The following is a 72,089-nucleotide window of genomic DNA, read 5'->3' on the forward strand; positions in this document are numbered from 1 at the left end:
TAACGGTGGCACACCGATTTATAGGAGGAATAACTGAGTACTCAGTGGATAAACCAAACGTTGCTTTACTTGGTGAACACAGTCCAACTTTGTACATACAGTTACAGGTGATTGTGATGATAATGCAGTCCCTTGAACAATACTTCACAAACAGGTAGACTTTGAATAATGGCAGGTATTAAATCATGCAAGATACTTGGAGGGCACAATGGTTAATGCTTTGCAGTGCAATGCTGCTCTATCCCCTTCAGCTATTCTAGCTGGCTGGATCCCAAGGCCCAGATGCCTAAATGCTGGCTTTAATCCTTGGTATATAAATCCTCTCTCCAGTATTGGCGCTTGCTGTACTTTATAGAACCTCTGCCCATCAGGTTACTTATCTGACTTGTATTATCCTTGCTTGGTTGGGAAGCTGCAGGTTTCTCCCAGGAGGTGCTGTCCTGCAACTGGGGTGTCTCTACTGAGCTAATCCTAGCCTCAGGAGCTTCAGGTGGACGAAGTCACTCCTCTAGTCCCCTGGAATGAACTACCACTCCCCTGTCTGGGCCTTCCTATATATAACTAGGGCTCTCTAGCTCCCTCTAACGTCTGGGAGGCTAAACTACACCCTGACAGACCTGACACCCAGCTAACACAGGGAAATGCATACACATAACATTACAGATAATAAAAACACATTAACCCCTTCTGTGCAGTGCCCACCTTTACCTAGTGGGACACTACATACCACCACGCTATAACGTTGCCCGTCCTCGGCGCAACATGGAGGGGCCCTGCCTGGCTGGATACTGCAGCCTGAAAGACAAAATAAGAACCGGCATACATGGCAAATATCACAGCAACAATACAAACATTAAACTGAAGGAATGGTGAAAAGGGGCGTCGTTCTCTTCTCTCAGGATAGTGTGAGGGAACAGGGGCGCTGACCTGGCGCAGCGTATCATTATAACCAGGATAGTCCATAAATGCAAATTGTCCATAATATAACAGTAGAACAATATAAAACGATGTAAAGTTCTTGGAGGCTCAAGGAACAAATATGAGTCCGTACCCAGGCTTGCAACAGAGTTAAACAGGGGTTTCCCGTGAGGGGCTACCTGGGCTCATGATGTAGTCCTCAAACCTCACAGGTGGGTGTCCCCTGGTAGAACGGGTAGACCTCCTTAGGGGCGGAGATTCTTCCTGCCTGAACTCAGGAAGGTCAAGGGAGCTCACTGCCTCTGGAACTTCTTCAGGAGCTCTTGGAGGTGAAGTCTCCTGAGACGGGAGACCAACAGGAACAGGAGCAGGAACCAACAAATTCAGCCAAGGCGTGAGGGCCCAGTGGAGTGGCTCTTTATCATGGATCAAGTTCTCCACAGCCTGCATAGGGTCCATAGGTGGAGCCGGCAATTCCTCCTCAGCAGGCTCAGGCTCCATCTCCTCCGCCGCTGGTTCTCCTTCAATACAGGGCTTGAGGCAGTTCCGGTGAACAACTTGGGGACCTTTTCCTTCTCTGGAGACCTGGTATATGTGGGCTGCAGCATTAGGTATGGCAGTAACCAGGTAGGGAATCCTTTCCCATTTGCTGTCCAACTTGCTGGTCCGGTGGTTGTTTTTCAACCAAACCTTGTCTCCAAGAGCCAGGGGTCCCGCATGGGCTGTCTGGTCGTAGTCTTTTTGCTGGCGTTCCCGGACATTCTCCATGCGTTCTTGCACAATCTCCTTGGCATTAAGAAGACGCCTCTGGTGCTCCACTACCCAATCAGTCCTGGGCAGTGGGTTGATCACATCCGGCACTTGTACCCCCAGGGAGTGATCCGCAGGTAATCTCCCTTGTCGCCCAAACATCAGGTAGAACGGGGTGTAACCGGTGGAACAATGGATGGTGTTGTTATAAGTGTACATCAGTTGTGGCAACAGAGTAGGCCAATCACCCCTTGTATCAGGGGGTACTGCTCTCAGCATTTCAATGAGAGTTTTATTCATCTTTTCACAGAGTCCGTTACCTTGCGGATGATAGGCGGTGGTCCGGACTTTCTGGCAGTTGTGTAGCAGGCACATCTCATGGAACAGCTGTGACTCAAACGCAGACCCTTGATCGGTGAGGATCCTTTCTGGACAGCCGTAGGGCAGAAGGAAATGTTTCCAGAACGCCTCCGCTGTAGTCTTGGCTGTCAGGTCTTTCACAGGCACTGCTACGACAAACTTGGTGAAGTGGTCAATTATAGTCATGGCATATGTATATCCAGAGCGACTTGGCTCCAACTTCACATGATCAATCGCGACCAATTCTAGAGGAGCTGTACTTACAATAGGATGGAGAGGCGCCCTCTGGTCATGGCGTTCCGTCCGCCCCACAGCACAGGCAGTGCATTCTCGGCACTATTTCTCGATATCTTCTCTCATCCCAATCCAATAGAATCTCCTCCGTATAGTGGCCTCAGTCTTTTGCACCCCGAAGTGTCCGGACTGGTTGTGGTACATGTCCAGTACCAGGCTGGCATCCCGACGTGGCAGGAGAATCTGGTAGACTCTATCACAGGACACTGGATCCAGACTCCTTCTGAGCAACAGGCCTCTTTGAAGGAATAGTTGGTGGCGATGTCTCCACAGTCTTACTAGTTCTGGGTCTGCACTCTTCCTGCGGATTCTCTCAGGGATTTTCCCACTGGTAAGGAAGTCAAGCAGTTCACCGAGGACTCTACTTTCGGACTGGAGCTTAATCCATCTTTCTTGATCGCCTCTAAACTCAGGATCATCTGATGAGGGAGGATCAGCAGCAGGGAGATTTTCAGTATGGATATTATCCTGCTGGGCGAATTTATTGTAGAACGCAGGCATCTCCACTTCTTCCCAGGCATCTTTTAGATCATCTGGGGCCTCTGTAGTGGGAAGCCGCGACAGGGCATCAGCATTATCATTGGAGCGGCCTGCCCGGTACTTCACAGTAAAGTCATAGTTGGCAAGGCGGGAGGCCCATCTTTGCTCCAGTGCCCCTAACTTGGCCGTGTTCAGATGCGCCAGGGGATTATTGTCCGTGAAGGCAACAAACGGTGTGGCAGCGAGATAGTCTTTGAACTTTTCAGTCACAGCCCACACTAAGGCAAGAAACTCCAGCTTGAAAGAACTGTAATTCTGATCATTCTTTTCAGCTCCCTTCAGGGATCTGCTGGCGTAGGCAATTACCCTTTCTTTGTTGTCTTGCACTTGAGCCAACACGGCCCCCAGGCCTCTCCTACTGGCATCCGTGTAGAGGAGGAACGGCTTCTGATAATCTGGGTAACCCAGAACAGGGGGTTCAGTCAACTTCTTCTTTAGGATTTGAAAGGCAATTTCCCGTTCTTGGTTCCATTCCACAGGAATAGGGGTTTTCGGGCTCTTCTTTGGATGCCCCCTCAACAGTTCCTGGATGGGATCCGCAATTTGTGCGAAGTGCGGGATGAAACGCCTGTAGTACCCTGCAAAACTGAGAAAGCTTCTCACCTCTTTAACGGTCATTGGAGTAGGCCAGTTTCGGACAGCAGCCAGTTTATCAGGATCAGGCTGTATTCCATCGGCACTGACAACGTGCCCAAGGTATTTGACCGCTGGTTTCAGCAGGTGGCACTTGGATGGTTTGATCTTGAGGCCATATTTAGCAAGAACTTGAAACACCTCACCCAGTGCTTTAAATGGTCCTCATACGTCTTGGAATATACAATGACGTCATCCAGATATAAGAGTACAGTCTCAAAATTCCTATGGCCTAAACAACGTTCCATCAGCCTCTGGAACGTTCCTGGAGCGTTACACAGTCCAAACGGCATATAATTGAATTCAAACAGGCCCATAGGTGTAGTGAAAGCAGTCTTTTCTCGATCTTCTGGGGCCATGGGTACTTGCCAGTACCCACTGGTTAAGTCCAAGGTAGAGAAATAGGCTGATGACCCCAGAGCAGTCAAGGACTCTTCAATGCGTGGCAATGGATATGCATCTTTGTGGGTGATTTGATTAATTTTCCTGTAATCCACGCAGAACCTTATGCTGCCATCTTTTTTCCGGGCAAGAACTAGGGGCGCAGCCCAGGGACTATGGCTGTCCCGGATTATATTAGAGTCTTTCATCTCTTTTATCATTTCTTTCACAGACTGATAGGTAGTAGGTGCTATGGGTCTGTGCCTCTCCTTAATAGGAGGATGAGAGCCAGTGGGTATGGTGTGTTTGATTACACTGACCTCTCCGTAGTCCGTGGAGTGCTTGCTGAAAGCCTGGTGGTGCTCCTTCACCAGCTTCAGGACTCCCTCTATTTGCTCTTTTGGGGTGGATTCGTTCCCCATATGTAATTCTTCCCACCAGGATGTTGTAGGGGTGCTGCTGCTCTGTGTGGTCTGGAACGCCTCCATGGCAGGCAGACGGATCACATCCTGGAAAGACACTTGAAAAAGCTGAGCAACGGGGCAGTGTTTAAGGAGAGTAACGGGATGATCACCAAAGTTAATTAAACGGACAGGCACTTTACCTTGAGACACAGTCACCATGCTCTTGGCTGTCCGTACGAAGGGATGATCTTCAAAGGGAATAGGTTCCACTAGGGCTTGATAGTCCTGGCCCTGGATCCCTAACACCGCACGGCACCACAGGATGATCTGGGAATTTGGAGGCAGAATTACCGGCCGGTTATCCCGGATCCGGACAGTGCAAATTTCTCCTTTCTTGTTGGCAAACTTTTGTTGAGCACTCAGCACACTAATAGTCTTTTGGATAACTCTTCTGGAAGCAGGTGAGGCTGAAGATATAGTTTGATTTAAGGCGTCAAGCACTTCAGAGTAACAATTTTTCAGAACGTTAGTCCCTAAAATCACAGGGTGTCCTCCTTTATCTCCTGCTTGTACCACAATCACGCCTTGCTGTGGCAGGGTGGCTTCTCCCACTTGAAGGGTAGGTTCCCAATACCCATGCACTTTCACTGGCTTACCGTTGCTGGCAATGATATCTAGCCAGGACTCTGGTGGCTGGGTGAGAAGACTTGGATCCCAGAACTTGTCAAAGGCAGGCCGTTGAATGGTGGTGACCTGTGACCCAGTGTCCAAGAGGGCTTCAAAGGGTATCCCGTTGATGCATATATTAATTTTTGGACGGGATCCTACATACTTAGGCATCCAGCTTGGATCCTTTGGACCTACTGTTCTACCTCCCGAGGGGCGGTCCTCTGCCTCAGGGGTTGCCCGTTTAACTGCCAGCACATTGATTCAGTATGTCCATATTTCTTGCAGTGGTGGCAGACAGGCTGTTTTCTACTTCTGGGCCGGTACCTCGGTCGCCCATCAGGCTCTTTTGGGTATACGTCTCCATATGCAGGTGGGAGCCTTGGAGGAAGAGGACTTTCATCTTCTAGTAATAATGGTCTCTCCCATTCCTCTATCTTTTTGCACACCTTCTCTAGACTTAGAGTAAGGTGGTTCACTTGCTCCATGAGGGCTGCCACTACGTCTGTAACTGGAGCTTGGGTCGCCTGACTGACTCCTGCCGGTCCCACATTAACAGTCTTTGGTTGGCAAGCCTGGGGTTCATAGGAGGCTGCCGGCCCTGGAGCAGGGTTCTGGCCCAATATACTGATGGCCAATTCTTTAAAGTCCAGAAATGCACAGTGGGGGTGTTGAGCTGACAACATGCGTAGCTGGCCCTTTAAATGCTCATTACTTACGCCTGCAATGAATTGCTCTCTAAGAGTCCGGTCCTGGTCCTCAGCTTCTTTAGGATCCACTTGGACTACAGCTCTCAGTGTCTCTTGTAAGGACAGGGCAAAATCACGGAGCGACTCCCCAGGTTGCTGCTTTCTGCTGAAGAAACGCATTTTAACTTCTGACACCGTTCTGGCCTCAAACGTGGTGCCCAATCGATCAAAGATCTGTTCCAGGCTACTTTTCTCAGAGCGGGGCCACGACATGACTTCCCTGCGGGCGGCCCCTTCCAACTGAGCTAGGAGGATCTCCATTTGCTGTTCGGCATTTATGGGGTAAAGCCGGAACAAGGCCAGTATCTGTTCCCTAAAGTCCTTTAACTTATGGGCTTCCCCTGAATAACGTGGGAACCAGGGGGCCCCAAAATAGTACGGCATAGTTAGCGGCATCATGCTTGGCGGTGCCGCGGCGGCAGGGGCCCTAGGGTCAGCTGGGGATACTCCAGAAGGCACGACTGGGGCCACCTGTCCGAGTTCCTCAGGTGTGGACATGGTGTTGCTAGGTGGGTATGGCCCTTTAAATGTAGCAGAGCGGACCGGAGCGGCAATGATAATAACTTTTTTTTTTTTCTTCACAGAAAAGTCTTTTGTCGCTAACGGGGCTCCCTCCGGTGCCCTGGCAGGGGTCGAGAGCATTCCGGTAAGGTAAATAGCAGAGCCGGCAACAGTTTTAAGTTGGTACTCACTCCGGTGGTGCTCGCTCCAAGTCTCGCGAGATGCGCGGCTACGGGCGTCGGACGTCCTGCGTACAGCGTCAGCAGGTGGGCGCGGCCTCTCGTAGCTCCGGGACTCAGGTAGGCGGCACCTTTTTCTCCAGACAGGGCGGCGTTCTTCCTCCTCGCCGGCTGGGTGATGACTCCGCCTGGTTCTTTTCGCGCCAAAGTCCTCTTTTTCGCGCCAAACAGTTCACCGGGCGCACTTGTAATCCACCTCAGGTTTAAGTGGCAAAATGGCTGTCTATTCACTGACAGCAAGCGGTGGCTTAAACAAGCAGCAAACAGTCCAGAAAACGTTCTCTTCACACCGCTAATTATGACAGTTCTTTGGCCCAGCAATTTTGAATAAAACAATAGGGCTTGGTCACTTTAAGGCAGTCTTTAGCACACAGTTTTATATCCGCAATGGCGCAGGAATGTTCCGTAAATCCTGTTCGTGACGCCAATTTATGCAGCACGCCAGACCTGCAGGGTATAGCGAAGCGAGGTCACGGTTATAGGCAAGCGAGGGTTGCTCACTGTATTGGAGAACCCTGGGCAGGCATGCGGCAGTGAAGGAGAGGTAGACACAGTTCCTCTGGGGCACACTCTGTATATAGGGACCAGGCCTGATGGTGGATGAGGTGCCCTGGATGTTACAGGTATTTTGAGTGCCTGGGGCAAGGTCCCTGTTGGATTCGTGACGCCAGTGCCTGTAACGGTGGCACACCGATTTATAGGAGGAATAACTGAGTACTCAGTGGATAAACCAAACGTTGCTTTACTTGGTGAACACAGTCCAACTTTGTACATACAGTTACAGGTGATTGTGATGATAATGCAGTCCCTTGAACAATACTTCACAAACAGGTAGACTTTGAATAATGGCAGGTATTAATCATGCAAGATACTTGGAGGGCACAATGGTTAATGCTTTGCAGTGCAATGCTGCTCTATCCCCTTCAGCTATTCTAGCTGGCTGGATCCCAAGGCCCGGATGCCTAAATGCTGGCTTTAATCCTTGGTATATAAATCCTCTCTCCAGTATTGGCGCTTGCTGTACTTTATAGAACCTCTGCCCATCAGGTTACTTATCTGACTTGTATTATCCTTGCTTGGTTGGGAAGCTGCAGGTTTCTCCCAGGAGGTGCTGTCCTGCAACTGGGGTGTCTCTACTGAGCTAATCCTAGCCTCAGGTGGACGAAGTCACTCCTCTAGTCCCCTGGAATGAACTACCACTCCCCTGTCTGGGCCTTCCTATATATAACTAGGGCTCTCTAGCTCCCTCTAACGTCTGGGAGGCTAAACTACACCCTGACAGACCTGACACCCAGCTAACACAGGGAAATGCATACACATAACATTACAGATAATAAAAACACATTAACCCCTTCTGTGCAGTGCCCACCTTTACCTAGTGGGACACTACAGAGGTTGTCCGGTCCCAAAATCAAAATTCTTTTTATGTGCTCCTAACACCTCCTACCATGCATACATATGCCCCCAATACCTTTTTCATGTCTGAGCTTTCCTTCCCCCCTGGAAGACATCACATTATCCTGGCAGATCTGTTTACTTTCTCCCCTTCTTGTTTTGTTGAATACATAACTTTATTGATACACAATCCTGGCTGCACTGCACAGTGATAAGTCACAGACTGGCCACGCCCCCCACTGCTCTGCCTGCAGCAGCTACTCCATCTATAACTCTGTGTCTTTCTACACCCAGACAGGAATCTACTTCTCACTCAGTATCTAAATCCCATCACTGACCGTCCACAGGCTCTGCCCTCACATGTGTATCTAATCCTATCCTGTGTGATACAGCCTGCTGAGGTGTGTATCTAATCCCATCACTGACAGTCCACAGGCTCTGCCCTCACATGTGTATCTAATCCTATCCTATGTGATACAGCCTGCTGAGTGGTGTATCTAATCCCATCACTGACAGTCACAGGCTCTGCCCTCACATGTGTATCTAATCCTATCCTATGTGATACAGCCTGCTGAGCTGTGTATCTAATCCCATCACTGACAGTCCACAGGCTCTGGCCTCACATGTGTATCTAATCTTATCCTGTGTGATACAGCCTGCTGAGTGGTGTATCTAATTCCATCACTGACAGTCACAGGCTCTTCCCTCTCTATTTCCAGAGTGTGCACACGACTGTAAACATTTTGCAATCCACATTTTTGGCAGTCCCATTGAGTTCCATGGATTTGAGGTCCTCATTTTGAGGACCAGAATAGGACATGTTCTGTCTCTACTGGAACTGACATACGGATGTAAAAAACACACTGATGACGTCCATGTGCTTTCCACATCCGTATGTCAGTTCTGCGAAAGATAGAAGATGTCCTATTCTGGTCCTCATAATGCAGATCTAAAACCCATAGAACTCAATAGGACTGCAAAAAAATGTGAATCGCACACGGACAGTACCTTTATTTAGTGGATCCGCGACTTGCAGACCGCAAAACAGATACGGTTCTGTGCACAAGCCCTATCACTTATACTTAGCGCCCACAACAGTGACGTCCACGGTGCCCCCACACCAGTGCCATCCAGTACCCCCACTATGCCATGCAGTGCCCCCTTTTTTTTTACCATCAATTGCCCCCTTGTGCCATCCATTGCCCCTTTGTTTCATCCACAGTGCCCAAGTGAAATCCAGTGCCCCCATGTGCCATCTAATTGCCCCAGAGTGCCATCCACAGTGCCGCCCCCCCCCCCCATGTGCCAGTCAGTGCCCCCAGTGAGATCCACAGCATAGCGATCAGCTACTGTGGCTGATCACTATGCTGTCACTCCTGCTCAGCGCTTACATCGTGCTGTGCAGGAGTCAGTACAGGCTTCACACAGAAGCCTGTACGATACAGAGAGCGGCCGGCGGTCCTGCACATGCGCACTAGCATTCAGCCTAGTGCGCTGTGAAGACTGCCGGCCGCCGCTTTCTCCAGCAGGAGGCTGTGATATCACTCGTGACGATCTGTCTCCTGCTAGAGAAAGGAAGCGAAGACAGAAAGATAAGAAGATGGACTTCGGCCGGAAGCCAAGAAAAGCCATCTGGAGGGATCACGTGACCGGGAGCAGATCTCAAGGAACGGCTGCACTCTGGAAGGTAAGTGATCATTAATCTTTCCTCCACAGGTTAGATTTGTAAAGGAAAAAAAAGGTTAAGCCCGGAGAACCCCTTTAACTCTGCTACATCTGTGCGTAATATATATATATATATATATATATATAGTACATATAGTGTACACACACACACACATATATATATATATATATATATATATATACACACACACACACACACATTTACCTATTCACATATATACAGGTACATTAGACAATTACACACACATATATCGCATACATATGTACAGAATACAGTACACTACACAGGCATAAGTACATATATGTAAACACACACATATTACACTGGCACACACTTGCCTTCTGTGCAGGTCTCCAGCGTAAAGGGCTCATGCACACGAACGTTCCGTATACAGACCGTATTTTCATTCCGTATACGGTCCGAATACGGAACCATTCATTTCAATGGGTCTGCAAAAGATGCGGACAGCACTCTGTGTGGTGTCCGCATCCGTTGCTCCATTCCGTGACCCCACAAAAATTATGAAACATGTCCTATTCTTGTCCGTTTTGCGGACAAGAATAGGCATATCTATAATGGGCCTCCTGTTCCGTTTCGCAAATTGCGGAAGGCACACGAGCGGCCTCTGTTTTTTTGCGGACCGCAAAAAACGTCACAGTCGTGTGCATGAGCCCAAACAGTCAGGATTGATGGGAGGACATCTTCTCCTCAGCAGGCAGTGCAGCAGGCTCCCCCCTTCCTCTGTCCCGACTGCTGCACATGCATTGATTAACAGCAGAGGAGGACTCTGCAGTGTGCCAGGACAGGGAAGAGTAGCAGAGTGGGGGAGCACTGGGGGGGTTTCTGAGGGCAGCAGCACATCTTGCTGTAGCTTCTGAAAAACGGACCTCTCCTCAGCAGTGCAGCCCCTGAGGACATGTGCAGGCTGCTGCCTGATGCTGGGGGCATCTCCTCATGGTATGATCAGGGCCTTGCTGGGGGGGAGGGGGAAGCCAGATCACAGCCTGCTGAGGAGAGCTGGAAGGCGGAGCCAGAGGCCCTGGCAAGGACTCTAGACGGGAGCTGTTGTACTAATGGTAATAAGGGGGCGGGGAATTTCTTCCACAGCAGGGCCCCCTTCCTCTACGGGTGGGCGCCATAGCAGCTATGTGGTCTGCCTATATTATAGGTATGCCACTGCAGACAAGGAAAGGACTGTTCTATTAGGGGCCGGCCGTTCTGCTCTGCATAATGTGAAATGCACACACCCGGTATCCATGTTTTAAGGATCCGCAATTTGCTGGCTGCAAAACATCCAGCAGTCGTGTTCATGAGCCCTTAGGCCTCTTTTAAACGAACGGGACGGATTGGCTCCGGATGCGTTCAGGATGCGTTCAGTGAAACTCGCACCATTTTGCAAGCAAGTTCAGTCAGTTTTGTCTGCAATTGCATTCAGTTTTTTCCGCGCGGGTGCAATGCGTTTTGATGCATTTTACACGCGCGTGATAAAAAAACAGAAGGTTTACAAACAACATCTCTTAGCAACCATCAGTAAAAAACGCATTGCATCCGCACTTGCTTCCGGATGCAATGCGTTTTTCACTGAAGCCCCATTCACTTCTATGGGGCCAGGGCTGCGTGAAAAACGCAGAATATAGAACATGCTGCAAGTTTTTGCACCCGCGTGGAAAACTCGCTCGTGTGAAAGGGGCCTTAGGGTCCATTCACACGTCCGTAATTTGGGTCCGCATTAGTTCCGCAATTTGTGGACCTATTCACTTTCAATGGGGCTGGAACGGATGCAAATCCGCATTTCCGGGATCCGCATCTGCATTTTCAGGATCCGCATCCGTTTTTTTGGGATCCGCAATTCCGTTCCTGAAAAAAATAGAACATGTACTATTCTTGTCCGCAATTGCGGACCAGAAGAGGCATTTTCTATTATAGTGTCTGATGTGCGGTCTGCAAATTGAGGATCGCACATTGCAGGTGTCCGTGTTTTGCGGATCCGCAAAACACTTACGGACGTGTGAATGGACCCTTATAGTGATAAAATTCACAAACATACATACATGTGGCAGAATTCAGGCTAATTACACACTTGCAGTAACAGGGTCTGGCAGGTTGTTCCAGCGGAGGAACAGCCTGCTGGATCCGTGCTAACGCTAGCCCACCGTGCCGCCGGAAGTCCACTGTAGTTTTTGTCCGGCCGCATTATAGTGAATGGGACTGGAGCGGATTATACACCTTTACATGGATCACATGCCACTGATGCATATGGCACATGCTGCACATACACCTCTGATAGATCATATATAGCACACACCAATCACAAATAGGAAACATGCAATGCACACACCAAGACATGTATGCCTAAGAGCTCATGCACACGACCATATGCCCTCCGACATTCGGTCCGTGAGCGGGCCATATGTCCCAAAGCGGCATACATCGTGCACACGGGAGCGCGCAGCATCACAGGTTAGCTCCCGAGCGCACAATGTATGCCGCTCACGGACCGTATGTCTTGGAGGGCATATGGTCATGTGCATGAGCCCTAACCCTATTAAGTGTAGCACACTTGAAGGGGTTGTCTCGCTTCAACAAATGACTTTTATCATGTAGAGAAAGTTAATACAAGGCACTTACTAATGTATTGTGACTGTCCATTCTGCCTCTGCCATCACATTATACACAGCATGTGTCCATGGTTTTGACCACTCTGCCATCCAGCAGCGGTGGCTGTGCTTGCACACTATAGGTAAAGGTGTTGGCCTATGCACACTTCCAGCCTTTCCCTATAGTGTGTAAGCACGGCCACCACTGCTGGATTACACGGTGGTCGTAACCACAGATACATGCTGTGTATAATGTGATGGAAAGGCGGCAGTATGGAGAATCACAATACATTAGTAAGTGCTATGTATTAACTGCATGATAAATGACATTTACTGAAGCGAGAAAACCCCTTTAACCCCTTTATGCATAAATGTCTGGCATTAAATTTATCAAATCTTAACCTCCTCATATGCACATAATCTACAGTATATTTAAAAGGGTTGTCCTACAATAATGACCTATTGCCTATCTACAGGATAGGTAATAAATATCAGATTGCTGGGGTCTGACTGCTGGAAAACCCACTGATCATGAAAAAGGGGGTCCTGAGACATTCAATTACATTACCGCCAATCTATGTACACAAGAGTCTTAAGACCACGTTCCATTGATCTTGGGGGTCCCAGCAGTCAGACCGCCACCAATCATACACTTATCACCATCGTGTCATAGCTGTTTCACCTTTTCACATTCCCTATCCTTAAAGGTTTTCTTTGGGTGTAAAAAATAAAATTAAAATTAAAAATCTGTCCCAAAATATGTGTCAAACTAAAATAGAAATGCTCGCCTGTTAGGCCTCTTTCACACGGGCGTGTCTGGATGCGTCCCGGTGCATTGCGGCAAACCCGCGCGAGTAGGAACGCAATTGCAGTCAGTTTTGACTGCGATTGTGTTCCGATGTTCAGTTTTTATCACGCGGGTGCAATTTGTTTTGCACGCGCGTGATAAAAAAAACGACTGTGGTACCCAGACCCGAACTTCTTTACAGAAGTTCAGGTTTGGGTTAGTTGTAGTGTAGATTGTATTATTTCCCCTTATAACATGGTTATAAGGGAAAATAATAGCATTCTGAATACAGAATGCATAGTACAATAGGGCTGGAGGGGTTAAAAAATAAATAATAATTTAACTCACCTTAATCCACTTGTTCGCGCAGCCGGCATCTCTTCTGTCTTTATCTGTGAGCAATAGGACCTTTGATGACGTCACTGCGTTCATCACATGGTCCATCACCATGTTGATGGATCATGTGATGGACCATGTGATGAACGCAGTGACGTCATCAAAGGTCCTATTGCTCACAGATGAAGACAGAAGAGATGCCGGCTGCGCGAACAAGTGGATTAAGGTGAGTTAAATTTTATTTATATTTTTTTTAACCCCTCCAGCCCTATTGTACTATGCATTCTGTATTCAGAATGCTATTATTTTCCCTTATAACCATGTTATAAGGGGAAATAATAATGATCGGTTCCCCATCCCAATCGTCACCTAGCAACCGTGCGTGAAAATCGCACCGCATCCGCACTTGCTTGCGGATGCTTGCGATTTTCACGCAACCCCAATCATTTCTATGGGCCCTGCGTTACGTGAAAAACGCACAAAGAGGAGCATGTTGCGATTTTCACGCAACGCACAAGTGATGCGTGAAAATCACCGCTCGTGTGCACAGCCCCATAGAAATGAATGGGTCAGGATTTAGTGCAGGTGCAATGCGTTCAACTCACGCATCGCATCCGCGCGGAATACTCGCCCGTGTGAAAGGGGCCTTAAAGGGACTGTGTCCACTTTTCTTGTTATCCTCTATCCACAGGATTGGGGATAACTAAGTTATTCATGGGGGTCTGAACGCTGGAGCCCCCACTGATCCTCCTTCTTGACTGAGTGGCAGGTCGAGCATATGCCCTGCCTCTCCATACATTCTCTATTGGGTCATCGGAGATGGTGGAGTACAGCGCTGGCAAATTCCAGGGTCCCAAAGAGAATGAATGGAGCAGCGCCCTATGTGTAGCCTGTCACACCATAAAAAGGGGGAACAGGATCCGTTCCTGGGATCAATGGGGGTTGCAGAATCGGACCCCACTAATCATATAGCAGGGATCAGCAACTTGTGGCACTCCAGCTGTTGTGAATCTACAATTCCCAGCATGCTCCATTAATTTCTATGAGAGTTCTGAGAAGAGCAGAGTAAATATGCATGCTGGGATTTGTAGTTTCATAACAGCTGGAGTGACGGAGGTTGAGTACCCCTGTCATATAGTTATGCCCTATGGTGTGGAGAGGATAACTTGAAAACGTGGACAACCCCTAAATACCCCACCACCAGTATCTCTTTACATGTCAGCAGTGATGCCGGTAAATACGGAATATCATCACTGCCGCCATGTAAACCATACGTGTCAATACTGGAGAATGTGACGCACTGTGCAGAATTGTTCGGGCATAAGTCCAACCCCCTTTTCAGGTCACAACCTTTAACAAAGCCCAAGCAAAGGTGCTAGAGGAGCAACGTGAGCAAAGGGCACGAATGGAGGGTCATAACTGAATCAGAGGCATTAGGGTCACCTGAGGCAGGGTAATAGTGGGGACCCGGGAGCAAGGTTAACTGGAGAAGAGGCAATATTCGTTGGGTATTTAGAGTGTAGTTATCTGGAGCTGGGGCACATGTGAGGGTGCACCTAAAGCAGAGGCATTAGGGTCACCGGAGGCAGGGTAATAATGGGGATCCTGGAGCAGGGGTATTAGGGGGCAACTGGAGAAGAGGCAATATTAGGGGTGCATTTAAAGTGGGGGCATCTGGAGCTGGGGCATTTATGGGAGTGCACCTAAAGCAGAGGCATTGGGGGGACCTAGGCTAGGGCAGAGTTCTCCCAATACCACTCTGAACTCTGCAGAGAGCAGCACACATATAAACAAATCCCCTATTCCCCCCTTACAGTCTTATACAGCTCACTACTGTCACACACCTGAGAAATCAGCCCAGCACCACAGAGGAGTCCTTCTCTCCAGCAATCACAGTTTTCTGACAGCAGGGAGGGCATGAGGATAGCCAGACATGTTCTCTCCTCCTTCACTGCCAGTAGCCCGGGAAGTTTAGAAGATACTGTGGGGCCTCCTGTGCAATTTACACCAGTAAGAGGCTGCATCACTGTGCGCTACTGCCACCTAGTGGCTACAATAATTATCTCTCCTGAGAAAGGAGAAATAGTTACTCCTCCATCTTATCTCAGGGTGCAGGAATCTGGGGGCCTACCGAGGACTCCCCCACCTCCCCGATGGGCCATTCCGAGCCAGGATGGAGCTAAATACAGGGCAATCCTGGAGGAAAATCTGGTAGAGGCAGCAAAAGACTTGAGGCTGGGACAGAGGTTCACTTTTCAGCAGGACAACTACCCTAAACATACAGCCAGAGCTACAATGGAATGGTTTAGATCAAATATTCATGTGATAGAATGGCCCATTCAAAGTCCAGACCTAAATCCCATTGAGAATCTGTGAGAAGACATGATAATTGCTGATCACAGATGTTCTCCATCCAATCTGACTGAGCTTGAGCTATTTTGCAAAGAAGAATGGGCAAAAGTTTCAGACTCTTGATGTGCAAAGCTGGTAGAGACTAGGGGTGCACTGAAATGAAAATTCTGGTCCGAAACCGAAACCGAAAATTCAGGATGCCCTTGACCGAAAACCGAAACCGAAACTGCCTTTTTGCCCAAATACTTTTAAAATACTTTTTTTTTAATGATTTTATTAATAATTCTTTTTCATGAATGAAATTCATCTGTGGGTGGCGCTGTTATGGAGGGGGGGATATGTGCACTGTTATGGGCATAACAGTGCACAGATCCCTTTCCCCATAACCGTGCACAGATCCCTTTCCCCATAACAGTGCACAGATCCCCCCTCCCCATAGCAGTGCCATAGACCGATCCCCCTACCCATAACAGCCCCGGCCCTGCTGCTCACAGCAGACTAATCACTCACTGCATCTTTATTTTACCTTACAATCGTGACGCTCCAGTAACAACTCTGCAGGCAGAGCGGAGGGCGGCGTAACGTCACTTACTCACGTGACGCACCTGCTCCGCCCACTTTATGAATGAAGGAGGTGGAGCAGGCGCGTCACGTGAGTAAGTGACGTTACGCCGCCCTCCGCTCTGCCTGCAGAGTTGTTACTGGAGCGTCACGATTGTAAGGTAAAATAAAGATGCAGTGACTTAAAGTAAACCGCCCGCCCGGCGCGGGTGACAAATCCCACAAATCCCAAACCCCATATTTTCTGCCGATATGTACCAATATCGGCCGAAATGGATTAGGCCCATTTTTGGCCGATATTTTCGGCCGCCGGAATTTCGGTGCACCCCTAGTAGAGACCCCAAAAGACTTACAGCTGTAATTGGTCCTACAAGGTATTGACTCCGGAGGGCTGAATACAAATGCACGCCAGACTTTCCAGAGTTTTATTTAATAACAATTTTTAAAACCATGTATTACTTTCTTTTCACTTCACACATACTTTGTGTTGGTCTATCACATAAAAATGGCCAAAAAATACTTTTAAGGCCTCTTTCACACGACCGTATGGTTTTTTCAGTGTTTTGCGGTCCGTTTTTCACGGATCCGTTGTTCCGTTTTTTGTTTCCATTGTGTTTCCGTCTCCGTTACGTTTTTTCCTTATGGCATATACAGTATACAGTAATTACATAGAAAAAATTGGGCTGGGCATAAAAGTTTCAATACATGGTTCCGCAAAAACGGAACAGATACGGAAGACATATGGAGTACATTCCGTATGTGTTCCGTTTTTTTTGCGGACCCATTGACTTGAATAGAGCCACGGAACGTGATTTGCGGGCAATAATAGGACATGTTCTATCTTTCAACGGAACGGAAAAACGAAAATACGGAAATGGAATGCATACAGAGTACATTCTGTTTTTTTTGTGGAACCATTGAAATGAATGGTTCCGTATACGGACCGTATACGGAACGCAAAAAATGAATCGTGTGAAAGAGGCCTAAGTTTGTGGAAAAGTTGGGAGAGATCAGGGCCAGTCTATTGGATTTCGGAATTCCTGATCCTTTTGTTTTTGGGGAGATAAGATACTGCTAGAGGTGTCTGGCAGCTTTTTTCCTTCCCTCTCCCCATTAGAAAATCAGCATGCCTGGCTAATTTCACAGCCTATGGGCTCATGCACACGAGTTGAGTATGCGCTACATATACTGAACCATTCATTTCAATGGTTCAGCAAAAAAAGTGTCTCCGTGTGCATTCCGTTTCAGTATTTCCGTACCATGAAAAGATAGAACATGTCCTATTCTTGTCTGCAAATCACGGTGCTTGGCTCCATTCAAGTCAATGGGTCCGCAAAAAAAACGGAACACATACGGAAATGCATCCGTATGTCTTCCGCATCCGTTCCGTTTTTGCTGACCCATCTATTGAAAATTTTATGCCCAGCCCAATTTTTTCTATGTAATCACTGTATACTGTATATGGCATACAAAAAAACGGAACGGAAAAAAACGGAAAGGTAACGGAAACAAAAAACGAACAACTGATCCTTAAAAAACGGACCGCAAAACACTGAAAAAGCCATACTGTCGTGTGCATGAGCCCTATGTGTTTTGTGGAGAGCAGTCAAGTGAGATAGCTGTCGGCTGCTTTCGTCGGACCGGTATCTCACGTGTAATCGTTCTTACATTTCAATAGCCAGTCAGCAGGCACTCTAATATAGCTATCCAATGTGCCATTCTCTGTGCCACAGTTAGATTTTAAAATAACGAATTTCATTGGCAAGAAGCGATTTATGATTGATCTCTCCTTTCAGGACAGGTGTATGGCATTTCAGGACCGTGCTAGGCGTTCAGGACTGTCCCACTGAATCCTGGTTGGGGCCAGGAGCACCATATATATATATACACACAGATTACCTGACCTGCAATTAGATATTTTACCAAGGAGGAAAATATGTTGATATTGTCATGATGTGTCATTGTCCCAAAGTCATTCATGAGTCATAATATCCTTGCATATTATGTTGTGTGTTGTCAGCAATGTATCATTATGTAAATGGGGTTTAGTCATTTTTTTGTGTAGCAGTTGTCAGAAAATACAGCAGCCTCTACATGGGCCTCCCGAGAACAACCAGCAGAGCGTGTTTGTCAAGTTCCTGTCACATATAGATCATATTGTCCTCACCTGAGACATGTTTGCATTGACATTGGCAAGAAACCTGAATTAAATAGTTTTCATAATAAAATTTTTAGGTAATTTTGTATCATTTGAAAAAGACACCTGTCTGTGCATTACTGTCAGCTACTTTAGAGAATAATCTATATAACAACTGGTATTCTTGATTCAAAAGAGAAAGAAATACACCTAATGGGAGGTACAATGTGGCCACCTTGAAGGAGCTAACAGGTACATTGTTAGAAATCGGACCCTCAGGACCCCAACCAAACAGCAGAAGAGTGAGCTGTCCTCACTGGAGCTCTATAGCCCCTTCATCCACTGTTAGCAATGAGTGCCTGCAGGCATCTACCAGAAAAGAGCTGGGACTAATCGATCACCCTCTGACATGTTTTGCAAAGGACCTGGTCATTTGCCCTATAGTCCCTTAGGCCTCATGCACACGACAGTATTTTTTCACGATCCGCAAAACGGGGTTCCGTTGTTCCGTGATCCATGTCCGTTTTTTTTCTGTGTGTCTTCCTTGATTTTTGGAGGATCACCAGACAAGAAAAGTGAAAAGAAAAACTAATGTGGGGGATTCAGTCAGCACAACCCTATATGCAGGTGCACATCGCTATGGCGAAATACATATTCAAAGAATCCTGGATGTTGAATGAGGCATTGGTGTACATTTTGGCCAAAGCGTAATAAGCCACTCACCACGTCAAGGTCGCCTCTATGAGTGGTCCCTAACACTAGTTCCTACCTGTTTATGGGCCATGATAGCCACACAAAGTCCAGGGAGTGCAGGTACAGCATGAACGCCAGGCACACTCTGCTTTTAACCCCGTCCGGTGCCATTACAGCTTTCATCGGATCCAGGGATGCAGAGTTTGCCTTGAAAATGATAGGAAAAAAACGGACACGGATCACGGACGCGGATGACAATCTTGTGTGCCTCCGTGTTTTTTCACGGACCCATTGACTTAAATGGGTCTGCGAACCGTTGTCCGTCCAAAAAATTTGTTTTTTTTGACGGACTGGAAACACGGATCACGGACGCGGATGACAAACGGTGCATTTTCCGAGTTTTCCACGGACCCATTGAAAGTCAATGGGTCCGCAGAAAATCACGGAACAACGGACACGGATGCACACAACGGTCGTGTGCATGAGGCCTTAATATGATGTTTACGCATCATATCGAGGGGCGGGTGGTGGTTGGGGGGTAGACAAGTATTTTAAGTCACAGCCATGCAAAAAATTGTACCTGCAGATACACATCGATAGTGGTGTATTAATATGATCTAAGGTACATTGCTGACGGTGGTCAGTATAATCAGCTACTTCAGTCATACACTTACCTGTGTTACATTGTCAGCTGGCAGAGCTTGCTTAAAGGGATTCTGTCCCCAGGTTTGACCCCTGTCAGCTAAAAATATGCTGATGTTCAGGGCGTCTTCACGATTCCTAATGTGGGCTTATAAATGTCATCTGTGGGCTTATTTAGCTAAAAAACAGCTATTACTAACCTGTCAGTCAAACAAATAAGGTGCCCAAGGGGATGTTAATGGGTGCAAGATGCCCGCCGCACCCACCGCCGTTCGTGCCCAGCGCCACCTTTCCGGACTTCTGCGCCGCCTCCTAATCCTCTGTGCCGCCTCTCGCTCTCCCTCCCTCCCCCCTCCTCCTGCTGTAAGATCTCGCGCATACAGGGGTTGAGCGAAGTGCCGGCGCATGCGCACTTCGCTGTAAGAAGCCAAATGGAGAAGTCCGCACGGGCGCATCAGGCAGAGCCCTGTGCGCAAGCGCGAGATCTTACAGCAGAAGGAGGGGGAAGGGAGGGAGAACTAGAGGCGGCACAGAGGATTAGGAGGCGGCGCAGAAGTCCGGAAAGGCGGCGGTGGGTGCGGCGGGCACCTTGCACCCATTAACATCCCCTTGGGCACCTTATTTGTTTGACTGACAGGTTAGTAATAGCTGTTTTTTAGCTAAATAAGCCCACAGATGACATTTTAAGCCCACATTAGGAATCGTGAAGACGCCCTGAACATCAGCATATGTTTAGCTGACAGGGGTCAAACCTGGTGACAGAATCCCTTTAAAGAGAGGTTTTTTAACCCTTGGTTGTTTATTTAGGCATATTCTGTTGATCAGTGAGGATGTAAAATAAAATTATTGAACTAGTTATACAACTACTTAACATAAATTGGCCCAAAACTTGAGTCTCACTTCTGCCATGACCACATTATCTCCATGACTCAAGATCTGTAGGTCCTCCTACTGATTTTCTAGTGCAGTGCTAATGGTATGGTGCACTAGAGCTTCAGTAGTCACAGGTAGATGCCACCATTAAAAACTTCATTATCATCTTCAGGGACTATCATAACAAATTATGTGTATGTGTGTGTTTATGGATAAGGCCTCATGCACACAACTGTGTTTTTATTTTGGTCTGCAAACCAAGGATATGCAAAATACGGACACCTTCCATGTGCATTTTTCTCAATCCCATCAATAGAAATAGCTATTGTCATCCACAAAACTGACCAGAACAGGACATATTCTATAAATTGTGGAACAGATACATGGATCCACATGTGAATGACCTCATAGAAATGATTGAGTCCGTGTGCTATTCGCAAAACATGCGTATGGCAAAAGGAAGAAAAATGTGGTTGTGTAAGTGAACAGTGATGGCCAGTTCGCAGAGTTCGCCAACGAACACATGCGGGCTGCCATCTTGACTCACAAGTCCGGCGATGCACAGGTAAGCCCTTGCCTGTGCCGCGAGCCGGTCTGAAATCAAATGCGGTCACCGGGAGCAGGCAGTTCCGAGAACAGCCGCCGGGGGCCTTCATCAGGCTGTTCTCAGAACTGCCTGCTCCTGGAGACCGCATTTGTTTCAGACTGGCTCGTGGCGCAGGCACAGGTAAGCGCTTACCCGTGCGCCGCCATTCTTGTGAGTCAAGATGGCAGCCCGCATGTGTTCATTTCCGAACTCTGCGAACTGGCCATCACTGTAAGTGAAGCCTAATGTGTGCATGGCCTCTACTTTTGTCTCATAGTTTTATTTGTTTGGATTGTTTGTCCATTTACTAGTGTTATGTCCCCAACTTTGCAGGCCTACAGAATATATTGACACCATATAAAAAGAGTATTTTTATTAGGTATAGGTATGGGTGTCCAATGGTCCTAGGTATCAAATCATTTCTAAATTTACTTTTACTGTACTTGGCAGCTTAAAGAGCATCTGTCAGCAGGAACAACCCTCCTAAAACCAGGCATCGGCACAGTATAGTAATCTATTTCTTCTTACAAAGCTGCACAGATGACTACTGCTCATGTGCACAGGATTACAGGGCAGGACGATCGGACACTGCTGATGTCTGGCCTTCTCCATCAAAGGGTGATGCATATCAGAGGAGCTAAGGCTTACCACGAGATTTATCGATAGGAAATGCAGTAAATGTCAAATCAGTGTGGGTCCCACTACTGGGACCTGCTCCTGTCTCCAGATTAGGGTCCCAAGGTGAACAGAAAGCAAGCTTTCCATGTGTCTCCACACTCCGTTCACCTCTATGGGACTTCTGAAAATGACTCAACTTTTGGAGGGGTGGCTGTGCTTATGTGGCTTGCTGCCTATTCATTAGTATGGGGCTTCCAAAAATATCTAAGAGAGCTCGCTTTGCTATTTTCAGAAGTCCCTTAGCATTGAATAGTGAGTACATTGCACATGTGCAGTGTGCTCTTTGTTCACTTTGTAGTCCCCATTCTAGAGACAGGAACTGGTCCTAGAGGTGAGACCCACACCTATCTGACACTTATGGCATATCTTATTGATATGCCATAACTGTCCCACATGCGAGAACCCCTTTAAGCCCCATGTGAAATAAAGGTAAATTTTCTTCATAATTGCACAGTCAACGATCTAATAAAAGTTATGCTTTTAATCAGATGTTTCCCATCGGACCAATAGATGTGTGCAATGTATTAAAGACATACAGTGTTTATTACTGTGAGATGTTCTCATGTTTTATTTTATTTTCTATCTTGGTATTACATGCTGCCGGGGTGTAATGATTCACATGACTGCCTGGAGAACCAGTATTGCCATCTTTCATCAGATATTTCAGAATGCCATCATTGCAAAACTAAGGATATAGTGAGAAACAAATTTGATGGAGCTTGCAGAGGCCTCAAGAGCCCTTTTTGCTTCTATATCTATGTCTGTCTGTCATATCTATCTATCTATCTATCTATCTATCTATCTATCTATCTATCTATCTATCTATCTATCTATCCATGTCATACAGTGGCATGCAAACGTTCGGGCACCCTTGGTCAAAATTACTGTTAGGCTTCATGCACACAACAGTATTTTTTCACGGTCCGCAAAACGGGATTCCGTTGGTCCGTGATCCGTGACCGTTTTTTCGTCCGTGAGTCTTCCTTGATTTTTGGAGGACATGAAAAAAAAAGTCGTTTTGGTGTCCGCCTGGCAGTGCGGAGCCAAACGGATCCGTCCTGACTTACAATGCAAGTCAATGGGGACGGATCCGTTTGACGTTGACACAATATGGTGCAATTGCAAACGGATCCGTCCCCCATTGACTTTCAATGTAAAGTCAGGAGTTAATATACCATAGGATCGGAGTTTTCTCCAATCCGATGGTATATTTTAACTTGAAACGTCCCCATCACCATGGTAACGCCTCTATGTTAGAATATACCATCGGATTTGAGTTAGATCGTGAAACTCATATCCGACAGTATATTCTAACACAGAGGCGTTCCCATAGTGATGGGGACGCTTCAAGTTAGAATATCCTACGAACTATGTACATGACTGCCCCCTGCTGCCTGGCAGCACCCGATCTTTTACAGGGGGCTGTGATCCGCACAATTAACCCCTCAGGTGCCGCACCTAAAGGGTTAATTGTGCGTATCATAGCCCCCTGTAAGAGATCAGGTGCTGCCAGGCAGGAGGGGGCAGACCCCCTCCCTCCCCAATATTATATTCATTGGTGGCCAGTGCAGCCTCCCCTCTCCCCCCCCCCCAGTTAAAATCACGTTCCGAATCCCCCATCATTGGTGGCCAGTGCGGCCTCACATCTCCCCCCCCCAGTTAAAATCACGTTCCGAATCCCCCATCATTGGTGGCCAGTGCGGCCTCACATCTCTCCCCCCCTTGTTAAAATCACGTTCCGAATCCCCCATCATTGGTGGCCAGTGTGGCCTCACCTCTCCCCCCCCCCCCCCCCACTAGTTAAAATCACGTTCCGAATCCCCCATCATTGGTGGCCAGTGCGGCCTCACATCTCCCCCCTCCAGTTAAAATCACGTTCCCCCATCATTGGTGGCAGTGGAGAGTTCCGATCGGAGTCCCAGTTTAATCGCTGGGGCTCCGATCGGTAACCATGGCAACCAGGACGCTACTGTAGTCCTGGTTGCCATGGTTACTTAGCAATTTTTAGAAGCATTATACTTACCTGCGAGCTGCGATGTCTGTGCCCGGCCGGGCGCTCCTTCTACTGGTAAGTGAAAGGTCTGTGCAGCTAATGCAAACGGATCCGTTCTGAACGGATCTAAGCGTTTGCATTATCGGTGCGGATCTGTCTGTGCAGATACCAGACGGATCCGCACCTAACGCAGGTGTGAAAGTAGCCTAAGCTGCGCTTGTATTAAGCCACAGATAGGAGCAGGAGGCTGCTGATTGGCTAGTATCAGCTAGCTGCCCTGCCATTGGTCCATCCTTTCACACCCCCTTCTCTCTGGAGCTGAACACAGCAGGAGGCAGGCGTTCTCACAGTGGATCATGTGACCATGAAGGAGCATGTGACCAGTGACATCACAGACCTCCTTCTAACAAATCCATTCTAGCATCTACCCAGCATGTATGGCAGGACTCTGCTGAGCAAATACCATGTGCCAAGGTGAGGTGACCACAGAAGTGCCCTGGCATCTGTCTGCTGCTGGAAGCTCAATGTGGAGCTTTATGAATGTAAAAACTAATAATCAAGAGGCTAAACAAAACCCTGCTTGTCTGCTTCTGACCCTAATCTTAACACATAACGTTCATTTGATTGCAATTTACTCTAACACCTAAAGGGATTTTTTAAAGCCTGCTGTTTCTCTAGATGACCTTATGCTGATAGTAGTGTTAATAGAGTCTCAAAGGTCTGTAAAAATAGGGTAACTGCTTTTATAGACCCTTGAGACTCTATTAACACTACTATAAACATAAGGTCACCTAGAGAAAGAACAAGTTTTTAAAATATTTTTTTTTTCCTTTAGGTGTTAAAACATAACTTATTTGATTGCTTGAACACCTAAAGGAAAACAAATTAAAAAAAACTGCTGTGTCTCTAGATGACCTTATGTTGATAGCAGTGGCAATAGAGTCTGAAAGGTCTATAGAAGCAGTTACCCTATTTTTACAGACCCCGTCCATGGCACAGACAGACTACAGACATTGTCTCCGGCCCATCATGTAACCCCATCCTCACCCATGTCACATTTCTCCCACTCCTTTTGGTTGCTCTAACACCTAAAGAAAAAATAATAATTAAAAAAACCTGATGTTTCTCCAGATGATCTTATGCTAAAAGTCGTGGTAATAGAGTTTCAAAGGTCTATAGAAGCAGGTACACAATTTTTTACAAACCTTTGAGACTCTATTAACACTACTATCAACATCAGGTCATTTAGAGAAACAGCAGGTTTTTTTAATTATGTTTTTCCTTTAGGTGTTAAAACATAACTTTCATTTGTTTGCTGTAACACCTAAAGGAAAAATCATTTTAAAAACCTGCTGTTTCTCTAAATGACCTGATGTTGATAGTAGTGTTAATAGAGTCTCAAAGGTTTGTAAAAATAGTGTAGCTGCTTCTATAGACCTTTGAGACTCTATTACCACGACTTTTAGCATAAGATCATCTGGAGAAACATCCGTTTTTTTAAATTATTATTTTTTCTTTAGGTGTTCGAGCAATCAAATGGAGGGGGAGAAATGTGACATGGGTGAGGATGGGGGTTACATGATGGGCCGGAGACAATGTCTGTAGTCTGTCTGTTTCATGGACGGGGAGAAATATGACATGGAGGGCTGATGGCTGACATGGGGGTCTGATCTGAGGCATTGGGGCTGTGCCTGTGAGCTGGGGTCTGATGGCTGGTCTGACCTGAGGTGGAATGAAAAATATTGTTTCCTATTATCCTCCTCTAAAACCTAGGTGCGTCTTGGGGTGGGTTGGGGTGGGAGATGATTAATAACAAACATACATATCTAAATGGCGTGTGGGGGGGGGGGGCTTGCTTGAGTCATCTACTGATCAGTGATCATCAGAGCATTAGAGCTGCAGGAATAAATAACATCTTAATGTCTGGTGGGGTAGATGGGGGGGGGGAAGGGCGCACTTGGGCAGCTCAGCCTCTGTTGGTGGTGGACCTTGTCCCAGCCCTGCCTGGAAGAAGCCAGTTCACTGGTGAAACGACGTTGGGAGGAGGTGGCTGAGGGATCGACACCACCTCTGGGGTATTTATTATTGCTTTTTGATTTCCACACTTAGTTTACCAACTTTTCCATTGGACCTTTATGTCCGGGGGTTATATGTTCTTTGTTGGTCCTCTGTGTGGTTCTTTCTTGGATCCTGGGTACTTCTGTGTGCCGACTCCTCAGCCCCCTCTAGGGTTTTATTTCTCACTGAAGTATGTCTTCTTACTGCTGATTTTATATGTTACAATTACTGTCTAACGTATATTTAATAAAGAATTTTCTATGTTTCTATATGGAGGAGCCGTATTTCAATTTTTTTGTATGGTTAGTACCTAGTAGCACCCGTTTAGCAAGTATCACAGCATTTAAATGCTTTTTGTAGCCAGCCAAGAGTCGGAAATTCTTCTTTGAGGGATTTTCATCTATTCTTCCTTGCAAAATTCTTCCAGTTCTGTGAGATTCCTTGGCCGTCTTGCATGCACTGGTCATTTGAGGTCTATCCACAGGATTTCAATGATGTTCAGATCAGGGGACTGTATGGGCCATGGTAAAACCTTCAGCCTGAGCCTTTTAAGGTAGTCTATTGTGCATTTTGAGGTGTGTTTAGGATCATCATCTATTTGTAGAAGCCATTCTCTTTTCAACTTCAGCTGCTTTACAGTTGGTGTTACTTTTAGGGTACTTTCACACTAGCGGCAGGACGGATCCGACAGGCTGTTCACCCTGTCGGATCCATCCTGCCGCTATTTCACCGTGCAGCCGGACCGCCGCTCCGTCCCCATTGACTATAATGGGGACGGGGCTGGAGCTCCGGCACAGCATGTCAGTGCACGGCGAGAGGCCGTCGGACAAAAAGTACTGCATATCCGACTTTTTAGTCCGGCGCCCTCTCATCGCGCACTGCCGTGCTGCGCCGGAGCTCCGCCCCTGTCCCCATTATAGTCAATGGGGACGGAGCGGCGGTCCGGCTGCACGGTGAAATAGCGGCAGGATGGATCCGACAGGGTGAACAGCCTGTCGGATCCGTCCTGCTGCTAGTGTGAATGTACCCTTACTTCCAAAATCTGCTGGAATTTCATTGAAGCCATTCTCCCTCTACCCGTGAAATGTTCCCTGTGCCAATGCAACATAACCCATGGGTTCCCATACATTTGCAAGGTGGTCCTTTTTCTTTTTCAATCTAAAATTGTACAAAACCAAAATAATACACTAATATACTAATACTAATCTTCATCAACATCATCATCTATTTAATAAAGTTATTTGGAACCTTCGACACTCCAGGTTCTGTGAAACTACAATGGCAAAAAGGCAACTGTTCTTGTAACTACCAAAGAAGGTAAAGTAAAAATCTGGAGTGCAGGAGGTTGCTGATCGCTGATCTAATCCATCTATCACATCATTAGCAATTCATTGTACTGTAGATCCCTTGATCCGCCACATGGAGGCGATATCTATCAGTTTGCCATTTACATTTCCTGAGAGTCGGGAGGTGAGACATCCTACATGACATATAACAGCAGAATGTAAATAATAATCATTTTTAAGAAAGATGACATGTTGCCTGTTTAGCTATGTTGGAATGTCACCTTTCCAGTAAATATTCTGCCTGTGAGCGTTTCAGATAATGTATAAACCATATAACATTATTCTTTTGTCTCTGTATCAGCTTTGTCACCAAGATCAAGAGTGCTGTCCTGGGTGGGACTGTGCCCCGAGCAAATGTACTGAATGTCTGAGCACTGAAAGTGGTAGAGCAAGGTGTGATCTAAGAGAAGATCAGTGTGCTCCTGGATTCTGCTGCTCCAGAACTGAGAGTAAGTTCACTTATTCTTGTCAGAGTTGTTGGTAGGGTGAAGGAGGTCTCTGAGGACTACTATACATTTTCAGTGGGGCCACTGACTCCCCCTAATCATGGTTAAGCATCTGCTAAGTAGTGTTTAGCGGAGCGAAGTGAAGCATTTAAAGCGGAATTCAGTCTGAAGTTTAGGAAAACTTTGATTCGCAACTAATCCGAATTTCATTGCGCTTCATGGTAACTAATCAGTTTTTCCTAAAATGGTGGCTGCACGTGTTACAAAGTGAAAGTAAGAAGCCTGGGAATGTGAGATCACCCAAAATGCCATGCAGCCAGCCAATCTGCAAATAGCCATAACCTGTGATGTCACAGCCCTATAAAACCCTTATCCTGCGTGGTCTTCGCCATTGTCCTGTGAGCTGAGCATAGTGAGAGTTTTATTTATTTATTCCTACATTTACTTATTCCTACATCAGCCGTAGCCTAAGATATGTAATTCAATACCGATAATATGGAAGCCTTTAGTATTGCCAGCATGCCAACCTATACCATCCAGTCTGCACCGCTTAGGGGGGCTGGGTCTTAATTATAACCATCCTCATCGTTTGCTGGCTTTACTTTTTCCAAATCATCCTTCAAAGTCTCCCTGTCCTAGAAAAGTCAGCAATATGCAGAGAGAGGAGGAGCTGGATGTTCCTGATGACATATTCTTATCGATATCAGATGATGTGGAAAATGAGGAAAAGCAGATGGCAGAAGAAGGGCTCCCACCTGTAGGGCAGGAGAACGCTGGGGTTGGAGAAGTGGGTATTCAGTGTTTACTGTAAAATGACCTGCAGGAGATTGCGGGCCAGAACAGCGATAATATGCATATTGTGCACCAACCTAACCAACCAAACCCCATATCAACAACAGCCCCCATTTAAAGGTGCCGCACGGCCATTACCAATGAAAAAGGACAATACAGTGCAGTCTTCATTACAGCTGCGTACAGTTCTTCACCACAGCATGGCTGCAGCAACCCTCCAGCAGCAAGGCCGCTCCGTGTGGCCGTACCCTAAGGCAGAGTGTCCTGGGTATACATGATTTAGAGCAATTTGTGATGAATTAATTTGTCACTAATGTAATTACTTGGCTAACTTCAGCAAGTTGCGAATCAAATTTTTCAAAACTTTGCTCATATATACTGCTAAGCACAAAAAACACATCACACCCCCATCAGTGTTGAACTAGGGCTACTTAGGTCCACTAGAGAACATGTACACCTACTATTATGATTCTATTAGAAAGTTTATTTAGATCATTGCATACACAGGACATTTTATCATAAGATCTAATAGGTTATTGTGAATACTTCCATAAGAAACAGAACTAAATTACCAGTGATTGTCTCCATGGTTCCCTCCAAAGGGTCCAAAAGTGAGGACCCTCCATGGAATCCTTTGTTACTTGGATGGGCCAGTCCAACCCTTAGGCCCCTTTCAGACCAGCGAGTGTCTCGCTGCTAACTCGCAGCGAGGCACTCGGCCTGGACTTTCAGCACTGCCGGGGTCACATAGCATCATATTGATTTATGATGCTATGTAACCCTCACAGTTCTGGAATGTATTAGATGACACTGACATAATGCTGTCAGTGTTGTCCAATCTATTCCAGAACTGCAAGGGTTACACAGCATCATAAATCAATATAATGCTATGTGACTCCGGCAGTGCTGAAAGTTCGCTCGTCTGAAAGGGGCCTTAGTCTATATCGGTACCAATTGATAAGATCTTTTTTTATCACCAAATCTTATGTCTATGGGGACAGCCCAATTTCAAAACTGTCAGAGTCAAGTGGCATCAGAGGAATCTGGCAGGCATTTATCACCTTCCATGCAAGCATTTATGGGAGGATCAGAAAAGATAGCTGTTGATTTCTTTTTACAAACTAATTATTATTTTTTTCCGACAGTCACTCAGCTTAAAGAGGACCTTTCACCACTCCTGACATGCCTGTTTTAATAGCTTCATGCATTCCCCATGTAATAACAATTCTGGAGCATCTATTCTTATGGCTCTATGTTGTGCCATTCCTTTATTATTTCTACTAGAAGTTATGACTGAATTGCTAGCAGTCTGCAGTAATGGTACAGAGGGGTGATAGCAAGTTGGGTGTGTGTACATGCACAATCTGAAAATGGCAGCAACTGGTTACCACCCCTCTGTACTCTTACTGCAGACTACTAGCAATTCATTCATAACTTCTAGTAGAAATATTAAAAGGATGGCACAACATACAAACATAAGAATAGATGCTCCAGAATTGTTATTACATGGGGAATGCATAAAGCTATTAAAACAGGCATGACAGGAGAGGTGACAGGTCCTCTTTAAACAGGTTTTCTCACCACAAGGGATAGAATATCTCTAGACCTGTCATGCCTAACCTCCGGCACTCCAGCTGAGGTAAAACTACAACTCCCAAGATGTACACTTGCTTGGCTGTTCTCAGAAATGAATGGAGCATCCTGGGAGTCATAGTTTCACCACAGCTGGAGTGCCGAAGGTTAGCCATCACTGCTCAAGGATATGCCATCACTATGAGATGAGTGCTGGTCCTGAAAGAAACGGTGGCCTCCCCTGCTCTAGTGATCCATCGGGAACTCGAATGTTCATATAAAAAAATATCATATATGTTTTATAGACATGGCACTTATTTCCAGAAGGAAAACATAAAAAAATGTCTCTATAAATACTGTGCATGTGCTTGTAAGATTTAGTACTGCACAGCTTCTCCTCTAGTTCTCCACTTCATTAAGTAAAGTGCCCCATTCCCTCCATGGTCGGGGTATTTTCTAACCAATCCATCAAAGTCAGCAATCACCTGCAGGCTGGGACAGGCCCACAGGGGTACAGGGGAATCCCCCGGTGGGTCCCTGAGCAAAGTGGGCCCCTAGTCTCCCACCCCCTGCACAAGTGGCACATAACACATTAGATTTACTGCACTACACACATACAGTACAGACCAAAAGTTTGGACACACCTTCTCATTCAAAGAGTTTTCTTTATTTTCATGACTATGAAAATTGTAGATTCACACTGAAGGCATCACAACTATGAATTAACACATGTGGAAATATATACATAACAAACAAACAAGTGTGAAACAACTGAAAATATGTCATATTCTAGGTTCTTCAAAGTAGACACCTCTTGGCATTCTCTTGATGAGCTTCAAGAGGTAGTCCCTTGAAATGGTTTTCACTTCACAGGTGTGCCCTGTCAGGTTTAATAAGTGGGATTTCTTGCCTTATAAATGGGGTTGGGACCATCAGTTGCGTTGAGGAGAAATCAGGTGGATACACAGCTGATAGTCCTACTGAATAGACTGTTAGAATTTGTATTATGGCAAGAAAAAAGCAGCTAAGTAAAGAAAAACGAGTGGCCATCATTACTTTAAGAAATGAAGGTCAGTCGGTCAGCCGAAAAATTGGGAAAACTTTGAAAGTAAGGGCCATTTGACCATGAAGGAGAGTGATGGGGTGCTGCGCCAGATGACCTAGCCTCCACTTTCACCGGACCTGAACCCAATCGAGATGGTTTGGGGTGAGCTGGACCGCAGAGTGAAGGCAAAAGGGCCAACAAGTGCTAAGCATCTCTGGGAACTCCTTCAAGACTGTTGGAAGACCATTTCAGGGGACTACCTATTGAAGCTCATCAAGAGAATGCCAAGAGTGTGCAAAGCAGTAATCAAAGCAAAAGGTGGCTACTTTGAATAACCTAGAATATGGCATATTTTCAGTTGTTTCACACTTGTTTGTTATGTATATAATTCGAGAAAACTATGAGGGGCAGTATACTCAATAAAACGTGACTTTTAATAGCGTATAGGAGATAAAAACGGCCCCTACAGACATACAACGAGTAAGACCTGCACACACTCAACCTGGTATGGTGAATGGGCATAGACAGTTACAAAACAAACAAAAAATGTAGATGATGGACTGGACCAAAATCTGTGGAGAGGCGGGCGAGACGGTGTTAGTATATGTAGCCCACTGGCCCTACTGCCTCCCTGCTTGTCCTATTCCGCCCTACACAGTGTGTCCAAGGGACGGGGTCCAAAAGGCCCCGCAAGGGGTGGCCCAGACTGGAACTCTGTTCCTGTATAGGTAGCCCTAATAAGGCCCTAACACAAAAAGATTTTTCCGTCCAATAGAACCACATACATATAAAAAATACAGATGTTACCCCACCAAAAAGCCAAAGAAAAGAGGATAAGGTGGGGGTATACTCAAGTGTCCCGACGCGTTTCTTCAATGGATGCCCCAGGATTCTTCAGGGGACACAGGGCAAAGAGGATGGTTATCCCTCCCGGCTGGTTGACCAAAAGTTTGGGGAATAGCCTATGCAATAACTGCAGTCAATATGTGGCTGAGTCTGAGGATAACAATGAGAAGCAAACAAACAAAAAGTGAGTAAAGTAACTTAGATGAGCCTCCATCAATCGTCCCAAATGGGACCATGGTGGGGAATCACTTACTTGCTGATGGCGGCGGTCAGCGTATGGCTGTAAGTCCACCTCCAAGCAGGACCCAGGGTGGTGGTGTCTGCAGTGGTGGGGTGACCGGCAGCTAGTGGGGCAAGACTGCCCCCTTATAAAGGCTGAAGGGCCATGTAAAACGCCTCATAACCAGCTGATTATCGCCGGCCAGGCGCCTATTGACGTCATAGGAGGCGTTTTACTATCGCGGTCATGTGATCGGGATAACCGAAATCACATGGCCGCGCATGCGCTCAGAGCCCCCACCCCATGCGTTTCATGGGGCTAGAGGTGGAACGCACGGCTGTGCTTCCACATCACGTGGCCGCCGAGATGCGCCGACGTCAGAGACTGTCGCGTCATGACGGCGGCCACATGATCGGAATCACATAACAGCCGCGCTTGCGCAAGGATGCCCCAGATGACTGAAAGTGCCAACCGCTCTTTCAGTCAGTGTTGTTGTGTTATTGGGTTCCCCAGTGAAAGTCTTACCCTGTGACAGGCAGCCACAGAAGCTGCATTGTCCGCATCTGTGGCATCCCGTCGCAGGAATATCCAGCCACGTCTGTGGCTTCACTGGAGGGACAAAATGGCTGTGCACCAGCCTATCCCTTAGGTTATTACCTCTCCTAAAGGTGAGGGAAACGGTGGGGCTAAGGACATCAGTCAGGTCTGGGTCGATCAGAAGGGTATCCCAGTGCCGTGCCAGGATCTTCTCCAACAACACTGTCTACCATGTGAGGGGTTTCATTAACTGCCGCACGGCGGGTGTGATTTACCTGATAACGTGTGTTTGCGGGCTACGTTACATTGGTAAAACTTTTAGGGAACTGCGCAAGCGTATGGGGGAACACTATGATGATATTCAAAACAACAGAGATACCCCCATAGCGCGCCATGTACAGCTGTCTCATGATGGACACTCTTCGGCCATCAGCTTCATGGCCATTGAACGTGTGCTCAAACCTGCACGGGGGGGGGGGCGACTGGAATAGACACATTCTACAAAGAGAATGTTGGTGGACGTTCACCCTAAACACGGTTGCCCCTCACGGTCTTAATGAGCAACTAAACTTCAGCTGCTTCCTCTGATCACTAGGGTTTCTGTCTAAGTCCTGGGATCAGATTCTCGGTCATTTAACCCCTGTTTATTTTTGGTCTCTTATGTGGGATAATGGACACACAAGGTTATGGTCCCACCAGACCGATGAGCTGTCTGGTCCCCCCTTTGTGTACCCTTCTCCTTATTCTATTCTTGAAATTTACACTGGAGCCGAGTTCTCCCTACTTATATACCCTTAAGAGGGGGCGATCCAGTTATGTGCCATGCAGACCGGGGAGAGCGGTTCTGCATGACTCCAATTGTGCCCCAACATGACGCTGTGCCAAACTGTTAAACAGCTAGACTGAGCGGTTGGCTCTTTCAGTCATCTGGGGCATCCTTGCGCAAGCGCAGCTGTTATGTGATTCCGATCATGTAGCCGCCGTCATGATGCGACAGTCTCTGACGTCGGCGCATCTCGGCGGTCACGTGATGCGGAAGTACAGCCGTGCGTTCCACCTCTAGCCCCATGAAACGCATGGGGTGGGGGCTCTGAGCGCATGCGCGGCCATGTGATTTCGGTTATCCCGATCACATGACCGCGATAGTAAAACGCCTCCTATGACGTCATGAATAGGCGCCTGGCCGGCGATAGTCAGCTGGTTATGAGGCGTTTTACATGGCCCTTCAGCCTTTATAAGGGGGCAGTCATGCCCCACTAGCTGCCGGTCACCCCACCACTGCAGACACCACCACCCTGGGTCCTGCTTGGAGGTGGACTTACAGCCATACGCTGACCGCCGCCATCAGCAAGTAAGTGATTCCCCACCATGGTCCCATTTGGGACGATTGATGGAGGTTCATCTAAGTTACTTTACTCACTTTTTGTTTGTTTGCTTCTCATTGTTATCCTCAGACTCAGCCACATATTGACTGCAGTTATTGCATAGGCTATTCCCCAAACTTTTGGTCAACCAGCCGGGAGGGATAACCATCATCTTTGCCCCGTGTCCCCTAAAGAATCCTGGGGCATCCATTGAAGAAACGTGTCGGGACACTTGAGTATACCCCCACCTTACCCCTTTTTCTTTGGCTTTTTGGTGGGGTAACATCTGTATTTTTTATATGTATGTGGTTCCATTGGACGGAAAAATCTTTTTGTGTTAGGGCCTTATTAGGGCTACCTATACAGGAACAGAGTTCCAGTCTGGGCAACCCCTTGCGGGGCCTTTTGGACCCTGTCCCTTGGACACACTGTGTAGGGCGGACTAGGACAAGCAGGGAGGTAGTAGGGCCAGTAGGTTACATATACTAACACCGTCTCGCCCGCCTCTCCACATATTTTGGTCCAGTCCATCATCTACATTTTTTGTTTGTTTTGTAACTGTCTATGCCCATTCACCATACCAGGTTGAGTGTGTGCAGGTCTTAGGGGCCGTTTTTATCTCCTATACGCTATTAAAAGTCAAGTTTTATTGAGTATACTGCCCCTCATAGTTTTCTCTTGTTGTAATTTGTGAGCAGTATTCAGGGAGGCATCACTGCCTCTCCTGACTGACCATCTTTAATCTATGTATATAATTCCACATGTGTTAATTCATAGTTTTGATGCCTTCATAGTCATGAAAATAAAGAAAACTCTTTGAATGAGAAGGTGTGTCCAAACTTTTGGTCTGTACTGTACATACATACATGTAAAGCACCTCAACCAGCCTATATTCATATAAAAAACTTGTTAGATTATTTATTTATTTGAATGTATCTGTATGGTGGACCCCCAAAATAAATTTTACTGGTGGGCCTTAGGCAACCCAGTCCGACACTGATCACCTGGATTTGCTATGGACATTGCTGCATTGGTGACAGCAGAGTCACAAACTTAATTCTTTAAATCCAATTAAGGCAACTATTTTCATCTATTTTTCTTAAAGGCGTTGTCTCATGAAGAAAATTCCTGTTCATATGCTTTATTAGGAGGAGCTCACTCAGGACCCTTCTCTATGACCAGCAGACAGCGCTTTATGAATGTGGCTCCCATTCTGGTGGACTTGGCCATGCTTCTATTACATGGTCTGTCATTTATCTGAATGGACACAATGTAATACTACATCTCAAAAATATATTCTAGAGAAGCTCCACCAGCAAACTACTGGAGCCCAGCCTATCAGTTACCAGCTGATCAAGGAGAAATAAATCAATAATAAATCAGGCTGGCTCACAGTATTTTTGCATACACAAAATGTATTATCCCAATAAAAATATCATAAAAATGTGAAAATGTTGAAACATAACCTTATTCCATATCAGCATATATACATATAGATAAATATAATGCGGAGCTCACGCATACATCTATATAAAAAAGGGATCACTTTGAACGAGGCGGCAGTGAACAAGCACGGGCCAAAAGCGAGGTATCCACCATCTGGAAGCGCTGTTTGAGCGCGAATTTACACCATTTAAAATCGCAACAAGGACATTCCTTCGAACCATCTAGGTTCCAACTACTGGTAAAATCGCACAAAGCTATACGATTATTTTTAGTAGTCAAATTTTTTGCAGACAGGTAAAAATTGATAATATTTGAAAGCAAAGAGGTCACATTTATTGGAGTACTCCAGTTATATAGATGTATGCGTGAGCTCCGCATTATATTTATCTATATGTATATATGCTGATATGGAATAAGGTTATGTTTCAACATTTAAAAATTTTTATGATATTTTTATTGGGATAATACGTTTTGTGTATGCAAAAATACTGTGAGCCAGCCTGATTTATTATTAATACTACATCTCACCTGCAGTGGCATGCAGTCTCCCTGCAACATCAGATGTTTGCCTTTGGTGCCGGGAGTGGGATTTGTGGCGATCGACTAATTGTTCCAGTGGAGTAATTCTGAAAGGGATGGCCTTTGATGAGACAACCCCGTTAATGTGAAGAGGGATTAATTATTACACGAGGTTGTAACATGGTTGTAGCATCATGTAAATGATCTGAAGACCTGTTGAATCATAGGACAAGATGTGATTTTTCATTCCATCATTAGAACACTACCAATGTTAAAGGACATCTGTCAGCAGATACCTATGAAATTGGGTGTCCTGTTGCATGTGCGCTTGGCAGCTGAAGGCATATGTGTTGGTCCCATGTTCATATGCATTGCTTAGAAAAATAAAGTTTAAATTGATGCAACCGAGCCTCTAGTTTAACAATGTGCAAATCATCTGAAGCTTAAAGTTGGTATCGAGTTAGGCCTGGATTAGACCAGCAGATGAGGCTGATAATTGTTGAGAAGTCAGCGGTTCTTCCAGACAATCGTCTACTCGTCTGCTATTACATGCAGCAATCTCCTCCACAGTAAGTATGGGGAGGAGCAATTGCTAATGCCATCACTCATCCCTATACAAAATCATTATTTGCTGGCAGCAGAGTGTGATGAGACACCACGATCTACGTCTGGCAAACAATGTTTTTGTAGCCTGCTTAAAAAATGTGATTGCCCGATGAACAAGAGTTTTCTTATTCATCGTTTAAATGGCTGCACTTTTACACAGGCAGATCATCGTTAACAAACATTACGAATGCTTGTTAGCGATGATCTGGCCTACTATCTGCAGGTCTAATACAGGACTTACACTGTCGGGATAATCCATTACCCACTGATGTTGATGCTTGCTACATCTGTACATGACATTTATGCAGTTTACTAATGTGGCATTTAAAGAGGCTCCAAAGGTGATGTTCTACTTTAATAAATTTGAGTCTGTATTTTAGTACAATTATTTATCACTTTTATAAGACATACATTCTACTCACCTGCTTTGACATGAAATGAAACCACATTTAGAAGAAGTGAGGGCTGTAAAGAGAAATCTGATATTTTAACTTCTCACTCTGTTCTCAAGTCAAATGCAACAAAACCTGATGTATCACCTGAGATAAGGATCTGTGTATATTGTGGACGCAGAACAACAGTGGTATTGTGTTTCATTGCAAGCTTGTTCTCCAATATTTACCGACACACTTAAATGATTTGTCTTTGAAATTGGAGAATCAGATCCTTCTAGGAAATTGTCTCCACTCAGACAAGTGGACTAGCTAGTGGTAGGCTAACAGTTCTCATCCCTGGTGCTCCTAGTATAATGTATGTTCTGCAGAACTGACCAACTCTGTTATGCCTATGAAGACTATGAGAAGAGGATCACTGTTCAAATTCTATGGTTGGTTGAATGGTAACCCCTGTGAGTGCATAAGAGTTGCCAATACAATGGTCCCTCAAGATACAATGGCCTCAGGATACAATATTTTCAATATACAATGGTCTTTTCTGACCCATCATACGTTGAAACAAGACTCAACATACAATGCCTCAGGCTCAGATCCAATCGATCAATGCCACTTCTCTGGTAAAATAGTTGTATTAGTTGCTAGTTAGTAGCTATTCCTAAGTGTTATATGTAAGGACTTGTTTTATCTGTCTTAGCTGCTTATTTTTCTTAAATCTTCATTTTCTCTTATCTTGGATGACATTTTGGGGCTTTGGAACCAATTACTTAAGTAACAATGGTTTCAACATACAATGGTTGTCCTGCAACCAATTAATATTGTAACTTGAGGGACCACTGTACTTGAAATCTAGCTCATAAGGTGCTCATATGATCAGAAGAAAGTCAGATGAAAGTTGCCCCAACTTATTGGGGCAGATTTAGTAAGCCTGTAGATGGCGTAAATCTTAGTCTGTCTAAACCTTTACCTGATTTATTAAAGTAGCTCAGGCTGGAAGATAAATGTAGTCCAGAGTGTCTAGCTCTATACTAACTATTGAGACTATTACACCAGAATTGTGGTGTACGTTTAGTACATCTTAAACCATGCCCTTTTCACTCAAACCTCCACCCTTTCCCTCAAAACCCTACCCCCTTTGAGCAAGCCAATTTGCGTAGACAGATTCTGGATGCAGACATGTTAGTAAATTTGGTCCAGCCAACTATTTCATGTGGGTATCCAGACTCTCCCCCAATAGCAGATGATGGAAGGAAAAAGATTCGGCATTTTGGATTTCCACCTACCTTATTCTTTGTAATTGTTAACATGGGATATAGGTTGATTCCTGAAGAATCTGGCAAGTGGTTTATTTTCCTCTGTACATGGAAAAACCATGAGCAGGTATACAGCACATGGAATAGCTGCAGTCCGAAAGGGCTTCCAGCCAACAGCTCTGTTAAAGGGAACCTGTCATGTGGATATTTGATTATAATCTGACTAATTATATACAATCATTAACTACTAAAAAGTGCCTTAGATGTATTCACTTACTAGTGTGACAGATGGTCATCTCATAATATACACACAAAGATGCCGCATGCCGCATGCTAATGAGCTGATTTGAGTCCAGCGTGATGTCATTGAGTCCAGCGTATATTTAATTCAGAGCTATAGCTACTCCCCTGCCCACGTGCTGCTGATTCATATGGAAAAAAAACTGTCATTCAGCCTCAGGTGGGCGGGGAGAGTCAGGAGCTCATGAATATTCAGGACTCATCATTATCAGCTGGAGCTTTTCAATACAAGATGTTGGCAGATTGACTGGGTCAATTAAAGAAAGTGACCCAGCATTTTGCTAAGAGAATCAGTCACTTATTTATGTTGCCCTTAGTTAGGACACCATAAAACTGGTGACAGGTTCCCTTTAAGTGTATGAGCAGCTTTAGGTTAAAGTGGATTTCTTAACATAGTCAACCCCTTTCAAAATGCAGCCACCAGGTCAATCAGGTAATTATGCTGGGCCTCACTCCCAGCTCCCACACCAAAGAGCTTATTTGACAGGGGTGAAAATGCAACCAGCTTCAGTGGAAATGTACTATTACATAGTGACCAGTCCAATGAAGGCTGTCCATATAATCGAGTACTACGACGACTTAAGGCCACTAGAATGGATTCCTGCTCCTAAGAAGCAGGAGCACCTCTCCACTCAGGCAGGGGGTCCTGACTGTGGAACCCAGCCTTTATTGTCTATATGCTCTAATTGACCATATCAGCAGTGGTTATCTTTATGACACAACCATTTTAGTGTTTTCCATACATGTCTGAATAGAATATTAGTAGACTTTTCCCTCTCTAAAACCAGGGGAGAGAAGCGCATACATATCGTGCTTTCTCTTCTCACTGTTGAAGATGGAATCGAGACATGCCCATAGATTTCTATGGTGCCCATCTTGTGCAGCAAGGAGATAAATTCTGCTACAAGCGTGCTTCTCTCCTCTTGTTTTGGGATTGTGGGGGTCCCAGAGCACAGACCTTTAGTGATCTAAACTTTTCATATGTCTCTATGACGTATTAAAGTTTTTTGAAGTGACCCTTAAAAGGGAAAGTACAGCGTACAGTAAATTTGCCTTTCCTGTGAAAAAAATAAAACAAGCAATGCCTCACCAATCCACCACTGCTGTCTTTCTAATGCTTCCTGGTTTCCTGCTGGTCTGTACTTGCTGGTGCCTTTTGACAAACACAGGAAACAACCACTCAGCCATTCATTGGCCGCACTGGTGGCCTTTCTCAGCCAGTGATTGGCTGAGAGGGTATTTCCTGCATGTCAAGAGGGACCAGAAAGCAGAGACCAGCACGGACCCGGTAAGCACCAGAATAAGTATTCACTTGTTTAATTTTTTAACCCATTCTGCTCCTTTACTAAGAATTTTTTATCTGTTGACCAACACCTTTTACATTCTACTCAAGGCCCCTTTAGATGCCCGATGTTAGGGCATATCATCGCTAATGAGCGTTCATACAATGCAATTGTCGGGAAGGAGATGTTCCCTCCCAACAATCGCCTGCTCGTCAGTGAAGAAGACTGATGCATTTACAATCATCTGCCCCATTGACCAATGTAAAGGGGCCTTTAGTTACAGGTGCTTCCAGAAAAGTTGGTTGCCATTACAGCTCCCTCAGGGGTAGTCACCTAGTTTTCCAAGGTATTAAATTGAAAATTTTGTTTCCATTCTGAATTCTGGGAAATGTGTTGTAGCTGTAATGGCCACCATATTGGCAGTCACTCAGCTTACCAATAGGCACATAAATGTAAGAAACTGCTGAGAGAGGACAATTGATAAAAGGGCTCTCCAAAATCATGAAGACTCTGGGTAAAATTGATACAATGTGTGATGCTGAGTAGAGCATCTGTAATAAGCATAATACAAGCATTAGCTTAAAAAATCCGGTATAAAATAGGAATACTATGTATATTTGGGGGAAATATCGTCTAGTTGAAATATTCCTCTGAATAACTATAGTTCAATATTTTAATTATTCAGTCATGGTGATGGTTGTATCAGTTACATGTATTGATAAGAATAATTTTGTTGCTCTCTATTAATTAGAATTTCTTATCCTTGCAGGAATTCCATTTCTAGTATGCTTGCCACTTCCATCGGAAGGTGAACAATGTCATACCCAGACCAGTAACCTCTTAAAGTTGATCACCTTTGGGGCAGATTATGATTTGGGTTTGCAACGTTGTCCTTGTGCTGAAGGTCTGGTGTGCACTAGCAAAGGGTATGATCGCTCTTGAGTACTTTTTTTTACATAAGCATCCCCACTAGCAGGGGCATAACTTGACATAAATTCCCAGAAAGAGAGAGCTTTAGAAGACATGTAGATGTGACAAAAGGGCATTTAAATCCCCTAAATCACCAGAACCTAGATGTGGCTGCACCCTCTGCACCCCTCAGTTATATGAATGACCTAAAGTATCAACATTGACATCAATGTATACCTGTATGGACAACCATATTATTATGGCTTCCTGTAGCTCTACCACCACCACTAAGGGGAGATTATGTGCGTAGCCTTCACCATTTTTATATTGAACTTAATGACTAAACAGTATGTGGTAAGCTCCAAAATTCCCCCTAGTGGCGACTGAGTGTAGCTCTATTTGTTCGCAGGGGGTTTGGAGCTCTTCAGAATGATTTCTGTCAGAGAAGCTGAGCTCCAACTGCCATAAAATACATTAACAAATGGAATGTCGGACCTAAAATAACATAGGGGCATATTTATTAAGACCGAATTATAAAAGGCCGGTATTATTAAAGCCCCTGTGCTGGTGGAGGATCCGCCAAAGTTTTGAAGAGGTGCCGGCCTGTCCATAACTTCGGAGCATCCAGCACCAGTTTTAAATGTAAGACAGCTTCCTAGCTGTCTTACATTTAGACCTTTTTGTATGCCTAAAACAGGTGTAGAAGCCCGTCCACTTCCCCGCCCACAAATTTAGACCTGGTGTGAACGGGGTGAAGTCGCAGTTAGCGGGCGCAACTAAGCGTTGCGCCACCATCTGCACCTGAAATACGCCTATTTAAGACCACACTGTATAGTCGGTCTTCATTGTTAATGGCAGCGCGGTACCTTTAATGCCCCTTTAAACAGGGGCTGTGGTTGGCATGGGATTTGGCTGGTTAGGTGGGGGCACAATATGCAAATTATTGCTGTTCTGACCTACATCTCCTGCAGGTTATTTGACAGTAAACAGTGAATATTAATCAGCTCTGGGATACACACTTCTCCAACCCCAGCGTTCTCCTGCCCTATAGGTGGGAGCCCTTCTGCCATCTGCTTTTCCACATCATCTAATATCGATGAGAATATGTCGTCAGCAACATCCGCTTGCCTCCCTCTCTCAGCTCACAGGACAATGGAGGAGACCACGCAGGATGAGGGTTTTATAGGGTTTTGCCATCACAGGGGATGACTATCTGTGGATTGGCTGGCTGCACGGCATTATGGGTGATCTTGCGTTCCCGGGCTTGTCTCCTCTACCATTAGTTTCACTTTGTAACACATGAAGCTGCCATTTTAGGAAAACCTGATTCATTACCACGAACCGCAAGAAAATTCGGATTCGTTTTGAATCAAAGTTTTCCTAAACTTCAGACCGAATTCCGCTTCGATTGCTTCGCTTTGCTCAACACTAATCAACATGTGTGTGTGTTTAAATAGGGGTAGGGATCAGATCTGCCCCTATTAAGACATAATTTTTGGCTATATACAGTCCTGATCAAAAGTTTAAGACCACTTGAAAAATGGCAAAAAATCATATTTAGCATGGCTGGATCTTAACAAGGTTCCAAGTAGAGCTTCAACATGCAACAAGAAGAAATGGGAGTGAGACAAAACATTTTTTGAGCATTCAATTTAATGAAAACAACAAATAAACTGAAACAGGCTGTTTTTCAGCTGATCAAAAGTTTAGGACCACACCTCCAAATAACCCCTAAACCCCCCCAAAACAGAGATCCAACTTCCAAACATGAACTCAGTAATGAGTAGCTCCGCTGTTATTGTTTATCACTTCAAAAATTTGTTTCGGCATGCTTGATGCAAGCGTTTCCATGAAGTGAGTGGGAAGATTTCTCCAAGTGGTGAAGACGGCCGCACGAAGGCCATCTACTGTCTGGAACTGTTGTCCATTTTTGTAAACTTCCCTTGCCATCCATACCCAAAGGTTCTCAATTGGATTTAGATCAGGGGAACACGCAGGATGGGACAAAAGAGTGATATTATTCTTCTGGAAGAAGTCCCTTGTCCTGCGGGCATTGTGTACTGTAGCGTTGTCCTGTTGAAAAACCCAGTCGTTACCACACAGACGAGGGCCCTCAGTCATGAGGAATGCTCTCTGCAACATCTGGACATAGCCAGCAGCCGTTTGACGCCCCTGCACTTCCTGAAGCTCCATTGTTCCACTGAAGGAAAAAGCACCCCAGACCATTATGGCGACCCCTCCGCTGTGGCGCGTAGAAAACATCTCAGGTGGGATCTGCTTGTCATGCCAGTAACATTGGAAACCATCAGGACTATCAAATGTTCTCCTCAGAGAATAAAACTTTCTTCCACCTTTGAATGTCCCATGTTTGGTGCTCTCTTGCAAAGTCCAAACGAGCAGTTCTGTGGCGTTCAAGGAGACTAGGTCTTTGAAGACGTTTTTTGTTTTTAAAGCCCTTCAGTCTCAGATGCCGTCTGATGGTTATGGGGCTGCAGTCAGCACCAGTAAGGGCCTTAATTTGGGTCGAGGATCGTCCAGTGTCTTGACGGACAGCCAATTGGATCCTCCGGCTCAGTGCTGATGACATTTTTTTGGGTCTTCCAGGATCATTTAAGAGATTCCAAATGACTGTCTTACTGCGTCCCACCTTAGCAGCGATGGCACGCTGTGAGAGACCCTGCTTATGCAGTTCAACAACCCGACCACGTTCAAAAAGGGAGAGTTTTTTTGCCTTTGCCATCACAACGTGTGACAGCCTGTTTCAATTTAATCTTTATTTTCAATTAATTAAATGCTCAAAAAATGTTTTGTCTCACTCTCATTTCTTCTTGTTGCATGTTGAAGCTCTATTTGGAACCTTGTTAAGATCCAACAATGTAAAATATGATTTTTTGCCAATTTTCAAGTGGTCTTAAACTTTTGATCAGGACTGTATCTCAGTTTCACTCTGAAATCATTTGCTATTACTGTCATTGCATTCAAGAGCTTAAAGGGATTCTGTCACCAGGATTAACGATATAGCAACCACTTAATTTATTCACTCCACTATCCCTGACGTCAGTTTTTCTCAGTGCCGTAATCTCTCGCAGAGGGAGCCGGCGCGCAGACTACAGTGTCCATTGCGCCTGCGCGAGATTACGGCACTGAGAAGAACTGAAGTCAGGAATAGTGGAGTGAATAAATTAAGTGGTAGGCGGTGCTGGGCTCCAGATCGATGGGACAACACCTTGGGCTCCTGACAGAGGTAATTTACATATCAATAAGATTGTTTTTTATAAGAATCTAACACACACAGACCATAAACAGTGGGATCATTTTAAACATTGCATGGAGACTAATGGGCACATATAAATATCGCTATATCGATAATCCTGGTGACAGAATCCCTTTAAAGGGGGTGGAGAAAAAGGACACAAATTTGTAGAAATGTTCAAAAAGAGTGTCACGGATTAGAGTGGGGGTAACTCTAATCCGTGTGATGTTAAGTTAAGTGGAAGCTGCTAGACCAGGACAACAGAATTAGGGAGCAGGTCACCTCCTAGCGCATCCCTAATATGACCCTGACTCCTAGCTGTATGAGCCGACCTTGATGGTAGGAGGGCTCATACTCAGGAACCTCACTTCCCTACTAGCCCTGGACAGATCCCTGAGCTAGGAGCTGGATAAGACAACCTGTTGCTCCTGGATACGGACGAACAGGAGTCTAAACTGGCCAAGCTGCATGAGACGAGAAACATAAACAGCCTATGGATATGGCAGGAGATTGAAAAGCACTTCCACGCCTACCTGCCACAGAAACACTGACTGGATCCCGTGCTAACAAGCTGATGTCCACACCCAAACATAAAAGGACACAGCACACACACATAAACACACAGGAACCCAGATCCATAGCTGCAATAATAATAGACACCACATAAACATAAAATAACATCATACATAGGTTTATGACCACAAGGGTGGCCCTCACTGGCAGATGGTATTAGAGACCAGGAGGATGCCTCCAGCTTACTACAAGGCTGGAGTACCCCTCAGCTTCAGGTCTCCACAGAGGCTTTATAGCCCAAAGTGGCCACACCCACACAGACACACACTGGAGAGGGAATTAACCCTTCCAACACCAACCAGGGAAGTGAAACCACTTAAAGGGGAATACACACACAATAAACACACTGGAGCTGTTACCGCCGGCAATGACATGCGTGGCAACCATGTCCTAGGGAACAGCCAGAAGGCCGAGACACTGCCACCACATGTACACAAATCCACACGTTGCCACGGACAACCGCAAGTGCAGGAAAGTCTCACAGTACACACATACAACAACCTCGTGCACAACAAACAGGGAAAGTGCACACAAAGAGAGGTTGCCAGGTGCTACCGCATGCCCTTCACAGATAGCTGCCTAGCAACAGCTCAGGCTGCTATACTGTGAATACAATCATGTTGTCAGCGGAAACCACATGTGAGGTAACATACCAGCAGTCCTCACCATGTGGTTGACAACAGACCAAACCGCAGGCAACTGCATGCAGGGGAGTCACGACCATGACCATGGTCGTGACAAAGAGATTACAAAAAGATACTTAAAAAAAATCTTAGCTATAGAAGTCATTAACCAATTTTCAGGCCAATTAGAGCATATTTGATTCAATTCGGACACAAAATGAATTGTTTGAAAAATTTAATCAATCCCAAAATTAATTTCAAGAAGTTCGTTCATCTTCAGTTAATTCACATACAATACCAATGATTGCTCTGTGTAAATGGAACTAAGTGAGCACCAATGAATTTTCTGTGTCATCGAATGACACTCGTTACTAGCAGAAAATCTGTCCATGTAAATAGGCCTGTAGACTAAAAGCTCTTCTAAAAACTCTTGTGTTTTTGTATTAGGTGTCATGCACATAATTATATTTTCAATCCACGTCCAATCCACACTTTTTGCAGTTTGCAGAAAGATCCATTCATTTCTATGGGGTCGCAAAACAATGGATGTTATATGTGTGTTGTCCGCATCCATAAATCCATCCCACAAAAAATAGAACATATCCTATTCTTGTCCGTTTTAAAGACATGAATAAGCATTTTTACAAAAGAATGGGGCGTTGGGCACAGAAAAGTGCGGAACGGACACAGCTGGTATGCGTGTTTTGAATGTTACGGTCGTGTGTATGAGGCCTAAGTATTTAGTTTTGGGCAAGGGTAATCTATATACTGTAGATATGGTAACTGTCCATATTTGGCCATGTACATCACTGGGGCTTAAAAAGCAGCCATAGTTCCCCTCTGCCCCAAGACTCTGGATGCTTTGCAATTTATTACTGCGACATTCTGGCCCCCAGGGCCGACCATGTCCCAGGTCTAAAGAAATGCAGAGTGGTGTGGTATGGCCTTAACAGTCTGTGTGTGTGTAACGGTGCCCCTACCTGGATACCATCGCTCCCCTTGGCTTCAAAGCAATAAAAGGGATGACAAATGGAGGAGGTGGAAAATAAGGCTACTTTTACATTAGCATTTTTTGCGGATCCGTCATGGATCTGTAAAAACGTTTCTGTTACTATAATACAACCGCATGCATCCGTTATAAACGGATCCGCTTGTATTATGTCTTCTATAGCCATGACGGATCCGTCTTGAACACCATTGAAAGTCAATGGGGGTCAGATCCGTTTTCTATTGTGTCAGAGAAAACGGATCCGTCCCCATTGAGTTACATTGTGTGTCAGGACGGATCCGTCTTGCTCTGCACCACATCTCAGACAGAAAAACAATGTTCTATGGCGGATCTCAATGGCGGAATTGAAAAAGCAACAGCTTTACATGCATCAACTTGTATCCAGACTATATTCAGGCTTTCTCTTGGTTCCAGCAGGCTTTGGCATAAACTGGCAAACAAACTTAAGTACTCTGATTCCTCTCTCTGCTGTGCTAAACTCAGCTCTATTCTGGCAGCTGGACTTTACGACTGTTCTGGTATCTCTGGAGTGGGGTGCCTTTGGCTGTTGACCCCCTCATGACCCTCTGTAGGTAAATTGGCAAGGAGTCATGGTGCTCTATGAGCTGCTTCCCTCTGGAGGGACTCCTGCTGCAAGAGTGGGGCCTCCCCTCGCTGATACATCTTAGCACGTCTGCATCTGACGCTGCCCTGGCTTAGACTGACTAGACACTTCCTGCTGCCCCTACCTTGGTAGGAAATGGGACTAGCCCACTTCTGCCCAAAAGGGAGAGAATGGAATGGTAAGTTCCATTCTATCTAAAGATCTATCTGCCATATACGCTGCCACCTGCTGGTGAACCAGGCACATTACATGTACAAAGCAATTTCATAACCACATTAGGAATGCATAATGTAGGAGGACCTGGAACAAGTTGGTAAGGCTGATTAGCCAGCCTGCATTTGTGGGAGGGGCAGAGGCTCTTCATATACGAGCCACAGCCTCACTCACAGGCGTGTGTTCTCAGGTGCACAGCTGCCGCTGGGTGTCATTAGCATACTAGCTTCTCTGGTGGCAGGCTCGGACTGGCTCACCGGGAAGCCGGTGAAATGCCCGGTGGGCCCCTTGCCTGTCTGCTTATACTGCAGCCAGAGCCACCAGCAGGGGCAGGGGAGTTACTATACTTTCAGTTTCAGGCGCCTGGCTGTTATCAGGGGCTGGACTGCAGCACTGGCACACATATCATTTTACTTTGGTGAAAGGGACAGCACAATACTTTGCAGCGCTTGTTCCTTTCTCCAAAGTAAACTTCACCGACCCGACATGAGCAGACGGCCCCCCCTCCTCTCTGCAGTGTGAGATTCCATCCTGTGTGAGGAGGGGGCGGAGCCAGAGGAGCCGACAGCCGAGGCAGCAGCAGGAGATAATGGAGACGCTGCTCTCTCTGAGTCACTCTGCCTACCTCCAGTATAAAGTTCTCTTCTCTCACTGGTCCCACTACTCCACACAGCAGCACTGGGGTAAGTTACTGTGGGAGGGAAGTGGGAAGAGAGTCCTGAAGCTGCTGCCCCTGCACATCTTGTGTCCCTGTTGTTCCAGCCTCTCACAGACCTTTCCCACCAACTATCTCACCTATACTTTATACAGGGCAAGAAGTCATGTCTCCCAGTGTCCCCCTCTTCCCTCTCATCAGTGGCATTTCACACTTTCCCAGCCCCTCACCCCCACATAATATGTAATGTCACATAATATGTAATGTCTCTGGAGCACACAATCCATGGGGCCCCGGTGTAAAACTGAACCATGGGGCCCCCTTCCCGTCGCCGCCCCCCCCCCCAACCTCCCTCCACCAGCAGCAGAGTTAGGCTCCATTTACACGTCCGCAAAATGGGTCCGCATCCTTTCCGCAATTTTGCGGAATAGGTGCGGACCCATTCATTCTCTATGGGGACGGAATGGATGCGGACAGCACACAGTGTGCTGTCTGCAGCCGCAATTGCGGAGTGCGGCCCTGATTTTGGGTCCGCAGCTCCACAAGAAGATAGAGCATGTCCTATTCTTGTCCGCAGCTTGCGGACAAGAATAGGCATTTCTATGGGGGGCGCCGGGCTGGTGTGTTGCGGATTCGGGTCCGCAACACACCACAGACGTGTGAATGCAGCCTTAGGCTACTTTCACACCTGCGTTAGGTGCGGATCCGTCTGGTATCTGCACAGACGGATCCGCACCGATAATGCAAATGCTTGTATCCGTTCAGAACGGATCCGTTTGCATTACCATGAACAAAAAAAAAAAGATAATGCAAACGGATCCATTTTGACTTACACTGAAAGTCAATGGGAGGCGGATCCGTTTTCAATTGCACCATATTGTGTCAGTGAAAACGGATCCGTCCTCATTGACTTACATTGTAAGTCAGGACGGATCCGTTTGGCTCCGCATCGCCAGGCGGACACCAAAACAAATCTGCACAGACGGATCTGCACCTATAATGCAAATGCATGTATCCGTTCAGAACAGATCCGTTTGGCTGCAAGCAGCGTTTTGGTGTCCGCCTCCAGAGCGGAATAGAGGCTGAACGGAGGCAAACTGATGCATTCTGAGCGGATCCTTATCCATTCAGAATGCATTGGGGCTGAACTGATCCGTTTTGGGTCGCTTGTGAGAGCCCTGAAACGGATCTCACAGGCGGACCCAGAAACACCAGTGTGAAAGTAGCCTAACTCTGCTATATTTCTGTAGCCTGCAACCTCTGACTGCCCAGTTGGGCTGAAACTACTACACCCAGCATATTCTGGCAGTAATAGTAAATGGATATTGGTGCAATTCTGAGCTACTATATAATATTATATAGACTAGTAGCTCAGAATTGCACCAATATCCATTTACTATTACTGCCAGAACATGCTGGGTGTAGTAGTTTCAGCCCAACTGGGCAGTCAGAGGTTGCAGGCTACAGAAATATAGCAGAGCTAGTTATAAAGCCAGCCCCTCTCAGCCCCCATCAGACCCTACTCTGAGTGTACTCTGAACTCACTCACCATAAATGAGGTGAGCAATTATGAAGACCTTTTTTTTTTTTTTTTTTACAAATCTTATCTTCACTTCCGAACCGGCACCGGCTTCTTCACGCTCTCCGGTGCCTTCTTCCTGCTGCGTCTCGGCGTTGTTGTGCGCCTGCGCAGCCTAGGGAAACGTTGTGTCCGGTGCGGCCGCCCAACAGGAAATGACTAGGCACGCCGCACCTGCACGGGGAGGAGAATCAGGGGGAGGAGACTCTCACTCAAGGAGGGTAGGGCTGGCCTGGCCTGGCACTGCAGCGCAGAAACCCAACACTGGGCGGCGGGCCCCGGGTCGGCCGCCCGGGTTAAGGCTGTTTCACACGAGCGAGTCCATTGCGGGAATCACGCTCCGTGTGTGAGTGTGATCCTCCGCTCTGGACTTGCAGGAGCGCACGGCATTATCATGGTTTATAATACTATGTGTCTCTGCATGGCCTTTTTTCCACAGAATCATACTGACCGCTTTATGTCACTATGAGCAGAGCGGAGGTTCACACTCACACACGGAGCGTGATTCCCGCAATCGACTCGCTCGTGTGAAACAGCCTTTATACAGGCAGGCACAGCACTACTGCAGGGCGGGGCCAGGGGTCCACAGGCGGCCGGGCCCCCTGGAGTGCCGGGCCCAGCCGCGACCCCTGTATGTACGCCCCTGCTCTGGAGGTTATCTCAGTACTGGAGCGATATAAGAGGAGCAGCTGATATCAGTCACATAGGATGTAATGTCTCTGAAGGTTATATCAGCGTTGGAGCGTTATAAGAGGAGCGGCTGATATCAGTCACATATGATGTAATGTCTCTGGAGGTTACCGTATTTTTCGCCCTATAAAACGCACTTTTTTCCCCCAAAAAATGGGAAAATGCCCCTGCGTCTTATGGGGTGAATGCTGACATTTTTACAGGCTGCGATGTATACGAGAGCGGGGAGGGACTGGGTGCAGTCACTGTACTCCGGCCCCGCCGCTCCGGTGCTGCAATATTCAAATATAAAATGTCTCATTCAATTAAAAGTGATTAAACATGCCCCCCCCCCCACTTTTAATATTACCATACACCCTAACAGCAGCATAACTCCCCGATGTCACGTGCCTGCGCCGCCTACTTTATGAATCAAGCAGGCGGCGCAGGCACGTGACGTCAGTGAGTGACGCGCTGACCGCCCGGCCTGCCTGCGTTGTACAGAAGCTGTTAGGGTGTACAGTAATATTAGGAGTGAGGGGGCATGTGTAATAACTTTTAATTCAATCAGACATTTTATATTTGTATACTGGAGCGGTGGGGGGGGGATCTGTGGATGACAGTTTTATGAGGGACATCTGTGGGTGGCACTGTTAAGGGGTGGGGGGGTCTGTGGATGGCACTGTTATGGGGTGGGGGGTCTGTGATGGCACATATATAACAGTGCCACCCACAGGTCCCCCTCCATAACTGTGCCACCCGCAGATCCCCCTCCATAACTGTGCCACCCGCAGATCCCCCTCCATAACTGTGCCACCCGCAGATCCCCCTCCATAACAGTGCCACCCGCAGATCCCCCTCCATAACAGTGCCACCCGCAGATCCCCCTCCATAACAGTGCCACCCACAGATCCCCCTCCATAACAGTGCCACCCGCAGATCCCCCTCCATAACAGTGCCATCCACAGATCCCCCTCTCCATAACAGTGTCCGTCATAGATCCCCCTCCATAACAGTGCGTCATCCACAGATCCCCCCATAACAGTGCCACCCGCAGATCCCCCTCCATAACAGTGCCACCCGCAGATCCCCCTCCATAACAGTGCCATCCGCAGATCCCCCTCAATAACAGTGCCATCCACAGATCCCCCTCCATAACAGTGCCACCCACAGATCCCCCTCCATAACAGTGCCACCCACAGATCCTGCTCCATAACAGTGCCACCCGCAGATCCCCCTCCATAACAGTGCCACCCGCAGATCCCCCTCCATAACAGTGCCACCCACAGATCCCCCTCCATAACAGTGCCACCCACAGATCCCCCTCCATAACAGTGCCATCCACAGATCCCCCTCCATAACAGTGCCATCCACAGATCCCCCTCCATAACAGTGCCATCCACAGATCCCCCTCCACAACAGTGCCATCCCACAGATCCCCCTCCACAACAGTGCCATCCACAGATCCCCTCCATAACAGTGCCATCCACAGATCCCCCTCCATAACAGTGCCATCCACAGATCCCCCTCCATAACAGTGCCATCCACAGATCCCCCTCCATAACAGTGCCATCCACAGATCCCCCTCCATAACAGTGCCATCCACAGATCCCCCTCCATAACAGTGCCACCCACAGATCCCCCTCCATAACAGTGCCATCCACAGATCCCCCTCCATAACAGTGCCATCCACAGATCCCCCTCCATAACAGTGCCATCCACAGATCCACCTCCATAACAGTGCCATCCACAGATACCCCCCAATAACAGTGTCCGTCACAGATACCCCCATAACAGTGCGTCATCCACAGATCCCCCCCATAACAGTGCGTCATCCACAGATCCCCCCCATAACAGTGCGTCATCCACAGATCCCCCCCATAACAGTGCGTCATCCACAGATCCCCCATAAGGCCTCATGCACACGACCGTTGTTGTGTTCCGTTCCGCAAAATGGGGTTCCATTGTTCCGTGATCCGTTTCCGTTTTTGTTTCCGTGTGTCTTCATTTATTTTTGGAGGATCACCAGACATGAAGGAAAGTTAAAAAAAAATCTAAGTCAAGTTTGCCATGCAAATGATAGGGAAAAAACTGACGCGGACACGGATGACAATCTTGTGTGCCTCCGCGTTTTTTCACGGTCCCATTGACTTGAATGGATCCGCAAACCGTTTTCCGTGGAAAAAATAGGACAGGTTATATTTTTTTGACGGACTGGAACCAGGGATCACGGACGCGGATGACAAACGGTGCATTAGCCGAGTTTTCAACAAACCCATTGAAAGTCAATGGGTCCGCAGAAAATCACGAAAACGGAACAACGGACATGGAATAAAACAGTCGTGTGCATGAGGCCTAACAGTGCGTCATCCACAGATCCCCCATAACAGTGCGCCATCCCCAGATCCCCCCCCCATAACAGTGCCATCCCCAGATCCCCCCCCATAACAGTGTCCTTCACAGATCCCCCCCATAACAGTGTCCTTCACAGATCCCCCCCATAACAGTGTCCTTCACAGATCCCCAGTAATAGTGCCATCCACAGACCACCATTAGTTCCAAACCCACCAAAAGCACACCTTTTGGTTAAAAATATTTTTTTTTCTTATTTTCCTCCCCAAAAACCCCGGTGCATCTTATAGGGCGAAAAATACGGTATATCAGTACTAGAGTGTTATAAGAGGAGCGGGTGATATCAGTCACATGTGATGTAATGTCTCTGGAGGTTATATCAGTGCTGGAGCGTTATAAGAGGAGCGGCTGATATCAGTCACATAGGATGTATTGTCTCTGGAGGTTATATCAGTACTAGAGCGTTATAAGAGGAGCGGCTGATATCAGTCACATGTGATGTAATGTCTCTGGAGGTTATATCAGTGCTGGAACGTTATAAGAGGAGCGGCTGATATCAGTCACATGTGATGTAATGTCTCTGGAGGTTATAGCAGTACTAGAGCGTTATAAGAGGAGCGGCTGATATCAGTCACATGTGATGTAATGTCTCTGGAGGTTATATCAGTGCTGGAGCGTTATAAGAGGAGCGGCTGATATCAGTCACATGTGATGTAATGTCTCTGGAGGTTATAGCAGTACTAGAGCGTTATAAGAGGAGCGGCTGATATCAGTCACATGTGATGTAATGTCTCTGGAGGTTATATCAGTGCTGGAGCGTTATAAGAGGAGCGGCTGATATCAGTCACATGTGATGTAATGTCTCTGGAGGTTATATCAGTACTAGAGCGTTATAAGAGGAGCGGCTGATATCAGTCACATGTGATGTAATGTCTCTGGAGGTTATATCAGCGCTGGAGCGTTATAAGAGGAGCGGCTGATATCAGTCACATGTGATGTAATGTCTCTGGAGGTTATATCAGCGCTGGAGCGTTATAAGAGGAGCGGCTGATATCAGTCACATGTGATGTAATGTCTCTGGAGGTTATATCAGTGCTGGAACGTTATAAGAGGAGCGGCTGATATCAGTCACATATGACTGTGGATAGGTCATCAGTATCTGATTGGTGGGGGTCTGATATCCATCGGCCGGCGCATTCCATTCCTGGTATGGCATCACAGTAATTAATGCGCATGCGCCGGCTAACGGACTCAGTGCGCAGGATCTCGTCGAAAGAAGAAGTAAGAAGATGGGCGGGCAGAGGGAAAGACTGGGCGGAGGGAAGCGATGATAAGGCAGAGCTGCCTGGGCACCTACGAGGTTGACGCGGCCCCTGGGCACTTGCGAGCCCTCATTTGCACATCCTACTAAGATGATTTTTGCCAGTTTTATAAGTCCACGATTGCTTATAAAGGTAACGTTTTTATCAACTGTAATGCTGCTAGAAAGCTATGGGAAGGGTTAAAAAGGTGAAACTGTGATGACAGACTCCCTTTAAAGAGAAACTATTTGATATAGTGCAGTGCACAATACTGTTCTGTTTAGCATACTGTTACTGTATTGTGTGCTAAAATGCATACATTCATGTGTGCGAGACTGAAAAATGAACAAGTTATATCTCCAGCTCTAGGGTGGGCCCCCAAAATCAATTCCACTGGTGGGCCCTAGGCACCCCAGTCCGACACTGTCTGGTGGTAGGATTCTTTCTTTGCAGCATGGAGCTTGTTATTTTGCTCTCTGCTACCGTAGCATGCATGCGCCATACTACGTAAGTAGGTTGGGCCAGGGCCATCTCCTGACCGGTTCCGAACCGACTTTTCTAGCGAACGGGAGGCTTCGCCTTAGAATCTGCTACCTCAGGTTTGTTCGTTGGGGCTAAATACTTCTATTTCTTTTCAACTTTGTTGGTAATAGGAGTTAGTTCCTATAAATCTTACAAGTTTCACTTCGCTTTGTTCATCTCGTATGAAAAGTTACTTCAGCCGGTTTGCTGTAAAGGAAGAGTTACCTGGGCTGCACGTGATGTCATGTTTGGAGATCGAACGCAGCTGTTATTGTTTAGGCCTCTTGCTGTAGCTGTTCCTTGCCAACGTGTCTCCCCCCTCCCCCCGCTACCGCCATCTTTAGGCTTCACGTATTTCACTGCTCCATGTACCTAAAAACCCTGCCGCACTTTCATGCTCTGCTGTTATCCTAAACGGCATTTACACTTTCGGCTTTTATTTAATGTCTTATGCTGCATCCGCACGTCTTTACTGTCCAGCACTTTCCTACTCTTGGTTCGTATTCACTCAGATTGGTCTCACATTCAAGCTGCGTTCACCTGTTGGCTGTTACATCTCATTCCGTACCCAGCCGACAGCCGGATCCGTATTGCACGCCTGTTATTACATGTTGTATACTCGCCTTACAGCCATAGCTGCTACTGTTACTCCATTTTTATTCTCTGGACGCACCACACTGGTGTTCCCACCTTGTTCCACTCACAACCAGAGCTGCGTTCATGCGTCGACTGGTATACCATGTTTGCTCTGCTCACTGTGAGAGCTGTGTTTACACGTCCGCTGTCACAACATGTTCATACTAGGCTTGTTTCAGAGCTGCATTCACGTTCACTGTTACATCATGTTTATGCTCCACTCACATTTAGAGCTGCTATTCTACCAATTTCATTCTCGGACACACCCAGAGGTGCATTCACACTACGCTGTCAAATCATTTCTTGCACTCCACCCACGACCAGAGTTGCATTCATACGTCTATCGGTATATCATGTTTGCTCTACTTGCACCCAGAGCTGCGTTCACACGTCCTATGCTACTACAGGTTCTTTCCAGGCCCATTATACCAAATTTTATGCTCTGCTTATACCCAGAGTTGTGTTTACACTTCTACTGCTACACCAGGTCGTATACCCCACTCACCAAAGCCGCTTTCCATGTCTGCTGTCACATCAAGTTAATATTTCGTTCACATCCAAAGCTGCGTCCATCTTGTCCCATAATCCATTCACTACTAGAGCTGCTTTCACGTGTCTGCTTTTGCATCACGTCAATACTCCCTTTCAGATTGCATTTATACGTCTGCTTTATACCATGCTTTTCATGTGCTCCCCATACTCAATGCTGCGCCCATACCATGTTTTTTAGGTACCACTCACATCCAAAGCTCCATTCACCCATTTGTTGTTACATCATGTGTTGTACTCTGCTCCCACTCAAAGCTGCATTCTCCTGTTCATTGCTACGTCATGGTTTTACTCAATAATCTCACCGGGGCAGTCTGCATCCACCGCTCTGGTACCTCTCTCCCGACAAACATAACTGCGTTCTTTTCAGGCTTACGTTCCTTTCCTCTGTGGTCTGTTACATTCCATAGGCCTACTTTTCTGTTCACCTCAGGGAGAATTTTTTATTTTTTTTTGCTCTTCTTTAATCCTGGTTCATAATCACTCAGACTGGTCTCCTTTTACTTCTGGTTCGTATTCACTCAGATTGGTCTCCTGCCCCAGTTCACCAAACAGCTCCTCAGCGGAGGTCAGTGGCCCAATAGGAGTAAGTTTCCTGCTAAGTTTTACACAAGCTGTTCATTTGTTTGTCACGATAAGAGACTTCTCTTAGCGAACTTGCAATGCCTCAGGCTCTTGTTTTTCTCCCATCTGTTTCAATTTCATGTTTACGTTTCATGGTTCGCGGTGGTTAGTGTTTTATGTATGCACGTGCTTTGGATTACTAATGTCTATATTTTCAACGCCTGTTGGCAGTTATGTTCCTTAGGCCACCTTCTAGCCAATCCAATCATTCAAGTCGCTGCATATCCCATCAGGTCTGGCTTACATTTTAATAACTTATCGTCACCTCACCGCAACGTCATCCCTCTGGCTTCGGGGGCCTCTGGTTCCGGCAGCCCCATGACCGTTTTTCATGTTTTGTTTGTTAGGGGTACGACATGGTTGTAGGCTGGTTAGTGTCCCAGGTTTGCTGTTGAAGGGGGTCATGGTTATGCGAGTCCCCAAGGCATTCTGGTGCTGCATAAGTGGTTTATAAAAAAAAAAAAATCATAAGAGGCTCGCATGAGTGGCTCTTCGCTTATAGGAGCTCACGACTGGCATCGTCATTCATAGTTTGCACGGCCATCTGATACTTTTTTCCGCCATAAGAGACTCGCACGCATGGCTCTCGCCATAAGGGACTCGCACGCATGGCTCCCGCCATAAGGGACTCGCACGCATGGCTCCCGCCATAAGGGACTCGCACGCATGGCTCCCGCCATAAGGGACTCGCACGCATGGCTCCCGCCATAAGGGACTCCCACGCATGGCTCCCGCCATAAGGGACTCGCACGCATGGCTCCCGCCATAAGGGACTCGCTAGAGTGGCTCTTGGCTTAGAGGATTTCACAATTGTCATCGACATTGGTAGGTCATACGGCCATCTGATACTATTTTCAATGGCACACCTTTCAGAAGTTTTCTTTTGTTCATTTATATTTTACAGATTAGTACTTGCGGTTCATTTCAGCCTCATTTCATTAAGAAGCTTTACCCCATGTCTTTGTCTTTCTAGGTTATCGAGTCCCGGTTGATTACTAAACTCGTCGGGGTAAGTCCCAATCTTTTCCCCAGCCGTCCTTAATTCTAAGGTTCGCACCCCGGCGGCTGCCCGGCCCCATGGGCCCCTGGTGGTTGCTTCGGCCCCATGGCTTCAGGGGTCCGACCAATGGTTGTCTGTCCACCTGTGCAGCTATGCCTTTGGTTTTGAATGACTCTCATCTTTACCTGCTTGCCAGCTTATGTTATTTAGGTTTCATTTTAGTCAATGTCCGTTATTATCTCCATTTTCTGTCACTTTCCCCTTGGTCTTTTCAGGTCATGCAGTTAAATTCATGTTGGGGGTCACCTTCCACGTCGGTCAGGTCTCGTTCCTAACGATATTTCGCCTTGCATGTTATTCAGGCCACGTAGTTTATCTTAGGTATCGCCTGCCACATCGGTCAGGCTCATGGTTTAATTTCACCTGCACCTTATTTAGGTCACTTATTATAGTTATAATTTCTTGAGAAAAAAAAACTCAGCCCGATGACAGCTTCGGCCCCATGGTTTCGGGGGCCCAATGACAGCTTCAGCCCCATGGCTTTGGGGGCCCGATGACAGCTCCGGCCCCATGGCTTCGGGGGCCCGATGACAGCTCCGGCCCCATGGCTTCGGGGGCCCGATGACAGCTCCGGCCCCATGGCTTCGGGGGCCCGATGACAGCTCCGGCCCCATGGTTTTGGGGGCCCGATGACAGCTTCGGCCCCATGGCTTCGGGGGCCCGATGACTGTTTTCAGTCCTGCTGGGCTGATTGCCCGATTCGCCCTACAGCATCATTATCATGTCTTATGCAGATATTTCGTCTTGCTTTAATTGTTCAGGCTTTCGTTCAGGTCGTGCCAGAGGAGGAACAAGTAGGGTAATTCCCTCTAGCATTTCAGTCTCTGATCGTAGTCGATCATATCTTGTCAACCAGGTCGCAAAGTCTTTGCCTTTTTACCACGACCAGGAATTTTCGCCGGTAGCTTCATTGCAATTGCATTCCCTCACTCATGGAAGGGCATAGACAGAATCTTGTATATTATGGCTTCGTAGCTTCTTGCCGCACTAACTCAGACTCCCTACAACCACGTTGAATAGGGTTTTGGACAAGGTCCAGCATTTCCTCACGGTAGAAGATTCAGATAGTAGGTCGGTCTTCACGTCTCAAGCGTTAAAACAGTAGAACAACGCGCGGACCACGGCTAGCAGATAGCTGTTGTCTGGGGAACTATTCAAGGATTCTCTTCCTATCTACATAGTTCTTTTTGGCCCTTATTCCTGCCTAGTCTAGGCAGTTAGGTTTCGGTCCCACGATCTCCTGAGGATAGGGCATTGCCAGTACTCGCACTAGAACCAAAACTTTACAAGGTTCAGTTGGTTTTCATGATCCATTGCACAACGTATTCCCTGTCCTCCATTCCGCTTTGGGGCAGTATCCGCAATATTGAGCATCATGTCTCTGGCCTTGTCATCCACAAGATGGGTTGTAGGTCTCCTTCTGGTCTTGCCTCATACACCCCGAATTTTCGCTCTAAATCCCTGACGCCTTGCAGTTGGCTTGGGGATTAGTTTGCACATGCCATTCGAGTTCCTTTTCTACCCTACTTGGCTTGGTTTTTGCCCACTTATAGGCCTTCCCACGATCATGGCTTAGGGCACACAACAAGCCATGTAGTCAGGTCAGCTAAGACACGCCTAGCTGGGTTAGGTTGTTCCCGTTGTTTCTCTAAATAGGGTTCTTCGGATATCTCTTGGCCGTAGCCATGACCACAAGTTGCTAAGGCTGATTAGTCAGCCTGCATTTGTGGGAGGGGCGGAGGCTCTTTATATACGAGCCACAGCCTCACTCACAGGCGTGTGTTCTCAGGTGCCCCACCCTCCCTCCCTTATCTTCTCATTTCCACAGGGTATGCCCACTTATAGGCCTTCCCACGATCATGGCTTAGGGCGCACAACAAGCCATTTAGTCAGGTCAGCTAAGACACGCCTAGCTGGGTTAGGTTGTTCCCGTTGTTTCTCTAAATAGGGTTCTTCGGATATCTCTTGGCCGTAGCCATGACCACAAATACATAGATTACATTATTGGTAGCAATCAAAGATAGTAGCAGGGTAAAAAAGTGGTAATACCACTCTGGGGTAATACATTACAATTCAGCCCAACAAGAAAGTACAATAAAAACAACCAGACTATACTCTAATGACTGCTGGGCTCCGGAAGAGACTACAGGTATAGACGTTAAGGAAAATGACATCTATAAAGAGAGGCTGTTTGGGCAATGTAAGGCTACTTTCACACTGGCGTTTCTGGGTCCGCTTGTGAGATCAGTTTCAGGGCTCTCACAAGCAGCCCAAAACGGATCAGTTTAGCCCCAATGCATTCTGAATGGATAAGGATCCGTTCAGAATGCATCAGTTTGCCTCCGTTCAGCCTCCATTCCGCTCTGGAGGCGGACACCAAAACGCTGCTTGCAGCGTTTTGATGTCCGCCTGACGATGCGGAGCCAAACTGATCCGTCCTGACTTACAATGTAAGTCAATGGGGACGGATCCGTTTTCACTGACACAATATGGTGCAATTGAAAACGGATCCGCCTCCCATTGACTTTCAATGTAAGTCAAAACGGATCCGTTTGCATTATTATGAAAAAAATAAAAATAATAATTAGTTTTTTTTTTGTTCATGGTAATGCAAACGGATCCGTTCTGAACGGATACAATCGTTTGCATTATAGGTGCGGATACGTCTGAGCAGATACTAGAAAGATCTGCACCTAAGGCCTCATGCACACGACCTTTGTGTGCATCCGTGGCCGTTGTGCCGTTTTCCGTTTTTTTTCGCGGACCCATTGACTTTCAATGGGTCCGTGGAAAAATCGGAAAATGCACCGTTTTGCAGCCGCATCCGTGATCCGTGTTTCCTGTCCGTCAAAAAAATAGGACCTGTCCTATTTTTTTGACGGACAACGGTTCACAGACCCATTCAAGTCAATGGGTCCGTGAAAGAACACGGATGCACACAAGATTGGCATCCGCGTCCTTGATCCGTGGCCGTAGGTTACTTTCATACAGACGGATCCGAAGATCCGTCTGTATGAAAGCTTTTTCAGAGCTGAGTTTTCACTTCGTGAAAACTCAAATCCGACAGTATATTCTAACACAGAGGCGTTCCCATAGTGATGGGGACGCTTCTAGTTAGAATATACTGAGAACTGTGTACATGACTGCCCCCTGCTGCCTGGCAGCACCCGATCTCTTACAGGGGGCTGTGATCCGCACAATTAACCCCTCAGGTGCTGCACCTGAAGGGGTTAATTGTGCATATCATAGCCCCCTATAAGAGATCAGGGGCTGCCAGGCAGCAGGGGGCAGACCCCCCTCCCTCCCCAGTTTTAATTTCATTGGTGGCCAGTGTGACCCCCCGCCCCCCCTCCCTCTATTGTATTATTTTCATTGGTGGCACAGTGTGTGCCCCCCCCGGCCCCCCCCTCCCTCCCTCTATTGTATTATCATTGGTGGCCAGTGTGCGGTTCCCCCCCGGCCCCCCCTCTATTGTATTAATATCATTGGTGGCCAGTGTGCGGCCTCCCCTCTCCCCCCCCCCCCGATCATTGGTGGCAGCGGAGAGTTAGAAGCATCATACTTACCTGCTGCGCTGTCTGTGACCGGCCGGGAGCTCCTCCTACTGGTAAGTGACAGATCATTAGGCAATGCGCCGCACAGACCTGTCACTTACCAGTAGGAGGAGCTCCCGGCCGGTCACAGACATTGCAGCTCGCAGGTAAGTATGATGCTTCTAACTCTCCGCTGCCACCAATGATCGGGGGGGGAAGGAGGGGGCGGGGGAGAGGGGAGGCCGCACACTGGCCACCAATGATATTAATACAATAGAGGGGGGCCGGGGGGCACACACTGGCCACCAATGATAATACAATAGAGGGAGGGGGGGGGCGGGGGGGCGCACACTGTGCCACCAATGAAAATAATACAATAGAGGGAGGAGGGGGGGGGGCCGCACTGGCCACCAATGAAATTAAAACTGGGGAGGGAGGGGGGTCTGCCCCCTGCTGCCTGGCAGCCCCTGATCTCTTATAGGGGGCTATGATATGCACAATTAACCCCTTCAGGTGCAGCACCTGAGGGGTTAATTGTGCGGATCACAGCCCCCTGTAAGAGATCGGGTGCTGCCAGGCAGCAGGGGGCAGTCATGTACACAGTTCTCAGTATATTCTAACTTGAAGCGTCCCCATCACCATGGGAACGCCTCTGTGTTAGAATATACTGTCGGATCTGAGTTTCACGATCTAACTCAAATCCGATGGTATATTCTAACATAGAGGCGTTCCCATGGTGATGGGGACGATTCAAGTTAAAATATACCATCGGATTGGAGAAAACTCCGATCCTATGGTATATTAACTCCTGACTTTACATTGAAAGTCAATGGGGGGCGGATCCTTTTGAAATTGCACCATATTGTGTCAACGTCAAACGGATCCGTCCCCATTGACTTGCATTGTAATTCAGGACGGATCCGTTTGGCTCCGCACGGCCAGGCCGTGGATCCAAGAAAAAACAAGGAAGATCCACGGACGAAAAAACGGTCACAGATCACGGAAAAACAGAACCCCGTTTTGCGGACCGTGAAAAAATACTGTCGTGTGCATGAGGCCTAACGCAGGTGTAAACGTAGCCTATCCTAGTGTGCTCGAATACAGTGGAATAAGTTACAGCCCTCTGTAGAGGGTATAGGTTGGGTGGTTCTGCCTCTCACGTGAGGCCCATGACGTGATGGGAACAAGCCCTAATTTTATTCCCTAATTATAGGGTGCTGCAGGATTCAATGTCATTAGGTAAGTATAGTAATTAATGACTCATGCCATGCTACTCCATATATGCATGTAAATGATTTGTTTTGTGCATTGACTCATAGACAGACACGTGTGGCAGGTGTTAATGAGAGAACAAACAACCACAATAGATCTCATTTTATTGTGTTCCAGTTATGCAGGAAATTTTGGTTGCACAATTAAAAAGGACCTGTCACCCAAAAGATTCAATGCAATCTAAAAACACTGTGTTATAGAGCAGGAGGAGCTGAGCAGAGTGATATATATGTTTGTGGGCAAAGATTCAGTAAAACCTGTAATTTTTACATTTACATCTGCAGTCCTGTGAAGAGCTATTGGTACAGGAGGGAGGAGGTGTTATCAGTGACTAATAGCTATCTCTCTATGTACACTTACCGTATTTTTCGCTTTATAAGACGCACCTGATGATAAGACGCACCTAGGTTTTTGAGGAAAATAAGAAAAAAATAATTCAACCTAAAGGTGTGCTTTTGGTGGGTTTTGAACTATTGGTGGTCTGTGGATGACACTATTATGGGGGATCTGTGGATGACACTGTTATGGAGGATCTGTGGATGACACTGTTATGGGGGATCTGTTGATGACACTGTTATGAGGGATCTGTGGATGACACACTGTTATGAGGGATCTGTGGATGACACTTATGTGATTATAACACCCATCATCCTAAAGAATACACTGATGTACTGTACATTGGTGTATTCTCAAGGATGAGGGGAGTTATAGTCAGATTAAATATAAACACTATCCAGGGACTGTTCTGTAATTGGCATGTGTTTATACTGTATTAAATACTATAACCCCCCTCATCCATAGGAATCCACTCATACACTGCAGTAAATGGGGGATGTATGAGCAGAGAGAAGCAGGGCTGGCAGGCACAATAACAGAGGCGCTGGAGCGCACAGTATGACAGGCATCCAGCACATAGATGAGAAGACCAGGACCCTGGAGCTCAGGTCAGGGCCCCCGGCAGCAGCTGGAGGGGACAGGGGGGAAAAGATTATACTTACTGGAGCTGCATGCTCCGGTCCCGGGTGCGCACCAGACGTGCGGGCTGGCGGCCGAAGGAGGAGAAAGGGGGAAAAATGTTCACTTACAGGAGCAGAGGACTCCGGTGCCAGGTGCGGGCTGGCTGCTAGAGGAGGGGACACGGGGAAAACACTTTCACTTACTGGAGCTGCAGGCTCCCGTCCCGGGCGCTGGCGGCAGCGGAGCATAATAAGTGAAGCCGCCAGCCTGCCCATCCCTGGTGCGGTCTTGTTAAGGAAGCGCGGGCTGGAGGCAGAAGCCTTCAGTGAAGCCGCCAGCCCACCCAACAGTTTAATGGCCACCTAATTTGCATCGCATTCGTTTTATAAGACACAGTGACTTTTTCCCTCCACTTTGGAGGGGAAAAAAGTGTGTCTTATAAAACGAAAAATACGGTATATACTGACTCACTGACAGCCGGACCCCTGCTGTATGTGGCGGCATCGGTGAAAACACAGATGCCGGCGCATTAACACTTGCATGGCCGCGGTCAGCGCTGACCGCGGCATGTGCGTTATCGTGCTGGGTGCGGGGTGGCCATCGGGTCCCCCCTCTGCTGTGACAGGGACCCAATGGCAGGGAAGGCAGCCCGATGCCTTCTTTAGGCATTGTGGCTTCCTTCCGGGAGAGCCTGTGAGATCCAGTTTTACAAAAAAAATTATTAATTTAATTAGTAAAACATTTTCCCAAAATAAAAAAAAAGAGGAAAAAAAATACTAGGTATCACCACGTCTGTATCGACCGGCTCTATAAAAATATCACATGACCTAACCCCACAGGTGAACACCGTCCCAAAAAAATGAAATAAAAACTGTGTTAAAAAAATTTTTTGTCACCTTACTTCACTAAAAGTGAAACACCAAGCGATAGAAAAGGCATATGCCCCCCAAAATAGTACCAATCAAACAGTCACCTCCTCCCAAAAAAAATTAGCCCCTACCTAAGACAATCGCCCAAAAGACTATGGAATCACTAAGACATGATTTTTTTGGGTTTCGAAAATGCTTTTACTGTGTTAAATGTAAAAAAAAAATTTTTTTAAGTTGACATATTAGGTATCGCCACGTCCATAGCAACCTGCTCTATAAAAATACCACATGACCTAACCCCTCAGGTGAACACTGTAAAAAAAAACTAAAATGAAAACGGTGTAAAAAGATGCTATTTTTTTTGTCACCTTACATCACAAAAAGTGTAATAACAAGAGATCAAAAAGTCATATGCACCCCAAAATAGTACCAATAAAACCGTCACCTTATCTCGCAAAAAATGATACCCTACCTAAGACAATCGCCCAAAAAAAATAAAATATATGGCTCTCAGACTATGGAGACACTAAGGCTGGGTTCACACTTGAGCGTTTTACAGCGCGTTCAAACGCGCTGTAAAACGCTCAACACATGAAAACCAATGCTTCCCTATGGCCCGGGTTCTCACTGGAGCGTTTTACAGCGCGTTTGAACGCGCTGAAAAACGCCCTACGCTCAAACAAGTTCTTGAGCTTCTTTGGGGCGTTTTGACGCGCGTTTGTGGCCATAGGACACTGCAGTCAATCACACAAACGCGCGTCAAACGCGCGTTTACTATTGCAAAAAACGTGCATAAAAACGCGCGACAAAAACGCGCGTTAAAAGCGCATATAAAATGCGCTCAAGTGTGAACCCAGCCTAAAACATGATTTATTTTTTTGTTTAAAAAATGCTGTTATTGTGTAAAGCTTACATAAATCTATAAAAATATCTCATGAACTAACCCCTCAGATGAACACCGTAAAAAATAAAATAAAACGATGTACAAAAAGCTATTTTTTGTCACCTTACATCACAAAAAGTGTAATACGAAGCGATCAAAAAGTCATACGCACCACTAAATCATACCAATCAAACCACCATCTCATCCCGCAAAAAATGATACCCTACCTAAGACAATCTCCCAAAAATAAAAATAACTATGGAGACACTAAAACATGACTTTTTTTTATTTCAAAAATGCTGTTACGGTGTAAAACTTAAATAAATTTTAAAAAGTATGCATATTCGGTATCGCCACGTCTGTAAGAACCTGCTGTAAAAAAAAAAATCATGACCTAACCCCTCATGTGAACATGTGAAAATAAAATAAAAAGCGTGTCACCTTACATCACAAAAAGTGCAAAACCAAGCGATCAAAAAGTCATATGCACCCTAAAATAGCACCAAACAGTCATCTCATACAAAAAAAAAATGAGCCCCTACGTAAGATAGTCGCCCAAAAAAATAAATAAACATAAACTATGGCTTTCAGAATATGGAGACACTAAAAAATTCTTTTTTTCAAAAATGCTTCATTATTTAAAACTAAAAAAAAAATAAAAAAAATCATATTTGGTGTTGTCGCATCCGTAAAAACCTGATCTATAAAAATACCACATGATCTAACCTGTCAGATGAACATTGTAAATAACAAAAAATAAAAACGGTGCCAAAACAGCTATTTTTTTGTTACCTTGCCTCACAAAAAGTAAAATAGTACCAACAAAACTGCCACCTTATTCCGTAGTTTACAAAATGGGGTCACTTTTTTGGAGTTTCTACTCTAGGGGTGCATTAGGGGGTCTTCAAATGTGACATGGCAGCTTAAAATTATCCCAGTGAAATCTGCCTTCCAAAAACCATATGGTGTTCCTTTTCTTCCGCGCCCTGCCGTGTGCCCGTACAGCAGTTTATGACCACATATGGGGTGATTCTGTAAACTACAGAATCAGGGCAATAAATATTGAGTTTTGTTTGGCTGTTAACCCTTGCTTTGTTAGTGGAAAAAAATTATTAAAATTGAAAATCTGCCAAAAAAAGTGAAATTTCTTCTAAATTTTCCATTAATTCTTGTGGAACACCTAAAGGGTTAACAAAGTTTGTAAAATCAGTTTTGAATACCTTGAGGGGTCTAGTTTCTAAAATGCTTCAGACCTGAACTGGTCCTTAAAAAGTGGGTTTTGGAAATTTTCTGAAAGATTTCAAGATTTGCTTCTAAACTTCTAAGCCCTCTATCGTCCCAAAAAAAAAAAAATATGGCATTCGCAAAATGATCCAAACATGAAGTAGACATATGGGGAATGTAAAGTAATAACCTATTTTTGAAGTTATTACTATCTATTATAAAAGTAGAGAAATTGAAATTTGGAAATTATTTATAAATAAAAATGAAATTTTTTGACTCAATTTTACCACTGTCGTGAAGTACAATACGTGAAGAGAAAACCGTCTCAGAATAGCATGGATAAGTTAAAGCGTTTTATTACCACCTAAAGTGACACATGTCAATTTTGCTAAAAATGGCCTGGTCCCTAGGCCTCTTTTACACGGGCGTGTGCGCCCAGTGGTCGTGCTGTGGGCCGCAATGAACGAGCACAGTCCGTGGGGCAGCCGAAGCTGATCGCGGACACATTTACTTTAATGGGTCCGCGATCCGGCCTTTCCGCAAAAAGATAGGACATGTTCTATCTTTTTACGGAACGTAAGTACGGGACGAAACCCGTTCCGCACCATTCCGCATCTCCGGATTTGCGGACCCATTGAAGTGAATGGGTCCACATCCGTGATGCGGAATGCCCACAGAATGGCACCCGTGTATTGCGGATCCGCAAATGCGGTCCGCAATACGGCAACAGGGCGCACAAGCCTGTGTGAAAGAGGCCTTAAGGTGAAAATTTGCAGGGTTCTTAAGGGGTTAATTACAGTTTAATTATATTGTGGAGGTAACACACAGGATACTCCCCTTACTAAAGAAATATTTAACTAAGGGCTCATGCACACAACCATATGTATTTTGCGGTCCGCAAAACACGGATCCGCAAAAAATACGGATGATGTCCATGTGACATCCGTATTGCACTAGAATTTTGGTCCTATGCGTTTTAGACACTTTTTGAGCCTCACAAGACTATTTAGAAAGGTATCTAGCAAAAGGGTCATGGCTAGGAGCAGTCTTAAATGCTCTAGATTTATTAATGACGTGGCAAAATTTTGTTGCAAAATATAGGTCTAAAATAGGTTATGTAAGCCAAAGACTTCACACAGTGTGTATAACTGTGATAAATTGGCACATCAGTATACCGGGTCTATAAAATATCTTTACAGTATACAGTTTTTTGACTCTGAGCTTAAAATCCCTTGTACAGCAATAAAATTACTACTGCTTCAAACAACTACTACGAAGGTGTATGGAGTCATGATATGGTCATATGCATAAGCCCTCCTTTACAGTTTTTATTTTAGCCCAGTTGCACGGTAATAGTACCATTATCAGTTAAAGGAGTTTTCCCAGAATTTTATACTGATGACCTATCCACTGGATAGGTCATCAGTATCTGATCTGTGGAGGTCTGACACCCAGGACCCCCAATGATCAGCTGTTTGAGAAGACATTGGCGCTCACAGTAGCACTGCAGCCTTCTCTCAGCAGGCACAGCGTTATACATTCTATAAAGACTGTGCTTGGTGTCTCAGCTCAGCTTGGTGTCTCAGTTGCAAATTTTCAAGCTATTGGGTATTTTTCTATTTTGTTTGCTAATGTTACAAGAGTCTTTTTCTTACTTTCTTTTCTAGAAACCTGATATATACATGCGAGAAGCCAGATGAAGTTATGGACTTTACAAACTACAGAGAAGACTCTTTTTTCCAACCAATGGTCCGAAGAGATGAAGAGTTGGCCTACTATGATGCAGATATTGTTCCATGGCCTTCCCAGGATGACCAGTTAGCCTTTGTAGACTTTCCAAATAGAGCTGAAATCAATGAGAGAGATGTAAGAAATGACTTTCAAATATATGATGCCGATATGGGTGATGACTTGAAAGAAGAAGATCTCCATTTTGATGACCATGTAGATGAACCAGGTGATCCAAGTGAAGCAGATTTTCAAGAGCTTAAGCAACTTGCTAGTGAAATGGGACAATATTTTGGTCCTGGTTTCTACTAAATAGATATTTTTTATGCTTTCTGCTATTGTATTATACTTTTGGTTTTAATTTTATAAAACTTATAAACTTACAATAAATTGTTTTGCATCATAAAATGGTTCCATTATATGGAGAAATACAAGAGCAGTGTAATAATGTCATTTTTATTTTCTGATCAGAATGTTACCGGAGGGTGTTGTGCACCTTCAGGCTCTTGAGTCAACAGGCTTTCTAAGCATAGTCTAATATTACAATTCATTTAAAAAGTTTATTGATTTGGACCAAACCTTGTCGTTTAAAGAGGTTGTCCGGGTTCAGAGCTGAACCCGGACATATCCCCGTTTTCACCCAGGCAGGCCCTCTAATATGAGCATTGGAGCATTTCTCATGCTCTGATGCGCTCCCTTGCCCTGAGCTGTATGGCGGAGGCAAGGGCTTTCTTATTTACATTTTTTACTGCTAGGTGGAGGCTTCCGCCTAGCAGTGTTCCCGGTAACGTCACCGGCACTGATGGGCGGGCTTTAGCACTGCCATAGCCATTTTACAGGCTAGGGCAGCAATAAAGCATGCCCATTTGTGCCGGTAATGTCACTGAGCTCACTGCTAGGTGAAAGCCTCCACCTAGCTTACCCATGGAGAGCCTGGTACATCACTGGATCTCCAGATAAAGCCCTTGCCCTGGGGGATTCAGCGCAGGGCAAGGGAGAGCATCGGAGCATGAAATGAGTGGGGAAAGAAGGGGCTATACAGTGGGTATAAAAAGTCTACACACCCCTGTTAAAATGTCAGGTTTCTGTGATGTAAAAAAATAAGACAAATATAAATCATTTCAGAACTTTTTCCACCTTTAATGTGACCTATAAACTGTACCACTCAATTGAAAAACAAACTGAAATCTTTTAGGTGGAGGTAAGAAAGCAAAAAATAAATAAAATAATGGGGATGTAGCTGTGTTCAGAATTAAGCAATCACATTCAAAATCATGTTAAATAGGAGTCAGCATACACCTGCCATCATTTAAAGTGCCTCTGATTAACCCCAAATAAAGTTAAGGTGCTCTAGTTAGTCTTTCCTGAAATTTTCTTAGCCGCATCCCACAGCAAAAGCCATGGTCCACAGAGAGCTTCCAAAGCATCAGAGGGATCTCATTGTTAAAAGGTATCAGTCAAGAGAAGGGTACAAAAGAATTTCCAAGGCATTATATATACCATGGAACACAGTGAAGACATCATCAAGTGGAAAAAATATGACACATAGAAACATAGAATGTGTCGGCAGATAAGAACCATTTGGCCCATCTAGTCTGCCCAATATACTGAATACTATGAATTGCCCCTGGCCCTATCTTATATGAAGGATGGCCTTATGCCTATCCCATGCATGCTTAAACTCCTTCACTGTATTTGCAGCTACCACTCCTGCAGGAAGGCTATTCCATGCATCCACTACTCTCTCAGTAAAGTAATACTTCCTGATATTACTTTTAAAACTTTGCCCCTCTAATTTAAAACTATGTCCTCTTGTAGCAGTTTTTCTTCTTTTAAATATTCTCTCCTCTTTTACCTTGTTGATTCCCTTTATGTATTTAAAAGTTTCTAACATATCCCCTCTGTCTTGTCTTTCTTCCAAGCTATACATGTTAAGGTCCTTTAATCTTTCCTGGTAAGTTTTATCCTGCAATCCATGTATTAGTTTAGTAGCTCATCTCTGAACTCTCTCCAAAGTATCAATATCCTTCTGGAGATATGGTCTACAGTACTGAGCAGAATACTCCAAATGAGGTCTCACTAGTGCTCTGTAGAGCGGCATGAGCACCTCCCTCTTTCTACTGGTAATTCCTCTCCCTATACACCCAAGCATTCTGCTAGGATTTCCTGCTGCTCTATGACATTGTCTGCCTACCTTTTAAGTCTTCTGAAATAATGACCCCTAAATCCCTTTCCTCAGATACTGAGGTTAGGACTGTATCACAGATTTTATATTCTGCTCTTGGGTTTTTACGCCCCAGGTGCATTATCTTGCACTTATCAACATAAAATTTTAGTTGCCAGATTTTTGACCATTCCTCTAGTTTCCTAAATCCTTTTCCATTTGGTGTATCCCTCCAGGAACATCAACCCTGTTACAAATCTTTGTGTCATCAGCAAAAAGACACACCTTACCATCGAGGCCTTCTGCAATTTCGCTGATAAAGATATTAAACAATATGGGTCCCAGAACAGATCCCTGAGGTACCCCACTAGTAACAAGACCATGGTCTGAATATACTCCATTGACTACAACCCTCTGTTGTCTGTCCCTCAGCCACTGCCTAATCCATTTAACAATATGGGAGTCCAAGCCCAAAGACTGCAATTTATTGATAAGCCTTCTATGTGGGACAGTATCAAAAGCCTTACTAAAGTCTAGATAAGCGATGTCTACTGCACCTCCGCCATCTATTATTTTAGTCACCGAATCAAAAAAAGCAATAAGATTAGTTTGACATGATCTCCCTGCTGTTTTTCATCTTTCAATCCATGGGATTTTAGATGTTCCACAATCCTCTCCTTAAGTATGGTTTCCATTAATTTCCCCACTATTGATGTCAGGCTTACTGGCCTATAGTTGCCCGATTCCTCCCTACTACCTTTCTTGTGAATGGGCACAACATTTGCTAATTTCCAATCTTCTGGGACGACTCCTGTTGCCAGTGATAGGTTAAATAAATCTGTTAATGGTTTTGCTAGTTCACCGCTGAGCTCTTTTAATAGCTTCGGGTGTATCCCATCAGGCCCCTGTGACTTATTTGTATTAATTTTAGACAGCTGACTTAGAACCTCTTCCTCTGTGAAGACACATGCATTAAAAGATTCATTAGTCTTCTTTCCTAACTGAGGTCCTTTTCCTTCATTTTCCTTTGTAAAAACTGAACAGAAGTATTCATTGTCACAACAGTGACATTACCAACAATCTCCCGTATTCTTCATATGTCTGGGCTATGGGGTAGAGTGGCAAGACGAAAGCATTTTCTTATGAAGAAAAACATCCAAGCCAGGCTACATTTTGCAAAAACACATCTGAAGTCTCCCAAAAGCATGTGGGAAAAGGCGTTATGGTCTGATGAAACCAAGGTTGAACTTTTTGGTCCAAAAGATATGTTTGGCGCAAAAACAACACTGCACATCACCAAAAGAACACCATACCCACAGTGAAGCATGGTGGTTGCAGCATCATGCCTTGGGGCTGTTTTTCTTAAGCTGAAACTGGGGCCTTAGTTAAAGAGGACCTTTCACCGATTATTACACTATGAACTAAGTATACAGACATATAGAGCGGCGCCTGGGGATCTCACTGCACTTACTATTATCCCCGGGCGCCGCTCCGTTCTCATGCTATGCCCTCCGGTATCTCCGTTCACTAAGTTATGGTAGGCAGAGTCTGCCTTTGTTCTTCTGTAGTGCTGGCCATTCGCATTGCAGAGCTCACAGCCTGGGAGAAAATAACCTCCCAGGCTGTGAGCTCTGCGCTGCGATTGGCCAGCGCTAGAGCAGGACAAGGGCAGACTCCGCCTACCATAACTTAGTGACTGAAATCTCTGCCTACTATAACTTAGTGAGCGGAGATACCGGAGGGCATAGCGGGAGAACGGAGCGGCGCCCGGGGATAATAGTAAGTGCAGTGAGATCCCCGGGCGCCGCTCTACATGTCTGTATACTTAGTTCATAGTGTAATAATCAGTGAAAGGTCCTCTTTAAGCTAGAGGGAATTATGAACAGTTTCAAATATCAGTCAATATTGGCACAAAACCTTCAGGCTTCTGCTAGAAAGCTGAACATGAAGAGGAACTTCATGACAACGGACCAAAGCATGCAGCTCTTTAGCTCAGCGTTGTGAAGTAACTTGTCCGCCCGTGTGATTAGGACAGGTTTTGTGTGTACTAATAGGACATTTTGTTTTTCCTAATGATTTCTCCCTAGACAAAACGAGCCATTATAACTAATGTAAGGTATTTGGGAATATATTATAATTAGGGATGAGCGAACCCAAACTGTATAGTTCGGGTTCGTACCGAATTTTGGGGTGTCCGTGACACGGACCCGAACCCGAACATTTTCGTAAAAGTCAGGGTTCGGGTTCGGTGTTCGGCGCTTTCTTGGCGCTTTTTGAAAGGCTGCAAAGCAGCCAATCAACAAGCATCATACTACTTGCCCCAAGAGGTCATCACAGCCATGCCTACTATTGGCATGGCTGTGATTGGCCAGTGCAGCATGCGACCCATCCTTTATATAAGCTTGGGTCACGTAGCGCTGCACGTCACTCTGCTGATACAAGTGTAGGGAGAGGTTGCAGCTGCGACGTTAGGGCGAGATTAGGGAGTGATTAACTCCTCCAAAAGACTTCATTCAGTGATCGATCTACAGCTGTGGATCATTGAACTGCT

The sequence above is a fragment of the Bufo bufo genome, chromosome 1 (assembly GCF_905171765.1).
Source record: "Bufo bufo chromosome 1, aBufBuf1.1, whole genome shotgun sequence".
Taxonomy (NCBI): domain Eukaryota; kingdom Metazoa; phylum Chordata; class Amphibia; order Anura; family Bufonidae; genus Bufo; species Bufo bufo.